The sequence below is a fragment of the Neomonachus schauinslandi genome, chromosome 6 (assembly GCF_002201575.2).
Source record: "Neomonachus schauinslandi chromosome 6, ASM220157v2, whole genome shotgun sequence".
NCBI classification, from domain to species: Eukaryota; Metazoa; Chordata; class Mammalia; order Carnivora; family Phocidae; genus Neomonachus; species Neomonachus schauinslandi.
The window spans coordinates 133111172-133183260 of NC_058408.1; positions in this window are offsets into that span (position 1 = coordinate 133111172).

Genomic DNA, 72089 nt, shown 5'->3' on the forward strand with positions numbered 1-72089 from the left:
TAAAAATAAGGAGTCAAATGATCTTTGAATCACATTTTTTAACAAAATGAATGAGTTAGTCAGTTTTTCAAACGTGTTTTTCCAGTTTATGCTCTAACATGACTTAAAGTCATACTGACACAATTAGAGGGAGCAAGATGGCAGCGGAGGAGACCTAAATTTCGTCTGGTCCCAGGAATTCAGCTAGATAGGGATCAAACCATTCTCAACACATATGAACTCAACAGGAGATTGAAGAAAAGAATAACAGCAACTCTCTGAACAGAAAGGTGACCACCTTCTGGAAGGTAGGACATGTGGAGAAGTGAATCCAAGGCGATGTTCGGGAGGATAGACAGCGGGGGAGGGGGCCTCTGTCAACCACTACCGGCAAGTGATAGAGCTGCAGAGCACAAAATCGTAACTTTTAGAAGCTGTTCCGCTAAGGAATGTCACTCCAGTGGCTAAGCGGGGGGTGGAACCCTCGTGGGACAGTGTGGTCTCAGGACCCTCGGGGTCACAGAAAGACCGGGGGTGCCTGAGTGCGGCAGAGCTCCCAGGTATCGGAGTGGGGAAGCCGGCTGGGGAGACAGAGCCCAGGCGCGGGCTCTCAGCTCGGGGTTGCCATAAACCGTGATCTGCGGCACAGTCGGGCCACTGATCCTCCAGCAGGGACCCAACAAGTGGCAGATCCAGGGAGACTCCCCTTCCTCCCCCAGGAGGAGTGGCGCAGGAGTGCACCACAGGGATCTGCTGGGTTTGGAGACTCCACACAGGGTCGGGTGCCAGAGATAGAAACACGTGGTCACAGGCCGGGTGAGCACGGAGTATGGCCGGAGACCGGGGAGATGGGAGTGACTGACTGCTTTTCTCTGGGGGCTCACTGAGGAGTGGGGCCCCAAGTTCTTGGCTCCTCCGGGGCAGAGATTGGGAGGCCACCATTTTCACTCTCTGCCTCCAAAGCTGTAGGGAAAGCTTGCAGGGAACAAAAGCTCGGGAGAACAAACTCGAGCAGATTACTTAGCCCAGACCGGGCAAGGGCGGGGCAATTCCGCCTCCACCAAAGACTTCTGGAAACCACGGCAACAGACCCCTCCCCCAGAAGATCAGCGAGAACAGCCAGCCAAGACCAAGTTTACCGATCAATGAGAATGGCAAAACTCCAGCGCTAGGGGAATACTGCATAAAGAATTCATGGCTTTTTTCCCCATGATCCTTTAGTCTTTCAAAGTTAATGTTTTTAATTTTTTTTTGAATTTTTCTTTTTTCCTTTTTCAACCAACATCTTATTAATCCCTTTTTTAAAAATCTTTTTTATTTTTCATTTTTAGAGTCATATTCTATCCCTTCCTAGTAGTTACCCTTATTTTTGGTATATATAAGTTGTTCTCTCATTAAAATTTTGGGATACAGTTTCTTCTAACAGACCAAAATATACCCTAAATCTCTATACCAAAATATACCCTAAATATACCCTAAAGTATGGCTTTGATTTAGTCTCCTGCCTGATAACATTCCCTCCCCCCTTTTTATAATTCCTCTTCTTTCTTTTTTCAACCAACTTCTTATCAATTCCTTTTATAAAATATTTTATAATTTTCATCTTTACAGTCATATTCCATCCCTTTATCATATTTACCTTTATTTTTGTACATATATGTTTTTCTTTATTTAAAATTTTGGGAGGCACTTTCTTCTAACAGACCAAAATACGCCCAAAATCTAGTGTGTGGCACTGATCTGTGCACCAGCCTGATCATATTTGATTGTATTCTTTTTTTTATCTTTTTCTTTTTCTCTTTTTTTTCCTTTTTTCTTTCTTTCTCTTTCCTACCCCTGGTTTCAGGTCTCTTCTGATTTGTTTAGTGTATATTTTTCTGGGGTCTTTGTTACCTGTTAGCATTTTGTTCTCTCATTCATCTATTCTTGTCTGGACAAAATGACAAGACAGAAAAAATCACCTCAAAAAAAAAGAACAAGAGGAAGTACTGACTGCCAGGGACCTAATCAATATGGACATTAGTAAGATGTTGGAACTAGAGTTCAGAATGACGATTACAAAGATACTAGCTGGGCTTGAAAAAAGCATGGAAGATATTAGAGAAACCCTTTCTGGAGAAATAAAAGAACTAAAATCTAACCAAGTCGAAATCAAAAAGGCTATTAATGAGGTGCAATCAAATATGGAGGCTCTAACTGCTAGGATAAATGAGGCAGAAGAGAGAATTAGTGATATAGAACACCAAATGATGGAAAATAAAGAAGCTGAGAGAAAGAGAGATAAACAACTGCTGGATCACGAGGGCAGAATTCGAGAGATAAGTGATACCATAAGACGAAACAATATTAGAATAATTGGGATCCCAGAAGAAGAAGAAAGAGAGAGAAGGGCAGAAAGTATACTGAGCAAATTATAGCAGAGAACTTCCCTAATTTGGGGAAGGAAACAGGCATCAAAATCCAGGAAGCACAGAGAACCCCCATCAAAATCAATAAAAATAGGTCAACACCCCAACATCTAAGAGTAAAACTTATGAGTCTCAGAGACAAAGAGAAAATCCTGAAAGCAGCTCAGAACAAGAGATCTGTAACCTACAATGGTAGAAACATTAGACTGGCAACAGACCTATCCACAGAGACCTGGCAGGCCAGAAAGGACTGGCATGATATATTCAGAGCACTAAATGAGAAAAATATGCAGCCAAGAATACTATATCCAGCTAGGCTGTCATTGAAAATAGAGAGATAGGGGCGCCTGGGTGGCTCAGTCGTTAAGCGTCTGCCTTCGGCTCAGGTCATGATCCCAGGGTCCTGGGATCGAGCCCCGCATCGGGCTCCCTGCTCAGCGGGAAGCCTGCTTCTCCCTCTCCCACTCCCCCTGCTTGTGTTCCCTCTCTCGCTGTGTCTCTCTCTGTCAAATAAATAAATAAAATCTTTAAAAAAAAAAAAAAAGAAAATAGAGAGATAAAAAGCTTCCAGGCCACAAAAAAACTAAAGGAATTTGCAAACATGAAACTAGCCCTACAAGAAATCTTGAAAGGGGTCCTCTAGGCAAAGAGAGAGCCTAAAAGTAACATAGACCAGAAGGGAACACAGACAATACACAGTAACAGTCACTTTACAGGCAATACAATGGCACTAAATTCATATCTTTCAATAGTTACCCTGAATGTAAATAGGCTAAATGCCACAATCAAAAGACACAGGGTATCAGATTGGATAAAAAAACAAGACCCACCAATATGCTGTCTGCAAGAGACTCATTTTAGATCCAAAGACACCCCAGATTGAAAGTGAGGGGGTGGAAAACCATTTACCATGCTAATGGATACAAAAGAAAGCTGGGGTGGCAATCCTTATATCAGACAAATTAGATTTTAAACCAAAGACTGTAATAAGAGATGAGGAAAGACATTATATCCTACTTAAAGGGTCTATCCAATAAGAAGATCTAACAATTGTAAATATCTATGCCCCTAACATGGAGCAGCCAATTACATAAGGCAATTAATAACAAAAGCAAAGAAACACATTGAAAACAATGCAATAATAGTGGGGGACTTTAACACCCCCCTCACTGAAATGGACAGGTCATCTAAGCAAAAGATCAACAAGGAAATAAAGACTTTAAATGACACACTGGACCAAATGGACTTCACAGACATATTCAGAACATTCCATCCCAAAGCAACAGAATACACATTCTTCTCTAGTGCCCATGGAACATTCTCCAGAATCGATCACATCCTAGGTCACAAATCAGGTCTCAACCTGTACCAAAAGATTGGGATTATTCCCTGCCTACTTTCAGACCACAATGCTTTGAAACTAGAACTCAATCACAAGAGGAAAGTCAGAAAGAAGTCAAATACGTGGAGGCTAAAGAACATCCTACTAAAGAATGAATGGGTCAACCAGGAAATTAAAGAAGAATTTTAAAAATTCATGGAAACAAATGAAAATGAAAACACAACTGTTCAGAATCTTTGGGATGCAGCAAAGGCAGTCCTAAGAGGAAAGTATATAGCAATACAAGCCTTTCTCAAGAAACAAGAAAGGTCTCAATTACACAACCTAACCCTACACCTAAAGGAGCTGGAGAAAGAACAGCAAATAAAGCCTAAACCCAGTAGGAGAAGAGAAATAATAAAGATCAGAGCAGAAATCAATGAAATAGAAACCAAAAGAACAGTAGAACAGATCAACAAAACTAGGAGCTGGTTCTTTGAAAGAATTAACAAGATTGATAAGCCCCTGGCCAGACTTATCAAAAAGAAAAGAGAAAGAACCCAAATAAATAAAATCATGAATGAAAGAGGTGAGATCACAACCAACACCAAAGAAATACAAACAATTATAAGAACATATTATGAGCAACTATATGCCAGCAAATTAGATAATCTGGAAGGAATGGATGCATTCCTAGAGATGTATCAACTACCAAAACTGAACCAGGAAGAAATAGAAAACCTGAACAGACCTATAACCACCAAGGAAATTGAAGCAGTCATCAAAAATCTCCCAACAAACAAGAGCCCAGGGCCAGATGGCTTCCCAGGGGAAATCTACCAAACATTTAAAGAAGATGTATGGAAGTGTTGAATCATAGTATTGTACACCTGAAACTAGTATTACACTGCATGTTAACTAACTGGAATTTAAATAAAAACATAAAAAATATTTTAAAATACTTACACTGCAGGGATGTCCACTATCACCACTGCTATTCAACATAGTATTAGAAGTCCTAGCCACAGCAATCAGACAACAAAAAGAAATACAAGGCATCCGAATCAGCAAAGAAGAAGTCAAACTTTCACTCTTTGCAGATGATATGATACTTTATGTGGAAAACCCAAAAGACTCCACCCCAAAACTGCTAGAACTCATACAGGAATTCAGTCAAGTGGCAGGATATAAAATCAATGCACAGAAATCAGTGGCATTCCTATACACCGACAATAAGACAGAAGAAAGAGAAATTAAAGAGTCCATCCCATTTACAATTGCACCCAAAATCATAAGATACCTAGGAATAAATCTAACCAAAGAGGCAAAGGATCTATACTCAGAAAACTATAAAATACTCATGAAGAAAATTGAGGAAGACACAAAGAAATGGGAAAACATTCCACACTCATGGATTGGAAGAACAAATACTGTGAAGATGTCAATGCTACCTAGAGCAATCTGCAAATTTAATGCAATCCCCATCAAAATACCATCCACTTTTTTCAAAGAAATGGAACAAATAATCCTAAAACTTTTATGGAACCAGAAGAGACCTCGAATAGCCAGAAGAATGTTGAAAAAGAAAAGCAAAGCTGGTAGCATCACAATTCCGGACTTCCAGCTCTATTACAAAGGTGTCATCATCAAGACAGTATGGTACTGGCACAAAAACAGACACATAGATCAATGGAACAGAATAGATAGCCCAGAAATGGAACCTCAACTCTATGGTCAACTCATCTTCGACAAAGCAGGCAAGAATGTCCAATGGCAAAAAGACAGTCTCTTCAACAAATGGTGTTGGGAAAATTGGACAGCCACATGCAGAAGAATGAAACTGGACCATTTCCTTACACCACACACAAAAATAGACTCAAAATGGTTGAAAGACCTGAATGTGAGATGGGGAGTCCATCAAAATCCTAGAGGAGAACACAGGCAGCAACCTCTTCAGCCTCAGCCACAGCAACTTCTTCCTAGAAACATCACCAAATGCAAGGGAAGCAAGGGTAAAATGAACTATTTGGACTTCATCAAGATAAAAACTTTTGCTCAGCAAAAGAAACAGTCAACAAAACCAAAACACTACCGACAGAATGGGAGAAGATATTTGCAAATGATGTATCAGATAAAGGGCTAGTATCCAAAATCTATAAAGAACTCATCAAACTCAACACCCAAAGAACAAAGAATCCAATCAAGAAATGGGCAGAAGACATGAACAGACATTTTCCCAAAGAAGACATCCAAATGGCCAACAGACACATGAAAAAGTGCTCAATATCACTCGGCATCAGGGAAATCCAAATCAAAACCTCAATGAGATACCACCTCACACCAGTCAGAATGGCTAAAATTAACAAGTCAGGAATTGACAGATGTTGGAGGGGATGCGGAGAAAGGGCAACCCTCTTCCACTGTTGGTGGGAATGCAAGCTGGTGCAGCCACTCTGGAAAACAGTATGGAGGTTCCTCAAAAAGTTGAAAATCGAGCTACCGTACGACCCAGCAATTGCACTACCTGTTATTTACCCCAAAGACACAAATGTAGTGATCCGAAGGGGTACATGCACCCCAATGTTTATAGCAGCAATGTCCACAATAGCCAAACTGTGGAAAGAGCCAAGATGTCCATCGACAAATGAATGGATAAAGAAGATGTGGTATATATATACAATGGAATATTATGCAGCCATCAAAAAGAATGAAATCTTGACATTTACAATGACGTGGATGGAACTGGAGGGTATTATGTTGAGCAAAATAAGTCAATCAGAGAAAGACATGTATCATATGACCTCACTGATATGAGGAATTCTTAATCTCAGGAAACAAACTGAGGGTTGCTGGAGTGGTGGAGAGTGGGAGGGATGGGGTGGCTGGGTGATAGACATTGAGAAGGGTATGTGCTATGGTGAGCACTGTGAATTGTGTAAGACTGTTGAATCACAGACCTGTACCTCTGAAACAAATAATACATTATATGTGAAAAAAAAGAAGAAGAGGGCGCCTGGGTGGCTCAGTCGTTAAGCATCTGCATTCGGCTCAGGTCATGATCCCAGGGTCCTGGGATCAAGTCCCCCATCGGGCTCCCTGCTCGGCAGGAAGCCTGCTTCTCCCTCTCCCACTCCCCCCTGCTTGTGTTCCTGCTCTCGCTATCTCTCTCTCTGTGAAATACATAAAATCTTTAAAAAAAAAAAAAGAAGAAGATAGTAGGAAGGGAAAAATAAAGGTGGGGAAATTGGAGGGGGAGATGAACCATGAGGGACTATGGACTCTGAGAAACAAACTGAGGGTTCTAGAGGGGAGGGGGGTAGGGGGTTGGGTTAGCCTTGTGATGGGAATTAAAGAGGGCACATATTGAATGGAGCACTGGGTGTTATATCTAAACAATGAATCATGGAACACTACATCAAAAACTAATGATGTAATGTATGGTGATTAACATAACATAATAAAAAAAAGTCATACTGACACAATTAACAATTGCAGTAACTTTTAAATTGGTGATATAATCCTATAATTTCTTTTAAATAGCTTAGACATAGGGATGTATGATGAATCATACATCTTTGCAGAAAGTAATTTTCCTCAATGCATTCTACCTGTTGGAATCTTATTACATCACAAATTGGGAAGACTCTCAGTTGAAATAAAAATCTGAAACTTTCTCCAGAGCAACACTTAAACCCGAGGAGGAGACAGCTTTGAATATATTTAGGATTGTCCACTTTTTCTGAGTTTTTCGTTCCAAACATCTTATGTAAATGATATTTAACATTGTAAAAAAACCCAGTGATGTAAGCGGCTTTCAACAATTTTGACAAATTCTATTTCCCTTGGTATTAGCAGCTTTCTAGAGCTGCCATAGCAAAGAACCACTAACTTAGTGGCTTAAGCAGAAATTTAAAAAATAATGATAATAAAATAAAATAAAATAAAATAAAATAAAATAAAAATAAAGAAATTAAAAATGCATTATCTTACAATTCTGGCTAGGAGAGTCCACATTAAGGTGTCAAAGGGGTTGGTTCTTTTGGAGGGCCTGAAGAAGAATCTGTTCCATGTGTCCCCTCTAGCTTCTGGTCAGTTGCTGGCAATCTTCAGCATCTCTTGGCTTGTAGAAACATTGCATCTTCATATTCACATGGCATTCTCACTGTGTTCATCTCTGTGTCTAAATTTTCCCTTTATATAAAAATACCAGCAGTACTGGAGTACAGACCCGTCCTACTCAGTATGACTTCATGTTAACTAATTATATCTGCAACAATCCTATTGACAAATAAGGTTGTATTCTAACGTACTGGGGATAGGACATCAAAATGAGTATTTTGGGGGGGGATCACAATTTAACATATTACACCCTTAATATGTGTTGGCTTTTTTTGATGGAGTGTCATTTTGCAAGTATCTTATATGTATTCTTTTAACGGTTTATTTTTGGGGCACCTGGGTGGCACCGTCGGTTAAGTGTTTGACTTTGACTCAGATCATAATCTCAGGGTCCTGGGATGGAGCACTGTGTCAGGCTCCCCACGCAGCAGGGAGTCTGCTTGTCCCTCTGCCCCTCCCTACTCTCAAATAAATAAATAAAAAATCTTTCTTTTTTAAAGAAAGGTTTATTTTCCTCTGATCTTCAATATTTCACAGATATGTATATGCTCATTGAAAAACAAAAACACCTTAACAAACCCAACATCAAATCCTGAGATTTCTGACAGGAGGTAAATTATGCATCCCAATACCAAACAGTATTAGTCTATTATTTTTGACTTTAAAAAAATGGGGGGGTTGGTGGGGGGCTTGCTTCTAGAAATTTCATTCCAAGTTTTATTTATGTGTTTATTTACCCTATTTATTCATTTGGTTATTTATTTTATGATGAAGCTACTTTCACCTAAGTTGGTACAAGGTCTAGGCAAAAAAACTCATTCGGCTATACTTGCTTGTTTTGTTTTTAGGTCTAAGTAATACACCAAAGTCTTCTATGAGAAACCTGGGACTCAAGAAGGAAACATTAATTATTCAGAGTTGGGGATCTTGTCCATGTAGAACCAAGTACTAATATAAGATTTTTCCAAGGTTCCTTCCTTTTCACAATGGATACAAATTTATATCTATTCTTATGCTGCTTCCATCATAATTTCTGCTCATAACTTTCATGAGTGTTGTGTGTTTCCCTCCAATGAAATAAGAAGGTGCTTATCGATAGAGAGGTCTAAATTGTGGATCAGTATCACCCCCATTCTTCCCCTAACACTGTGTTGACAATGCTTGATGCCCTGCAGAATGGCTTTGCTCAAGACTGTCTTGAAAGCAGTAACAAATGATCTTATTACTTTTGATCTGTTGATTCACAGGTTTGAGGGGAGTAGGAATATAGAATAGACCAAATTTGTAATAGTGTAACCAGAGTTGATGGTGAAGATTCAGATAATCTGGAGTTTGACTCCTTTTCTGATATTTTACTGGTTAGACAACCTCATTAGCCAAGTGATACTTGTTCTGACTACTCTGTTGAGAAGTTGTAAAGATGCCAAAGACGAAGAATGTCAACATGTTTAGTGTCACAGAAAAGTCCAGCCATCACACCCTAGAATAACTATGTTGGTTTCTATATGATGTGGAACAGAGGAGCAGCAGAGCAAACTGAAGTAGGTAAAAAGATTGGTATGCATTACTGTGTCTGTTTTTCTTTATGTTTGTAAGGATAAGAAAACATATAAGCTTTGAAAAAGCCAGCATCCTTCCACAAATACTTTTGGCACCTAATATATGCCAAGTAATTCTGCAAATTTTGGTATTACTACTACTAGTAATAATTCTGAAAGTAATAATTCTGAAAGTTAATAATTTATCTAAAGTTTACTCTGTTGCCAGACACCACACAGAAAAGTGCATTGTAAAGATAGACTTCATTACTCTCATTTTGTAAATGATGAATCTGAGGCTCATAAAGGTTATAAAATTATCCCAGGTCAAATAGCTAATGAGGAAAAGAGCAAAGACCATAAAGGAATAGGACCTAGGATCAGAACTGCCTCTTTTATATACTGGCTGTCTTCCTGTTCTGGGGGCCTTATGTTTTATGGGACTAAGAGTCATCTACACATTAAATTGTTTGGTTCTTCACAATCCATGGCTCTGTGGACACCAGTTTGGTGTCTCTGCTGGTGATGTTGAGGATGTGTCAGATCAGGACAGGGTTAGACTCTCCAGCTAGTTCCCAGGAAGTTGTAAGGGGCTTGTGATGAGGCTAACCCCTGGCAAAATTGACATCCGGGTCCAAGTGGTCTTAAGTAATCATTCTCTTCCTTTTGTAATATACTTCTTATGCCCATGCATAATAGGAAATACTAAGTACCTACTTCAGAGAGTTGTCATGAAGACGAAACAATAGTGTAAACAACTTACAGAGTCAGGCATATGGGAAGTACCCAATAAATTGCAATATAGACACATGCATGTGCATATACACAGTTGTTTACATTTGTATAAAGAGATTTAAGATTGGAACTGCCTTGGGAAAAGCCACAATCTCCTATGTCTCAGAATTGAATCTACTGGGTACTCTATCACCCTGACCTTCATTAAGGCTTAGTCACAGTGTAACAAGGCAGGTACAGTCAACTATTATGAGGCTGAGGGGACAGATAGATCCTTTACCCCTGGAGTACCTAGGCTGAAAGTACCTTTGGCCCACAAAGACAGTGGACATCCCACAGCATCAGTCTGACATCTTCTGACACTGGCCTGAAGTCTTGATTTGTGTTTCTAAGGCCTGAATAAACTTCTCCTCTCTTTCTCTCTCTTGTTTCAATCACCTCAATTCATCTCTACTAGGCTATCTCACTACTCCTCTCCTTTCTTTAAACAGAGGAATTGAGATGTATCTTCAGAGAGGTACAAACTATAAAGGCTGAGAATCCAGACTTCAGTCCTTTTGGTTGCCCCATGAATATGGTACAAGAGAAGACCGCAGAAGAAGCAGGGCCTATTTAAATGTGGTGCTTTATTGTAGCTAATCTTTGAATAATCCTGGTGAGAGATGAAGTTGCCTTTTGTTTAAATGTAAAGTACAAAACTCTGTGAAAATGAGCAATATGTCCCAAGAGGAAGAGCTAAAAAGGCTTGGTTTGAATGACATCAGTTAAGCTAACCCACTCTACTCTGTAACTCAACCCATTTCCATTGTGTCATCAATTTCTGTTTTAAATAAAAGTGCCTATTAATAAAAAAGACTATTTCTAATCCCCAAATTTCAGATTTACAGGAGACCAGCAAGAAATGGTTACCTCAGCAGGTGGTGACATTTTGGCTTCTCAAATTTCACTAAGGACTTACTTTACATAGGGCAGCTTGCTAGAGAAAAGTTCCAGTCTCTTGGGCGCCTGGGTGGCTCAGTTGGTTAAGCGACTGCCTTCGGCTCAGGTCATGATCCTGGAGTCCCAGGATCGAGTCCCGCATCGGGCTCCCTGCTCAGCGGGGAGTCTGCTTCTCCCTCTGACCCTCCTCCCTCTCATGCTCTCTGTCTCTCATTCTCTCTCTCTCAAATAAATAAATAAAATCTTAAAAAAAAAAAAAAAAAAAAAAAGTTCCAGTCTCTTATTATGTAGAGGTGTTGTTTGAGTCTTTGTCCCTTTCCCTGTCAAGAGATGTGATTCACCAGCAAGTCATCATTCACTTGTTGAGGCTGAAATGTTCCCAAAGAACACTTTTAGGGACATGAGTTGTAATTCTTGGTGTTGAAAAGTTTGCTTTTTATTTCAGGTGGCAAGAGAGCTTCTTTTATCATTCTGAGATAACGATGCTCCCTGTACATCAATGTGGCAGGTATGGCCAATCATAATCACAGGTGTTATAGAAGATCTGAAGAGTCCTCCCCCAGTCAGCCAGTAGAGTCATGAAATTCAGTTTTCGGTTTGGATTTTAAATGAAAGCCAAAGTCAGAAGCCCAGGTCTTTTTTCTTCAATCATGTAATCAATCATAAAGAAAAACAAATCTGTGCTAATATGTATCGGAAGCGCTAAACCATGAAGCCACATCATTTTTCTTTTGTTGTTTTCCTTTTCTGCTTGTGATTCTCAGGTATAGTTAGTCTATACTATGCCTTGATATCTAAGAATCAAAATAATCTGACAAGGAGTGAGAAATTCAGACCTAGTCTGGATGGATTTGGATTCTGATAAACGGTCTACTTTAATCCTCTTTGGGAAGGGAAAAATCACTAATAACAGAGATGCTGTGACTATTTGGGCTTGAGATCCTAGGTGGCCCACATATTGCTGAGTCACAGTCTCTGACATTTATCATGTCTTAGAAGTTTATCAAATATTGCTTCTCTTTATCAGAAGGTAAAGATAATCTCATCTCTGCTGCTCGTTGGCCAAACTGGTACTTGGAAATATTGGTTTTGCTAAGATCAAGCAGCCTTGGTGAAAAGATCTGATGTTGTACCAAAAATTCTGGCAGACCCTATACAATACTGGGACAAAGCAGAAATACTAAATCCCAAGAACTTTACACAGAGAAGAACTTGGTGCTAGATACACAGGTGTTCGGCATTTCTGACCAAGTGGGAATTATTTGGACTCTAGAGTTGGAAATCAGAGAGCCAGTGAGCAGGGCGCCTGGGTGGCTCAGTCGGTTAAGCGACTGCCTTCGGCTCAGGTCATGATCCTGGAGTCCCGGGATCGAGTCCCGCATCGGGCTCCCTGCTCAGCAGGGAGTCTGCTTCTCCCTCTCCCGCTCCCCCTCTTGTGCTCACTCACTCTCTCACTCTCTCTCTCAAATAAATAAATAAAATCTTAAAAAAAAAAGAGAGAGAGCCAGTGAGCAAGCTTAAAGAGAAAGAATCAACGCTTGCTTCTGATGTAAGTGATGAGATACCAAATCATTTGTAATGACACCAAGCCTACCTAGTGACAGACAACAAACAGAGAAAGAATAATGTTCCTTCTTCTTTCCATTATGTATGTCAAGGAAAGTTAAACTTTTTTTTTTTTTCTGAAAGATGATTCTATTTCTTGCATTCACTGGTTTTATTCATGCTTTTTAACCCCGATGAAATTTACAGGCAAGAAAGAAGACTTATTCTCCTTGAAAAGGGTGTGCATCTCTAAATAAAGCAGGTTTTTCTAAACAAGGGAATATATGGCTGATGAATCTAGGCACACATTGTGCAGCTATTCCCCACCACTCACCCTCCTCAGAAGGGAAAGGATGCACTTATTTGTTCTGTCTGAACAGGAGAATTTTTCTCCCAGGAATGGTGTGATATTATTTTATAATTGTCCTCTATGCTATAAACCTGAATGGAAGTTTAAATGAGAATGGAATGGAGTACTCCATGAACCATCTCCAGAAAGTTGGCATGGTTACACATGCTTATGGAATTCAGGCTCTTGGGTCATAGCTGCCAAAAGCCATGTGTTTGCCTTTCATCCACCTGGGCCTCAGTTTACTCAAAATGAGAGGATTAGCCTAAATGATTTAAAAAAAAAAAACCCTGTTCCCCTTAATTACATAGATCCATCCATGGGCCTATGAAGCATATATTAACACATTCTAGCTTATTACTATCAGAGCATTTCTATATGTGAGAATAATGTCAGTGATATTAATCTCTTATAGGTATTCCAGATGTCTAATAGATATTTAATGTATGAGTAATATTATTGCTGCCAAAATGAAATTGTGTGCCTTCTGTATGCTGTTTATGATGATAGATGTTTTTAGAAGTGTGAAATATATGTGCATTACATAATTCCCTATTTAGTTTTCTGGAGATTACATTTGTTTCAATAGCATTATATAGGCTATAAAGTAGCATCTAATTATATTCACTCTTTTTTGGGAAAAATGATAGTTAATGATCTCTCCCCAACTCTTTAGCTTAATTTCCCTTATCAAGCTGTCTATTTCTGGATAATCATTTCACTTTCCTCTTTTGCTAAAAATATTAAAGTTGAATTAGAGCAAAAATATTAAAGTTGAATTAGAGCAATATTTCCCAAAGGAGTTTTAGAAAATGTACCATAAAAGAAACATTGTTCTATATAGTCAAGTGTTTGGAAAATGCTGCATTCCATGCTTCTTCTCAGAAATCTGGCTTTCTCATCATACATTAGAGGCTCTGAGAAGTATGACAGAGAAGAAACCTTTTAGATCTCCCAGTTTATGTCAGATTTATTTAACTATGGAATTCCTTATTTCTGAATCATAGTAATTAATAAAAAGCCATAAGATACAATGACCTGGATGCACATTGAGGACACTTGATAGTATAAAATTTCCAAGGTTTCTTGGATTGTTTATGTGGATTCAAACTGTAATGTTGTCAGAGGATTTTTAGGGCAGGGGAAATATTCTGTCTGATACTCTAACGAGGGATACATATCATCATACTTTTGAGCAAACCCATAGAATGTACAACACCAAGAGTGAACCCTAATGTAAACTATGAACTTTGGGCGATAACATGTGTCAATGCAGGTTTATCAGTTATCACAAATGTACCACTCTGGTGGGAGATGTTGACAATAGGGCAGGCTACGCATGTGTGGGGCCGGGGTGTACAGGAAATTGGTGCCTTCTCAATTTTGCTGTGAACCTAAAATTGCTCTAAACAGTATGAAGTCTAAAATTTTTTTAAAACCTTGATGTTGTTGCCATATTAGACTGCCCAATTATGTAACAGGATTTATAAATCCTCATTATGAGATAGCCCTTCCCTACCAACTCTTCCCATATTTTAGGAAACAAACAAAAAACAGGTTTAATAATTTGTGTATAGCCTCTTTCCTTCTGCCTACTCTCAGAGAAGTGTGTGTGCATGTGCGCATATGTGTGTATGTGGGCATACATGCATATTTGTACAAAACTTTCCTTCATTTTAAGGCGAGGTAGCAGAGAAGAGCATGAGGTTGGGAACTAACTGCCTCAGATTGTGTCTGGTCGTCACAATAATCTAAGCAAATCAACCTCTTCATGTGTTAGTTTTCTTACTTGGAAGATGGATTCAATAGTAGCTGCCCTGCCTTACTTATGAGAATTTTAAGAATAAAATGTGTAAAATTGGGCTCAAAATTAAATAGGTTCTCATCCTAGAAAAATGAAGGCAGAATGAGGAGCTGAGCTTTAAACTATAAAAATTATAGAAAACTCATGTAAGAAGAACTCAGTCCTTTTTATTAACCTCTGAAGTACAAGACCTATGGAGTCCCTTTGAATTTCAGAAGAGAGAATTTTAGGACATATATAAATGGAGCAACTGCATCAAGCTTGTTATTTTTGAGATCTTCCAAGCTGTAATAAAACTAATTTAATGATGATAATACAGCTTAACCAAGGGATTGCAGACTCTAAAGGATGACACCCCCACAGTAGACTCTTAAAGATAAATGGCAATGTTTAAAGACAGTATTTATATACACTTTTGAAAGCAGAAGCTAGAGAGTCTTAGATCTGGAAAAGGTCCTTCCAGGTGATTGAACCTAGCATGTCGCTGCAAGTCTCTTACAATCCAGAACACATGTTGTCAGGAATGACATTGGATCTTTCCTATAATACACCCTTGTTTTCTCTTGAGGGGGAGAATCTGTTTTAGTCTGTTCCACTGTATTCTTTTATAAAGGACTTGGTGAAAAACATTGTGTGTGTTCCTCAAATACAAAATGACTAATTTATGCGACACCTATCACCGATCTGAATTCATGAGGAGAGTCATCACACTTACACCAAAAAAAAAAAAAAAAGTATATATACCACAGAACAAAAAAAAAAAAATGCTTTTGCAGAACTTTAGGATGTTGTAAGGTGTTTGAAGTAACTAGGCTTGAATAGAATCATTTGTCAAATCAATGGATTTCACTGCATCTTGGAAAGAAGAATGAAGAGCTCAATGGGAGGATTTATACTCTGTGCTTGCAGAGTTGGTTTTGCTTCACACACATTAATTTCTCCCTCCTTAGTCATACACTGGGAGTTAGGTTTTGTGTATACTTTTGCTTCAAGCTGTATCTTCATTTCAGACCATTTCTTCACTATTAAATGCTGATACTTTGGTCTAAAGTCTCCCATATGCCTTCCAATTAGAGTATAAATCTTTGAGGACAAGGACTATATCATATTCTTCTTTTGTTTGTTTCTTAGCCCTCAGAAGATGGAGTAAGACAAGGAAGAAGCTCTGTAAATATTTATCATGTACACGAAGAAGTGGGCATGTGGGTAAGTAGATGGATTACAAATTTATTTTAATTATTTGTGAACTTTTTCAGAGGTAACCACATAATGAACTTCACACTATTGTTCATGTGCACCTCTAATTTACTTCTTATATATTGATTCCTAAAAAAAAATAGTGTTTTTTTTTCATGTTTTTAAAATTATCTTATTTTTTATTTCTACAGCTTACTTTTATTCATTTCAGAGATTCTAATACATTTCTTGTTCCTGCTCAATAGTATCTTATTGTATTTAATTTATACATTCATAGCATTTAATTTGTACACCTTTATATTGATAAAAATTTGGGGTTTGTTCCCATTTTTCTTAACCAAATGCTACTAGAGACATACATGTCTTAGGTTGCACAAACAAACAGGTTTCTCGAGAGAATAACCCCAAGAGTGGAACTGCTGTACCATAAGTTGTACATATATTCAGTGTTACTAGGGATTACCATGTGGTTATTCAATTTATACTCCTATGACTCCTCATTTTATAAAACTTCAGCTTTCTAACACTAGCCTTAGTCTTTAGGCACTAACTTCTACAAGAAGGAAGTCTTTGCCCCCAGGCTTGTTTAAGGAACTATGTCTCAAAACTCCTAAGAGAATTTGCGTGTGTTCAAGATCAGGGAATTTTATCTGCCATGGTCCAGATGGGTTCCAGTTTCAATTCACAACTTGACGTCATGGTGGTGCCCAGTATCTGGAGTCTAAGATTTCTTTCCTTCTTATCTTCAATGGTTTGCCACCCATTTATTATAAACAGAAGTTCCAGCATGGTTGAAGATTACCATTAGTGGCAAAGAAAGGCTTGGATTTGTCTAAATTGATCTGTGTTAACAAAACTGATTATGTTCCTACTCACTTGATTCTAGTCTTCCTGTGTTCTAAGACCTTCAATATTTTGTGACATTGTGCTATTGTTTAATAGAACCACAGGGCAACAATATGGCTGCTGAGGTTCTGAGGTCTGGGAAAACTGCACGTTTCAATTTTCAATTGACTATCTCTGTGTTCCATTTATTAAATATCATAGTACCTCAGAATAAAGTTTAATTTAACAAATCAGGTTCTGAAGTGTTAACACAGCTGCATTTCAAAAGGCAGCTTGCGTTAGGTGATCTTTTAATTATGCATTTGATACCAAGGAAAACCCATCCCATTTGGAGCTGTGGTCACTACTGGCACATACTTATCTTCTAACAGTTACTTTGGCCTTCAATGTCCTCTGAGAATAGTAATCTCTCAAAAGAAACGAAGATTCATATACCATTTTACATTGTTTGGTTGTCTATTTGCTTATTTTCTATGCATTTATACCCGCCTTCTTCTAGAGAGTATATTTCTGTTGTTGTTTATTAACCTTTAAAGAAAAATATTATTGAATAAAACATGAATATAGAGAAGTGAAAAATTCATAAATGCACCGTTCAATAAATTTTCACCAAGTAAATACAGCTTGTAACCAGAGCATAGATCAATAAATAGAACATTCCCCACACCTGCAGAGCCCCCCTGGTTCTCTTTTCCAGGCACTCTCCAATGGCCAAACAAAGTGTTTATCTGGGTTTTAAACTCACACAATACATCAAATAAACATTTTACATATGATACCAGTAAAGCCCAGAAAGAAGAAATAATCCATTCAGGATTACACAGGAGTAGAACAATCAGCACTAGAACTGCATTGCTCCATGTACTTTCAGTCAAGGAGAAATGACAACAAAAGTCAAGTACACATAAGTTATATAATTCAAGGCTTGACAATTTTCAGAGCATGTGCTGAAATATGGACACATTCAATTCAACTGGAATTCTTGCCTTTAAGCTGAAAATCCTTTCCCATAACATCATATGTCAGTTATTACATATTCCTATGAATTGTGATTTTATTATTTTGTGATGCAACAGACTGAAATATTGGAGACCAATATCTCAGTTTGTTTCCTCATGTATATCTTAGTTTAGTTACCTCAGTTCCTGAGGCTTTGAATTGTAGAATTTTGCATTCTATATCTTATCTGTAGAATAAGAATAAAAATCATCTTAGAGCATTGCTCATAGAATTCTTATGAATGTAATATTAGAGCTTGATTCTTTAAAAGTTTTCAACATATGAAAACTTGATCTAAAACCTGTAATGAGACTATTCACCTCCCTTGTGATCATTTCAAACCCATGCCCTAAGATTACTACTGGGCTAATATTCTCTACTTTTAGCATCTACAGCTTTTATGATAATATTGTCTGGGTTTGGACAAACAATGATACTATCCTATAGGCATATAGCAAGGAAAATTTCCCATCTCCAGATGAGGGATCAGCCAATGGCAGAGAAGGCGATGTTCACATAATGAATAAACAATGGATGGGCAGTTCCTCTGGGAACACCTTCATTGGATTTTTTTTTTTTTTAAAGATTTTATTTATTTGCGAGAGAGACAATGAGAGACAGAGAGCACGAGAGGGAGGAGGGTCAGAGGGAGAAGCAGACTCCCCGCCGAGCAGGGAGCCCGATGTGGGACTCGATCCCGGGACTCCAGGATCATGACCTGAGCCGAAGGCAGTCGCCTAACCAACTGAGCCACCCAGGCGCCCCACCTTCATTGGATTTTTAACAAAAGCCATGCTTGGCTGGAGAGTGACAAGAGGTTTTGTCCAGCTTCTGCTCTGAGTGGTTTAGGAACTACTGACCCGAAACAAAGTGGCAGCCTGACCTGCTGTGGCCTTCAACACTCTCCTCAGGACCTCACAGCAACATCTGACTTCCTAAGATGGTTCCCTACCACTTGTCCATATAAACACCTGAGTCACATCATTGGCCACAGATACTTTGGGCACAGCCCCTTCCTTTCTTTCTTCCTCTTCCATTACCTCACTTCCTCCCTGCCTTTGCAGTTGCACTCTGGGGCCCACAGGCCAGTTAGAGGCCCAGCAGAAAAACAAGAAACCCAGAAATTGACATAGGCTCAGTCAAGCAAGTCATTAGCAACTGACTAGAGTTGCAAAGTGGTATCTGTTCAGAGTCCGAGGATGGAATATTCATTTCTGACCATGCCTATCCCTGCTGTGATTTCTCTGGGACACAGCTCACAGCCCAGAGCCCAGAGATTTTGCAAGAGCGTCAAAGGATCCCCAAAGATTCTTCTTTTCTGGGTGTATCAGCCTCCTCCAGGCTCAGTTCAGAGCAGACTGAGAGCCTGAGCTCTTTCTCAGTATTTGCTGTGTGGAGTCTACCTATTGAGAGTTTCTTCCCCTGCCCTCTAACCGTATTTTATTCCACCCTTCAGGAAATGAGGTTCCAGCTCAGGATCCCACCACTCCTGTCTCCTCTTAATCTGTCTGTAATCTTTCTTCTACAATCCAAAAGATGAATATAAAGAGCTCAGATTTGAAGTCTGAGGATCCGTAATGGACCTAACCTCTACCAGTAGCTTGCTGTGCATCTATGGGGGAGTTTAATCAGCCTCTTTGAGTCTCAGATTGTCTCAACCCACTGGATAGTTAAAAGGTATAAATGATGACAATGAGTCTGACATATAAACATCAATCAAGTCACGCCTCTGCTCAAAATCCTACAATGGCTTCTCATTTCTTACATATACAGAGTTAAAATATTTCTACCTGGCTTTCCAAACATAAGTTAATTATGTGACCTGAGATTTACTTCTTCCTAACATATATGTTCCTCCACCAGGCTGAATTCCTCTACCTGTTAAGAATACTTCCCAAGCTCACTTCAATCTCACTATCCTGACTCATGATCCACTCCCTCATGTGGGAAAACATTCCACCCCACTTCCACCAGCAGTCCAAATCTTATCCAGCCTTTAAGACCCTGATCAGGCTCCCCCTCTATAAAAGTTCACTCAAATATTCCAGCCAGCACTGACCATATCCTTCTCTGAAATTTTTGTATGCTTTTAGTAACGGTGATGACACTTAACATGAGATGAATCCACTCATCAAATGTTTAAGCGCACAGTACACTATTGTTACCTATAGGCATTATGTTATACAGCACATCTCTAGAACATTTTGGCTAGCATAACTGAAACTTTATACCTGTTGAAGAGTAATCCCCCATTTCCTCCTCCCCCCAGCCCCTGGCAACTTCCATTCTACTCTCTACTTCTATAAATTTATTTCATCATATGGAAAATTCCAAACAGATCCTTACTAATTGGCTCATTATTCCAGATGCATTAGTTTTATCTTCGTCATTGTGTATTTTATTAGGACAAGGAGATAATCAATTTATATGCCCCCCCAAATATACATATTTTACTAACACATCAAAGAGTGACTCAGTAAAGTTTAATTGAATGGTTTCTTGACTAAGAGACTGGAATGCCAAAGACTGCAGTCATTTCCATAATTTCAATAGGTGGATGGTGTCTCTCCCATTCATTTATTCCCTGGAACAAATTCTTTCTGGTCACTTTCATATGCCAGACATTCTGCTGGGAATATAGATCTGAATAGGATGAATATAATCCCTTCTCTCATGTAACCTATAATCTAATGAAGGAAATAAGCAAGTGTAATGAGCTGGAGAAAGTTGTATTATTTTAGTAGCAATGGCAGGATTTCTCTTGGAGAGAGAAATTTGATGGATGGAATTTGGATAAGGACTTGGGATAGAAGTTGAACTTCTCCCACCTACCCTCAGTGCCCAAGTGCTGGCTGATGCCCAGATTTCACAGGGAGAAGATGTTCTGAATAAAAAGAGGTGTGCTTTGATTCCCTAGAACAGCAGGAGATGCAGGAGATGAGGGGCAGAAATATGCTTGATATATGAGCCCATTCTGGGAAGCTCTCCCTCAAAAACTCTTCAATAAAATACAATATATACATAAATGCTTTTAATTATCATTGTTTTGCTGTCATTAAAAGTGAGCACTGACATGAATTTCAACTGAGGCCCAGGTAGTGTAGGACATTTATGTCCCAGTCTTCTCACCAATTCTAAGCCAGGAAAATACATGTCCACTCACAATCCTTTCACTTTTTCATTACCAGCCAACCTGTGGAGGGATGCGCTTTCTGAGACCATGGTATTGAGAGGTTCAACTCAATTTTACCCAGATTTCAAGAAGCAAGAAGGCCCCCAGCTGACATTGGTATTACACAATCAGCAATCAGCAATCAAGTGCAGAATAAATGCCAGTATTAAATTAGATGATACAAAAGGCAGGGCCTAATGTAGTCTGAAGAAAGAGGTGGGGGGGGGTGTGGTTTGAGGGGAGAGAGGACTTTCCAGGGGAAATGACACATATGCTGAGGTCTGAAGGATGAGTAGAAGTAAGCAGAGTGAAAATGGGTAAGGTTTTGCTATATTTAGGTTTTCAAGTACAGGAGCCAGGAAAAGAATTATGATAGAAGGGGAAAGGAGGTCAAGAGGAGGAGAGAAGAGGGAAAAATGGAAATAAAGGGGAGAACTGAAAGAACAAAACCCATACCCTAGGCCCCTTCAGTATAGCCCAATCCATCTATCACAGGTAGTGCAATTTCTCCAGAAAAGTCCAATAAACCTAAAGGGAATATTTGGACTTGAGAATTATTTGGAAATTTTCTACAACATACTAATTATGCTACTATATAGACAGTGTACTCTCTTGCCCCATGCCTGAGCTACAAAAATGCCATATTCCTGGGAAGTGAGGTGAACCAAGCTAAGCCTTGAGAAGACTGTCTACATAAGCAAAAATCATATCTACTTTTCATGTATGATTCATTTGGGAGACAACCAGTTCCCCAGAAATTTGTGAAATTCAACAATTACCGAACTCAGTTGTGGGTTACCTATTTCCCAACCGCCTAACTAGTAGTTTCCAGGGCTCTGTGTTTGTTCATCCGGTGTTTGGAAGTGCTCAGGTCCCAATTTATGATTCCCACCTGCCCTCCACCAAACTTTCCATTAACCCTGGTATTTATTCTCACTTGTTGGAAAATAAAGATAATTTGATAATTACATTCCCTTTGGGTCATTACTAGATGACTAAAGTATTCTATGCCACCTGTCTAGGAAGTATAAGCTTTCAAACATGCATGTCAGATGCTGTAATAGAGATAGGGAGAAGAAGCTTTCAGTGGTACAGGGGGGAGGGGACTCACCACATAGACACTTACTTCAACTGTTGACCATTGAGACTGAAAATGAGCTTGCTAGTGGAAGACCCCTCCCCGTTCATGACAAACCACAACTATATGTATACATATATGTACACATGTGTATACACAAAGAGATCTATATCTGTTCTCACTCCACAGGAAACCAGGACCCCATCTCCTATCACAGCAATCCAGGCTGTCTGATCTGTGCCAGCAGATCAGGCCTAAAATTATACACTGGATCTTCTCAGTGTTTCTCCACAACCCTCCAACCCTGTTTCTCCACAACCCCTAGGTAATTATTTGAGAGAAAATTACAATACACATTAAATAAAGTAATTTATTTCCTAGATTAATCTCAGACTTTAAGCATTTTTAAGCTGGTAATTTTTTTAATACGGTAATTGTGGAATTAGGAATACATTTTTCACTAGTCAGTAATTATTTTACTTTGAACATATAAAAATGGCTTTTAAAAGAGGGGAATAAAGAAGGATTATTAAGAGTTTTACTGGATCAAATGAAAGTTTCAAGTTTTATTAGCAAAGAATAAAAAGACTAATTAGATTTGGTTTATGGGTTTACATGCTAATTCTCAAAAGAGGCGCATGATGAACTGTGAGGGGAAGCTAACGTGGCCAGATTCTCACGGGCATCCTCATGTAGCACCGAGTTGGAATTGGACTGACACGAAGCTGGTATTTGTTCTCCTGCTTCCCCTCTTCCCCCAACCCCATCCCAGCTCCGTTTGTCCGTAAAAGTTTGCCTCTCCTCAACTCCACCGCCACTTTTGTCAAAGCACCCCTGATCATCTCTTGTTGGAACTAGTCTGCCAGACTGTCTCCTCCTTCCTCTCTTATGCCTGCTGACCATTCTTCACAGTACCACAAAGACTGTCTTTCCAAATCGTGACTCTGACACGGCAGAGGAAGCTCTCTTCTCATGCAAACCTGCTAATGAGCCCTCGCCCCTGCTTCAGTTTTTCCGATACAAGTAAAAATAAAGATCTTCAAATTGGCCTGGGGTCTCCCCTGCCACACACCTCAGTTAATCTCACAGGACACTCCATATGCTCCAACAGCACTGTCTTTCCTTTTTTTTAAATTTCTGAAAAACACTCTATTTTTGCCCTTCTTGGGTACTTGCATAGGTGTTGCCTCTACCCCTGTTGGTTGGTTATTTCCTATTCGTAATTCTAACCACAATTCAATCATTACTTCTTCAAAAACGGGTCTTTTTTGAACCTTTAGGTGTTTAGGTCATACCTTTCGTAGAATCTCTTTGCACCAGGTACTCTCTTTGAGAGCCTAGAAGATAGCATGAATTGCTTATTTATTTCTTTTTTTTTAAGGATTACCATTTCTCCAGGCTTAACTATATACAACATCTGGGTAAGTACGATGTCTCTTTATGCTCACCATTTTAATTAAGGAAGTTATAAAGAATATGAAGTGTGCATTAAAGTCATAACCTAAATGAATGATTGAATGAATGAATGGATAGATGGATGGTCGGCTCTCTCAGTAGTCTTTAATTAAGATGTGGATGTGGATATCCCTCTACTAGTTAATGGTTCTGAAGCCCTCAGGTATATATTTTAGGAAGATGATAATCAACCTTAGTATCAACATTAAGGGTTAAGTATGTATTTGCCTCTTCTAATTTGCAAATAAATAGTCAATTATAATGATAGTGTTCATTATTTCTTGGGATGCATTTTCAACAATGGGAATAAAGTTAATATTGAGATTTCTAGCTTTCATTCCCTTGCTATGTATTTTCTGAGAGTCATCTATGCACCAGATACTGTGCTAGGTTCTGGGAATAAAAATATGGTAAAGGCTCAGTTCTTGGCTCTGTGAACATTTACCATCTTTTTTTTTTTTTTTCACTACCCAACATCTGTATCTCTTTCCTTTACTTGGTGAATTACAAAGTTTTCCTCCCTCTCTAGAAGATGAGGATGCAAGACACTCATGCTCCTCCATAGGTAGGTCACAGATATGTGACCTCACCTCTGTCAATCTGAGAAGCCCACATTGGGCTTTGATTCTGAAGTCAGGGAGTCAAAAAAGCAGAGACTTTGCACAATCTATTTTGATGAGGGCGACAAAGGTCAGAAAAATTCACTCAAACCTCTTTAGAGGTAAAACAGTCTACCCCACTTTTCCTACAAGTCATTAAAGGCTTGGCAACAATATTTCAACTTCCTGTCCTGCAACTAAGATAGAGAGGTACATGGCAAAAGGTGAAAAGTGTTGATATTTTGCATTAAAAATGTGAATAGCCATATGAATAGATTTATATTAAATTTAGTCCTCCTTAATTGTTGTAACTAGTCAATAATGTGTTTTTTATGTAAAGTGTTTAAAAGGGTATCTGGCCCAAATTAAGAACTTTATAAAAGTGTTGGCTAGTTTCTCTCTATATTTTATAGTTATATAGAGTCTCATTCTTTTTAAAGTTTCCAAGTTCATTATCACTTTTATTATTTTACTTTTCATTTTCTTCTCAAAATCCTTTGTGAGAAGGAAGAAGCTGTGTTAGATCTTGGTGTTTAATGAGAAAACTAAGACCCAGGAGAGGTAAATCACTGCTCTACCCAGATTATTGAAGATTTCTGAAGCAGAAATTAGAAGTCTTTCTGGTTTTCTGACTCCTGAGGCAAAGCAATATCTTCACCCAAGGGGCTGGAAGGATGGGGAGATGAGTAGATCCACTGACTGAGTTTCCTACTTTGCTGAGGATGTTTATCCTTTTTAACTTATGTCTAGATCCACAGCAGGATAAAACCTCTTGGTGGTAGGTAGATTTCTGAGTTGGGCCCTAAGATTCCTGCTCCCTTGCATACACTCCGTATGATCCTTTCCCTTTGGTGTGATAGGACACCTGACTGTAATTGCATATCCCTCTCCCTTGATTGGGCCATCTTATAGAAGACTCTTTTGTAGCAGACTGGAGAGAGATTTTTGTGCTGGTTCTGGAGAGGGTCACTCATATTAAAAGATGGCTATATGAGTAGAACCCAGGAACTGAGAATGACCCTTGGCCAATAGCTAGCCAAACAAAACAAAACAAAACAAATAAGCAACAACAACAGAAACAGGGTCCTCAGTCTTTCAGTGACAAGTAACTGAATTCTGTCAACAACCTGAATGAGCTCAGAAGAGGACCCTTGTCCCCAGGTGAAAATGCAGCCCTACCAAAATATTGATTTAAGCTTTAGAGACCTTGAGCAAAAGACATAGTTAATCTGTGCCTGCACTCCTGACCCACTGTGAGATAATGAATAAATGTTTAATATTTTAAACTACTAACTTGATGGTAATTGGTTAGATAGCAATAGAAAACTAATATGTCCTTAGAAGCACCAATCTCATTCTCAAAAATAATGTTAATGATGATAACAATAATAGAAATACCTAATGCATTAAAGAGTAATAGACCTAAACGTGGAAAGCAGAGTTGTGCTCAGTTAAGTCCTCTACCCACACACCACTTTCCCTGGTCATATTAATAATGGAAGTGGGGCAGATGGACTCCATTGCTACACAGCTGGTCTTTTGATAACCATCATTTGTATTTTATATGTAATCCTTTAAACAAATCATTCCTAGACTATTGAAGAATCTTTCAAAGGTATAACCTAGTTTCAAATAACACATTTTTGTAAACACCAGGAACAAAGTTTGAACACAGATTTGGGGAGTGAGGGGGAAATCCTGGTGGACTTGAAGGCAGTTTTTGATGATTTTCTATAGCCGTTGCTTTTACTGTCATTCCCCAAAACAATTACTGTTGTGCTTTGTGTGGATGTAGCACTGTGCAGTGAAAACATGCCTTACCTGACAACTGACCTGCATTTTGTTTGCACAACAGCATTATGTATTAGACACCTCTCCTCCTGTAGCTATCTGCACTGAGGCCATGGAACATGATGATTGATGTATACATTATGAAATAACCACCATGATCAAGCTAATGAGCACAAGTGAGATTGCATCAACATCAGCTGTGTAATCTTAATCGAGTCACTTCACCTTCTGGGCTTAGATTATTCCCCCGAAAAGTAAGGAAGTTAGATAATGAAGCCCTATGTCTCCTCTATCTTTAAAATCCTGAGTTCTTAATATTAGAGGAAAGACTTGTCTTATTCTTTACTAGGTGATAATTTCATAAAATGTTGCTAAATATATCTATACAAAGCCATATGAATCAACCACAAATATGAATTGAGCCTACTTTGCCAGAAGTTCTTCATCAGATGTTATAACAGATGGAAAAAGTACTTAACACAGAGCTTCTAGGAACTAATAGTCTAGTTAAGGAGATAAGGCAGCATTTGAGGAAAAGGAGAAAGTTACCAGTTCAGTAGGTAATTAATGTTCAGTAGAGAAGGAAAGTTTTGTTGTAGTTTGTGGAATGGGAGATAAGGCCATGGGGAAGGCAAAACATTCTGCATGGGAAGTGCCACAGGTTGTGCTGAGTTTAGAGGATACACTGGATTTGAAATATAGTAGTGAAAACATTACATGGCTCACAGTGACCTGGCAGAGAAAATAAGGACAGAAATGTCCCATTGAGGCAAAGCCAGAGAACAAGTTTGGTCAGATTAGGTGGTAGTGCTGGGAATGGTAGAGACTCATGCTGGTCTCTGTCTCAAACTCCCCACAGGAGAATCAGGCATCTCCTCCTGCCCCTACGTGGCACTCTGCAGATGCCAGGACTTCATTAGTGTCATTCCTCCAGACCTGGACTAAGAAAGGGCAGAGGTAGTATTTTCAGTCACTCATAGCTCTTTTGTTCTTAGACTAGAAAGGAAAGTTGGAAGGGGATATATGCTATTATGCTTAGAGGTGAAGTCGCTTCAGTAATTGAAGAACTGCCTTGGAACTTGGCTTGAAATTGGGGATTTCTTGGTTTTTACCCTAAGCTTCAAATGCGCATAGATTGTGTCATTCAAAATTCTCTATAGAGACACATTATTGAAGTACTCTACTGTGAATACCCCTAAAAGAGAGGATTGGGGATCTCTGAGCATGGGAAGATTCAGACTTGGACACACCTGCAAAGTCCAGTTTAACACTGCCCACCGCCTGTGGTACAGGAGTTGGTGAGAGTAGAGGGGATGTGTCCAAGTGAGGAAGTAGGAGGAGGGCATGTTCATGGGCCCAGGGATTTCCATCTTTAAATGTGTAGTGGATGCTGACACCTGCCTAGTCAATTCTTGAGGAATCTGTTGAATATCATTAATATAAAAGTGATTGCTGCAATTTATGACCAAATTCATATTGCTCAAGAGGAAGCTGCAATCACTTGAGTATTAATAGCTTAGACATGTCAGGTTTGGTCCTCTGAGAAGCAGATGCCCGCATGGGGTGAGATGTGTAAGAGATTCACTGAAGGAATACCTGTGAAAGCTAGTGTGGGAGAGAACAGGAGTAAGTGGAGATAACCTTCAGACCACACTGTAGTTCTGAAATCTGTGAGGGGAAAAGGAAGAAAGGTGGTTTGGAAAGAACAGCTTCAAACTACAGCATGGTTCTGAAAAAATCTCAAGCAGGACCGGTTTCTATGATGAAAAAGAAGGAGTGAAGTCACCATGATGGCAACATAGGTCATTCCAGCCTTCACTCCCTGTCACAGGAAGACCAGCTAACAACTACTCATGGACAAGACACTGTTATGAAAATCCTATGATGACAAAGAATATGGTGAATCTAACTAAAGGTGCAAAAGAGTCTACTTGGCAAGGCTTGGAAATTTAACTGAAATTTTTAGGGTCATTCAGAAGTTTTAAGAGCTGAACACAATATCATTATCAATCATTATCACAAATACACTTGGAAAACCAACGAAATTCTCTCTTTATTCATCTCTCCTAGATAGTGGATACTTCTAATTCTTTTTTTTTTAAAGATTTTATTTATTTATTTGATAGAGAGAGAGACAGAGAGAGAGGGAACACAAGCAGGGGGAGTGGGAGAGGGAGAAGCAGGCTTCCCGCCGAGCAGGGAGCCCGATGCGGGGCTCGATCCCAGGACCCCGGGACCATGACCCGAGCCAAAGGCAGACGCGTAATGACTGAGCCACCCAGGCGCCCCTAATTCTTTTTTTAAGAGATTTTATTTATTTACTTGAGAAAGAGAGAGCAAGCATGAGCAGGGGAGGGTCAAAGAGAGAGGGAGAAGCACATTCCTCACTGAGCGCGGAGCCCACAGCAGGGCTCCATCCCAGGACCCTGGGATCATGACCTAAGGTGAAGTCAGATGCTTAACCGACTGAGCCACCCAGGCACCCAGATGCTTCTAATTCAATAGTGATCACAAAAAAAAAGGCATTAATATCAGCTAGCATTATTATTTTTTTAAATCTTCATCTTTGGAAAAAGATGTAGCCTCTTGAGTGATAATTTAATATGGAAATGTATATAAAATTTCCCCTCTACACTGCATTCCCCCTCCATGTAATTAGGTTTGAGTACAGTTTTTTTAACCCTTAAAAATCAAAAATAAAATAAATAAAGATAAAGACCAGATCTCTTTTCTACCAAATATATTTTACAATTTCCTTCATTATCTTAGAGTATGAAAGATGCTACTTGTGTCCAACAAGTCATTCTAACAGCAGAAGCTGTGTCTGTGCTGAAATAAATGGGAAATAAAGAATCAATAAGCAAACAGGATGATGATGTTAAAAAATAAACATCCTCTAACTTCTAAGACTGAGATTTAGAGATGTGTTTGAAAATTAATGTTAGCACAGTGACAGTGGACAGATGGCTTAATCTCTATAAGATTCAGTTTCGTTTATAAAATGAGAATTGGAAGATATATCTAATTTGGTGTAAGTTTCAAAAAAAAAAAAAAAACCGTGTGCTCATGAGCTAGTACTCAATCACTGACAGCTGTTACAGGAAAGCAGTAAAGTATGGTGGTCATAATGATTGGCTCTGACTCAGATTGCCCGGGTACAAATTCATGCTAGCTCTGTGACCTTGGGAAAGTTCTTTAGTATTGTTGAACTTCTGTTTCCAAAAAATGGGGTAATGCCATAACCTATCTTACACTGTTAAGGAAGTTAAACAACGTAGTATGTTTAAAGAATGTAGAAACATGCCAGTCATATATTAATCGCTTAGTAAATGTCTATTAAGATGATCATTATTGCTATAATTGCTGTCACCAGAATAAAAATGCATTTTACTCACCAGTAAACGTTAACTTGGAGACTATCTGCAAAAATGAGATCCTTGCTTCAAGTTTAAATGTCCTAAAATAAGAGAAACTATTGCTGGAGAGGAAAGGTCTCTCTTCTAAATAGAAGTCACAATATTCTCTTAAACTATTTCCAACCCTATTGTGGACACTTGGACCTCCACATCTCCTAAGCAGGGTCTCCTTAATGTGCACAGTCCCCTTGTTCTCTCCAAAACCCTACTTGGAGGCTGAAGCAATGACACAAAGCTTCCAGGATGGGAGAGATATCCAGCTATGGTATCTCATGCATCTGTTGGACTTGCCATTTTTAAATATAAAAGTTCCTAAATTATTAACTTTTCTCAAAGTGAGTTTTGATGGTGAAAGTAATATCTGCATTGGGCGCCTGGGTGGCTCAGTTGGTTAAGCGACTGCCTTCGGCTCAGGTCATGATCCTGGAGTCCCGGGATCGAGTCCCGCATCGGGCTCCCTGCTCAGCAGGGAGTCTGCTTCTCCCTCTGACCCTCCTCCCTCTCCTGCTCTCTCTCTCTCTCATTCTCTCTGGCTCAAATAAATAAATAAAAAAAAATCAAAAAAAAAAAAAAAGAAAGTAATATCTGCATCAAGTATTAAGTGATTTTTTTTAAACAAAAGCCAAGTAATTTGACAGAGCGTAATAATTACACTGTCAAAGAATACAAGTTTCCACTTTCTCAGAGAAATCTCTATCGCCTAGTTTAGGTTTCACAGGCTGTCATCAAGATGCTAAGATTTATTTCTCCTTTAACTGCACCATGGCAGGCATTTTATGGAAAATGTATATGTGGTGCCTGCTTTTGAGCAGAGAGCTAGATCCATGGCATTGCTTTTATATTCACTTATGTGCACAATTAAGAGACTGGCTCGCATCCCAGTGGAACTGGAGAAGAACAGGCATTAAAGTCCTGTTGTGCCGGTCAAATGTGGTAACATATATCACAGTGAAGATTTATGAATAGTGGGAAGACTGAAAGTACACCTTTCCAAAAGAGCGTTTCCCTGAATTGAAGCTGGAAGCAACTGCCTACCAAAGAATGTTAGCTTTATGGCTAGTTCAAGGTTTGTGAGCAGTCTCCCCTTTTAACCCCAGAAATTTCACATATAAATCATAAAAAAGGCAGACAACAATCTAGAACTGAGGATGCAGGGAATGGAGTCAATATTGGCATACCTCCTTGGATCAGCAACTTATGCCTTTATATGTTAATCTCATTTGTCTGCATTCATCCCAACTCCTCAAAATCCATTTCTGTTTAATATCATGTATTGAAAGAGATTTGGAAGGTACAAAGCTGATGTCTCATTTTGTGCTAGGCCCTGACATTAAGAAGCAGTCAGCATATAATGTGCCCCATTCCTCACAATCCTTATAACCACAGTGGAAAATTAAAACTTGTGTTTGTGAAAAACTTTTTACATTTTTAAAATTAGATATTTAAAACTTGTTTTTACATCCCAGAAATCAGAGCACAGTATAAGGATGGGTTCCTCAGGGAAGCATAGAAAGATCCTAAATCAGTTGGGAGATGCGTAGAAGACTTTTGCTATTCTTTCTGATAGTGACGTTTCATGGGTCTATCATGCTTGCATTGGGGGCCTGCAGGATGAAAGTGGTAGAATGAATGAGGTATTTCTGGACCTTGCCTTATTTCTGGACCCTTCATCTGTGACCAAAGGCATACCCTTCCCTTTCTCTGTCATCCTAATTCCTACTCCATTATCTTTTATGGGAAGATTCAATGAGCTTATTCCAGTGAAAGTGCCTTGCACATTGTCTCAGACATTGTAGAGGTAAGATTTAAACAAAAATGATACATTTGACATCTATAGCACAGAATCTGGGTACAAAGTGGAAAAAAGAGTCCCATTTCTACCTTCATTGTCCATCTTTTCTACAACCACTTCCACTGCTATCTATGACTTTACTCCTTCTCCCTCTCAATCTTACTTCTTTTTTAAAAATTTTTATTTAAGTTCCAGTTCGTTAACATACAGTGTAATATTAGTTTCAGGTGTACAACTTAGTGATTCAGCACTTCCATAAAATATCCAGTGCTCATCACAAGTGCCCTCTTTCATCTCACTTCTTGGTCCTTCAAGATATGAACCCAACTTAATCCTTTTCTGTAAATATTGCTCAACTTTACCCAACATTTAGGCAAAATAGATAATCCCTATGTCGCCATGCATGTCATAGCCTTTTCTGACCCTTTCAGTGATGTCCTCCATGCCACTGAGTGTCCTTTTGTCTTTCCTCCTCATATGTATATGAAATCTGCCATCGCCCTGATTGCAGTGCCCTCTAAGTATATATTTGAACTTCTTTTTCCAGGTTAGAATAAGAGCCATGTCTAACTCCTGTCCTGGCACAGAAGGCTCAATAAATGATAGCAGATGCTCAATAAATGATAGATAAATGAGTGGATGACCAAATGAACGAATGCCTCAAAGTTGTAAATTTTAGCACTGAATGAAGTTAACAGCAATTATTTCCTAGTAGGAGCTCACCATAAAAAACTATTTTGTCTCCAATGTCATGGTTCTTAAGAAAGGCTAATGTCTTGGGACACCTGGATGGCTCAGTCAGTTAGGCGTCTGACTCTTGGTTTCAGCTCAGGTCATGATCTCAGGGTCAAGAGCTTGAGACCCGAATTAGGCTTTGCTCTCAGTGCAGAGTCTGCTTGAGATCTTTGCTCCTCCCCCTGCTCATGCGCACACTCTCTCTCTCTCAAATAAACAAATAATTTTTTTTTTTTTTAAAGAAAGGCTAATGCCTTTCAGAAACTCCAAATTATTTTTCATTCAGGGGGAAAACACTCTAGGCACTAATTTGTGATTGTCTTTACCTACTCAACCTTCCTAGTTTTTGTTTGATTGTGTGGTTTTTGTTTTGTTTTGTCATTGTGTATTTTTTTATAAAGCAGATTTCAGAGTAAGAGTATCTCTTCTGTGGTAGATGGGATTATAAAATTGCCCTTTATCATCCTTTCCCCTTGAGTTTAGGATGGATTTGTAACTATGATAGGACAGTCATTCCCTTAATTGGTGTACATTAAGTGGCAAAGGTGATGGGATAATCCTTTCCATGTTTATGCTACACTATATAAAACTCTACTGAAGCAGACTATGGAGATAATCTCCTATAGGCTTTGAACAAGCAAGCTTCTGCTGTGAAAGGATCACTGAGGGTGGCCTCCAGGTGCTCAGAGTAACCCCCAGACAACAGCTGGAAAGACAACAGAGATTTCAGCCCTCACACCACAAGGAACCAAATTCTGCCAATAACCAATGCGCTTCAGCCTCAGATGAGCTCACAGCCCCAGCTAACACCTTGATTTCAGCACGGAAAGAGCCTGATCAGAGCGTTCTGACTCTTGTCCCACGGAAACTGTGAGACAGTAAAATGGCCATTGTTTTCAGCTGCTGAGTTTGTAGTAATTTGTTACATAGCAATAGAAAACTAATACAGCTTTTCAAGGAAGGTAGTTTTGACACTGGGTTATATAAAATAACTTGTTATAAGTAGAATGACCATAGTTGCCAGTTTGTCCAGGATATTTCCCAGGTAAGCTGGTTGTCCTAATTCACTACCTTAAACTCTCAAACGTGTTTTGATTTGGACTATCAATTTTAACTTTATGGTCACCCTAGTTATAAAGTAAGTTTTGACCTTTAAGGTGGTGGATGGAATCTAAGTGTAGTATGGTTAAGATATCCAAATGAAGCAAACCTTTGTCTACAAATGATGTCTCAAGGCTATTGTGGCATTATTTACATGATGCAGGTTATAAATCCCATTAATAAAATATATTTTGTGAGTGTTTTTTGTGTAATAAGCTCTGGATTCCATGAAAATAATTGCACTTTCCTCTACCTAATAATGTCCTTCTCTTCCTATTCCTACACAACTTTCTCCTTTCTAAATATATACCTTGGTTTCCAACTGGATGGTCATTAATATGGGAAAGCCCCAGATAATCCCTGTGTGTGCATGTGTGTATGTACGTATGCACTGCCATATTCTCCAAAATTTACATATGCATCCTAGTAAAATAGGTAAAAGTTTTAAAAGGATGATCTTCCAAGGAAAAGAAGTTATAAATTAGATCCTAAGTAATTTATAGGAAAAGACCCAGGGATGCCTGGCTGGCTCAGTAGGTTGAGCGTCTGACTCATGATTTTGGCTGGGGTTGTGATCTCATGGGTTATGAGACTGAGACCTGCTGTGGGCTCCCTGCTCAGCAGGGAGTCTGCTTGAGATTTTCTCCCTCTGCCCGCACCCCCCCCCAATCTTGCCTGTGCATTTCCTCTCTCTCTCAAAATAAATAAATAAATAAATAAATCTTAAAAGAAAAGGACCCAGACCATTTTACCTTTATATTAGTAGGCAGTGTTTACAAAATATTGTAGATATACAATTGTCAACTCTCGGTTTAAGCAACTTACTAGAGCCCCCCTCCTTTTCATATCCTCACTCAGAAGCCACGTGAAAATCATGGCCAAGCATGATGGTCCCGGAATCCATGTTGCTGAGAAAACTGGTTCTCAGGAGCAGTATAAGGCAGCCAATATGTCCAGGCTACCCCATAGGCTTCAAGGGGGAGAGCTGCCCTCCCCACGCTGGATTTGGCGACAGCCAGTGCACTGCAATCTCTAATGGAAGTTGCAGTTAAGGGCTCAGGACCCTCTGGCCAGCTACACTCTTACACATATTTGCATTACTAGCCCAAGCACCTCTGAGGTCCCTTCATCTGGGTCCTCGGCTGAGGACTTTCTTGGGCACCTCTGCCAAGGCCTCCTCGGGAGGTGTCAGAATCTTGGACACTTCTCTACACTATGACTCACAGTGTTCAGTACTTTTCTACTCTTAGTCTTCCCCCTCTCTCTCCTCCTGGCCCCTGGACTCACACACTACACCAGTTTTTTGTTTGGGGGTCAGTAGGCAATGACACTCCTCAGCAGCTGTGGATAGGAAAATAAAAAAGGGAGTCAGTTCCTTCTCCAGTTTGACCTCTTGCTTATATTATAAGAGCAAGTGATTAAACACAACTATTACTTTCACTGGCCACTCGGACACCTGGCAACTGAGCTGAATTGCCGACAACTAGCGTTTTTACTTTGAGATGGTTATAGGTCAGATCCTCACCACCAACACCATTACCTTGTGATGAGAGTCTGAAGAGACAGTGGAAGACCTCGTCATGTTGTAGAAAGCTCTTTTATTAGAACACTCAAACGTCGCTGACTCCAAGCTTGTTGCTGTGCTCATGGCCCCTTTCATTTCTCTTGCAGTTGGTCCCACTCTGGGCTACCTGACACTCTGTCCTTCTTTCTTTCAGACCTAAGTTCTTCTCCCATGTCCCACTCAATTTCCCATTTGGGTCTCTGCCCTGCTTTAGAGAGCTCCCATATCACATATTCTCCTCTTTCCCAGTATCCAGATCCAGCTGACCTGTGCTAGTCTTTTTTTTTTTTTTTAAGATTTTATCCATTTATTTGAGACAGAATGAGAGAGAGAGAGAGCTCATGAGAGGGGGGAGGGTCAGAGGGAGAAGCAGACTCCCTGCCGAGCAGGGAGCCCGATGCGGGACTCGATCCTGGGACTCCAGGATCGTGACCTGAGCCGAAGGCAGTCGCTTAACCAACTGAGCCACCCAGGCGCCCGACCTGTGCTAGTCTTACCAGTCCAGCATAGAAGCAACACCTCATGCACCTTCTCAACATTACCCCGTCCTACAACTTCTCAACCTGACCCAGGTGCTGTACGGAACTCCAGTGAAGAAGATTGGCATCATCACTACCCTCACAGGGCTTGCCTCCTAGTAGGGAGCACAGATAATGAACAAGAGAATAGATGTGTGCTAAGCAGGCTAGAAGGATCACACTTCTCTCTCTGTGATTCATTTTTTCTCTGTCTTCCTCACCCTGAGGTACAGCAGGCCCATCAAAGAGATGCAACCATGACCGCAGACAATTTGTGTTAATGCTGGACTTCTCCTCCATTACCTTAGGAGTTATATCCGTGGCACAGGGATCTTCCTAAAGCTGTGACAAGCTTCCAGGCAGGGTGGTACCTACTTATCTGTATCACTGAGCAGGCTTTGGAATAGCATTCCCTCTCCTCATTGTCAATCTCTGATCCAGCGACCCAGATCTTTAGAAAGAAGGTCAGATTTTTCTGGTGCTAGTCATTCCTTCTGGTAGTTAGGTCCAAAAGCTGTACCAGAGCTGCACATTTGGCCAGTCCCTTTGCCCTGTGGCCATCTGCAGGATCATCTGCCCTCATCTCTTGGACCAACCTCAGACAGGAAAGCTCAGTATTCTCATGCTTGCTTATCAGCCAGCTGTGACCTGAGATCCCATTCAAATCACAGCATGTACACCACATTCCCAGGGTCTACTTGTCTATTATCCTAATATCTATAAAATTAAGGCCCTGTCATTTTCCTTCAGAGTTTCTCCTAATCTCTGCAATCCTGTGTTGAGTCTCATTTTAGGGCCAAGACCTAGCTCCCAGCTGCTAGACTTCCATGATGCCAAACATGTGTCTGCCTATACCTGTGCATAATTCCAGCCCTGGATTCTTGTCCACTGTCATACCTCAGAATTTCTAAGTGGACAGTTGGCCCTGACCACGACCTCTGGTACCATAGCCCTTTGTCCCAAGCCTGAATGTTGAGGATGACCTTTCTCTCTGCATCTGGATCTGGATCTGTACAAAAGACCCATTGGTACTCATAGGTCCAGATTCCAGTGCAGCCCAGCCCTTTTAGCTGGAGTCCCTGGAGGGCCAGACTAAAAACACTCTCCTTTCAATATGGGTGCCACCATTACCTTTACAGTATGTGAGTTCCACTTCTAGGCTAATTGTTGATTCCTCTCTTCAGATTAAAAGCGGACAAATTATGAGAGATAGGCGTAGAGAGGAAGTTTGTGGTTAAGGACAGGGATAGCCTGAATAGCTCAGATTCTCTGCAGGATGAGTTACTCTGAAGCTACTCTAGGTAAATGACAATAATATTTTAGATTCCTAAATTTATTGGGTGAGATGAGCTGTGTCATGACTCACAGCAAGGTTTCCACCTTTATTCACTTTGAAACAAGGGACAAAAGCAGAAATAGGATTATCACCTGACTGGGCCACAGTGGCCTGAGGCCAGACAGTTTCCTTCCTGATAAGATTTTTCTCCAGAGAGACAAGCTTCTCAGGTGCTTTCTCCCATGTGATCAGGTTAAATTTCACAATGCAGCCGACTGACAATAGAACCATTTCTGCAATTAAAACAGCACCTCACGAGCACTCAAGGCTTTGCTCACAGTGAGAGGCTTGAAGACTGGAATGAGGAAGAGGAACATACTTTATCTCCTTCCAAGAGAATGCTCCCTCTTTCTCTCTCCACTGTGGTCCTGTCCCTAGCAAGGAAGGACAATTGAAGAATATATGAATTCTCTAATCACATGCTTTATTCTGAAAATTGTTATTAATTTGCCTAATTGCTTCTCAGTGGTAAACTATAAAAATTGTGAAATTCCCAGTGTTTCACATATTCTATGAATATATATTCATATATTTTTTGAGAATTATAATCACTTATTCAAGCAAAACCCAAGTCAAGAAAGAAACTAGAGTTTTCATAAGGGTACAATCAACCCTTACAAAGGCATAAGACATTTTTCTGTATGAATTAATTATAATAAAATCTTTGTACAAATAATAATATTAAGAAAAAATAGAAATAAATAAAATAGAAATAATTCATAAACCCTCTACCTAAAAATAACCTCTAAACGTTTTTGTGGATATGCTTCAACACATTTTCCCTACCTGTATTTTTTTTCAAAAAGAGGTTTATGTTGTAATGTTTATTAACTTATTTTTGCTGATGCATCATGACATTTATTTTTTTAGGGTAGATAAGCTACTATGACTTGATTACTAGAGCTAATGGAGGAAAAATTTCACCAAACCTTGAATCTTTCCTATAAAATTTGAAATACATAGAAATACATAAGAGACATTGTATTTATTAATCAACTTTTAGAGTTTTATTCAAGGTAAAATTTCTTTCTGGAGCAAAAAATTAGTTCGGGTTTTAGAAGTATAACATGAACTATAAGTAATATATTACTTTTTGCTATGTTGTGGATATTTTAATTGGTGTTTTGATGTTTTTTCCCCCTGGCTAGTATTTTGTTGTGTGATATTTTTGTGATATAATTGATAAAACATTATATTAGTTCCAGGTGTACAATGTAATGATTCAAAATTTGCATATATTGCAAAATGATCCCCACAACAAATCAGTTAACATCCATTACCATACACAGTTACATTTTTTTTCCTTGTGATGAGAACTTAGAAGATCCATCTCCCAGCTACAAATATACAATGCAGTATTATTAGCTATAGTCCCTATGCTGTACCTTACATCTCCATGGTTTAACTTATATTTTAAGGTAACAGTTTAATATTGACATATTTGTGCATCAGTAAATTCATTCAGCAATGACATGTTTAAAGATGAATTTAATTGAATACAACCTTTTTTTTTTTTTTTTACCAATTTTTTAATTTAAATAATGAGTTTTTGAGTTTTTCATTTTCATCAACAATGCCTTGGTTAACATTCATATAATTATATTTTTTCACTTTTTTTTATTTTTTTTTTTTGGCTTTTTTTAGAGAGGGAGAGAGTGGGGGCAATGGCAGAGGGAGAGGGAATCTTTTTTTAATTTTTATTTTCTTTTTTTTATTGAGCAATAGTAAAGTTTATTGAATGATAGAGTACAAAGCTCCCAAAGGGGGAAGGGACCCGAGAGGGTTGCCCTAAAGCTATGCTTTTTAGACATCTTTCCTGAGCCTACAAAGTTTAACAGTGTTATCTTACTATTTCCTTTCTTTTTTTGCTGGGCGGGAGGGGGGGGGTTGGAATCTTGAATCCTGTTTCCTTTCATTTCTTTTTTTTTAAAATTTTTTTATTATTATGTTCAATTAGTCGACATATAGTACATCATTAGTTTTGATGTAGTATTCAATGATTCATCAGTTGAGTATAACACCCAATGCTCAACACCACACTTGGGGAAAGAGAGAATCTTAAACCGACTCCCCACTGAGCGTGGAGCCCCACTCAGGGCTTGATCTTACAACTCTGAGATCATGACCTGAGCTAAAATCAAGAGTCGGACACTTAACCAACTGAGACACCCAGGTGCCTCTATTTCTACAGAGTTTTAAAAAGTATTTTTCTTGGGGCACCTGGGTGGCTCAGATGGTTAAGCGTCTGCCTTCGGCTCAGATCATGATCTCCAGGTCCTGGGATCGAGCCCCAGGTTGGGCTCCCTGCTCAGCAAGGAGTCTGCTTCTCCCTCTTCCTCTGCCTCTCCCCACTGTTCCTGCTCTCTCTCTCTGTATCTCTGTCTCAAATGAATAAATAAAAAATTCCTTTAAAAAAATAAAAAGTATTTTTCTTGGTTAAACTCTTAGGATAGAATTCTTGAGTGAAATGGTATAGGACATGTTTTCACTGAAATAACAGCTTGATAAATGAAGGCTAAACAGAGGGTAGTTTAGTATTTTTCAACTTTTACCATTACCCGTTTCCATAGCTATAATTTATGCCATGAACATGCTGGAATATACATTCACACAAGCCATTAGAAACAGGACCGATTCTTAATTCAATTCCCATCTCAAGTTTGTCACTTACCTTTTATTATTCTGTTTCCCAAACTGAGATTGCTTTTGAGAAAAATAACAAAGTTTTCTACATATGTTCTTAAAAATGCCTTGTGTCTTAGAAGGAAATGACTCCACACACAGCAGAAAGAGCTTTCAGTATTTCTGTAGAACGTCCCCCAAATAACACATATTTATGTACATATACACATATGCCTTTATACAGGTATATATAAAGGCAGGAATGTATGTACACACACAAACTGGTGAACATAGCTAGGACAGGATACAACAATTAATCTTAAAGAATTCCCTTTCTTGTGACTAAACACCATTGATTCCGGGCCATTCTAAAATACTAATGAACAATCTGGAAATGCCATTGATGATTAGTGATTTGAATTCACCTTTGAGAGGGGGTTCATTTTAGCAGCATGAGTACGTCACCTGGCACCGGGTAGAACTGCAGTGGTTGCATTTGGAGCAAAAGCCTGATCTAAGCACGGAAGAAGTTTCACAAAGGACGTCTCAGGAAGGAGCACCGTAGATGTTGCTTGGTCCTGGGTGTGCCAACACTAGGGAGCGGCAAAGATGGATGGGCCCTGCACAGTCACAGGTGTGGGCTTTGGAAATTTGTTCCCGAGAGCTGGATGGAGCACACACTCACACATATATGGGCAGGGTCTCATACGTGCTCCAGTCACTGTTGAAAAATAGTTTTCAGCTGGACTCCCCCGGGTGTGTGGGGGGGAAGCCTGGGAAAATAACGTGGTAGAGTGATTAAGACCCTTGTCTCTAGGGTTGAAGTGCCTGGTTTAAACCTTGGGCCCATCACCTCTCCCCACAGGTGATCTTGGGTTGTAGATTATTTTAACTTCTCAAAGCCTCAAATCTTGGGTGATTCTAGCACTTTTAAGCCTCAGCTTCTTTTCACAGCTCATTATCTAGGAAGACCTCATGGCAGAGAGGTTAAAGAGATTCAACCGCATCCTGACAGAGTCCATTAGTCTCTGAAAAGGAGCAGATGGGGAAGAATTACTCAACCCACAGCTGACTTTTCAGAAATCCTAAAACCTTGGACCGTAATGAGGACCTTGCTTATGAAATACGGATTAAAAGGTGGGCGGCCCCTGAGGTGTGAAGGTCTGTTGCGGGGAGGGGCAGAGCTAGAAGGGTTCTGTGCCGATGAGCCTGTTTACACAGCTGGGCCGTGTGTCATCCGTAGGAGACCTAGTCCAAAACCCACAAGTGTTTCAGTTTAACAGACTGACAACCACTTTTAAGTGGCAGGGATTGGAGAAGCCGGGAATGGCGGGAAATGAAACAACGCGCAGTTGCGGGGTGTCTCCGGCGCCAGGTCTGCCCAGGACGACCGCACAGCCCCTGCTCCCAGGGCGAGCAGTTACCAGGACAGCCGAGGAAAAGGCAGTTGATGAGAAAGGCCACGTAGGGCTGCGAACTTCTCGGGGGCCTGCCCCAGGGCCATGGCGCTAAGGGAAAAGGGGTTGGTTTACACTTTCCCAAAATTGATGAATTAAGCCAAAATGGGCAACTGAGAACTTGGCTCACTCACTCTTGTCCAAATCCCAGTCTCTCTCTAGCAACCGTGGAGCTGCACAAAGTTTTTTCTTAGGTGAAAAAGCGAAAACGAAACCCAATCTGGATATTTGCATATCGTCTTTAACAATCTGTTGAAATAGAAGGAGAAAGAGCAAAGGTTTGCTTGGGTTCAGCTTAACTATACGTGAGTTATTTACAGAAAGAACTCTATTTTAAAATAGTTAACATACTTTAAAAGGCTTGGGGGTAAGATATATGGTGTTTGGGCTACAAAGTAGAATTTAGTATTCTGTGTACCCAAGGCCGGCCTTTTACCTTTCCCCATAATAAACACACTGCTTGTCTGAGCATTTTTTACCGCGAGAGAAATAAAAATCAAAGTTTATCAAAACAAATTTTTGGAATTAGCAAACTTTATAAATAAGAAAAGAGTCTTGCAAAAAAAAAAAGAAGGAAAAGCAGCCAAAAAATAAAAATGAAAAAAAAAAATCAAAACCGAAAAGGCAAGGACAGTGAGGGAAGAGTTCTGAATTTAAGGACAGGGAGGGGTGCCTGCATGGCTCAGCTGGGTTAAGCCTCTGCCTTCAGCTCAGGTCCTAATCTCAGGGTCCTGGGATCCAGCCCTGCATTGGGGCTCCCTGCTCAGTGGGGAGCCTGCTTTTCCCTCTCCCTCTGCTGCTTCCCCTGCTTGTGCTCTCACTCTTTGTCAAATAAAATCTTAAAGAACAGGTAGTGACTTAAAATGAAAAATGAGCGTGTTCATTTGCATCTCAAAAGTAAATTTGATTTGTTCACATTTAAAAGAAAACCAAGCAGCATTAGGATTATAGTCAGAAGGAAAAGACCCCAAACCACTTTTACATTTTAATAACATAGTAATATAAGGAATTGGATAGACCTAATTTAATGGAAAAAAAAAATGTGTAAGTACCGAGAAAGACCAACCAGATGGTGCAGATTGACTTCAGAGGGAAGCTGAGTGGAACTTTCAAGGGAGTGTAAGGTGTTATGTAAGTAAATAAATCCATGTGTGTTTGGGAATCTCTTGGGTAATTTCTTCCCCTGGCCTGGTTGCAGGCCACCGTAAATAAATCAGTGCTAGCAGGTGCTCTCCGTTACACCTACTCAGTATTCCTGCAAGAACCGTTTGCCCAGGAGAGTTCACGTGTCGGCAGGTGGTGTGAGTTGAAAATGGATCGCAGAGCCCATCGGTATCTGCTGCAGACAGAGCCTCTGACCGTACAGAGGAGGGGTAGAGAGGGCCTGCTAAGACCTTCTTTTTCCACTTCAGTTGGTTGGTTGCCCCTGAGTACAAGGTGGTGAATTTTCTGAACTCCAGAGTTATTAGATGTTGGAAAATCAAGATGAAAGAAAAAAAAATCGAGATTGTTGCAGCAAGAGCATTTGGAGACTGATTTTCTCTGATATCTGTGGATTCCTCCCAGCCTTAGTGTTCTCTGCGTGGACTGACACCCCAGAGTCCAGGGACATCAGAGAAAGGTTGGTTCTCACTCCATACCTTGCATATACCTTTATTCCTCTGGTATCTGAAACAGCACTGTGAGCTATGATCCTGAGTCATTCTTTCTTTCATGTATTCGTTCTGGTCTACAACTGAGAAGGACTATTTAGAGTTTACTTTGCCTGGTGGCAACAGAAGGAAATCAGGCAGTCTCTCTACAAAAGCTTGCTGCAAGGAGAATGGTAAAATGTTAACTTTGGAGAGGACCAGAGCAATCGCCTAGTCCAACCTCTTCATTTTACAGACAGGGAAACTTGCAGAAAGTTGCATGAAAGGAAATACTGCTTTCCCTTTCTGATTCTGAGTCACACAGTTCATTCATGGTCTTAGGAAAAATTCACAGAGACCCTTATTATCAATCCAAATCCTGCAGGACAGCAAAAATTTACTCCCAAACATCTGCTGTACTTAAGGTTAAAATCTGTATCTACCAATTTAAACCCACTTTGTGAACTTAGTCACATTTTACACATTTGTAGACTAAGTTAAATAATTTTCCCATTGCACAGAGTGTACTCTATATGCTGAATATGAACTTTATGTGCACAACTAAGATCACCTTGCAAAGCCTTTGGCACAATGCATGACATCACAGCACACGGTACTTAGTAAAAGAGTAGTAGTATCAGTCTTATGGTCATTATTGTTATTATTACTAGTATTACAAAACATCCACTGTCCCTATTCAGTGTAGCCAACATCCACCAATTATCTGCCTTTAAGTTTCTTTCTTATATTTCCTTTTCATGTACACTTGGAGCATGTTTCTTCAGCTTGATTTCCATTTCTGAACTGTGCTGGGAAAGAAAAATATCTCCTCCCCCATCCCTCCCCGCTCCAGAGTTCTTCTAGCTGGTTTAGGAATTAAATTGACATGAGGCAGGTTAACAAGAAAAAAAAAAAAAAAAACCCACAAAGTTTTATTACATCCACATGGAGGCCCAATAATGAAATCAAGACCCAAAGAAATGACCAAGGCAAGAAGTTTTTATACATTTTAGACAGAGACAATAAATTGTGAAAAATTGACAGCATAGAGAAAACAAGTGTTTGGGAGCTTTAATTAGTAAGGGATTTTAAGCAAAATTTAGGTTGAGAAAATAGATTAGAAAAAAAATAACAAGGTTTGTTTCTACAGCTTCTTCGACTTTAGAGTTTCTATCTCTGGTGATGAGGATGTCATTTTATTTCTTAGAATAGGGATGGTATTTTTCATACAGGAAATGTGTTTCCTGTTTTCAGGGGGACAGAAAAGGGTCAGAGTGTTCTTGCGCTGGATGTTTCCCAGACATTCCCAAGTAGCTTCAATTCAAAATAATCAATATGCCATTAGGAACATGTCGGGGCAGCCTGCCCTAGGCCCCTATGGCCGCAGTTTCCTCCCCTTTTAAAGTCATTTCCCGTTTGTGCCCCATCATCATCTGCCTAGCTTTGGCATTTCCTCATGCTTGTGAGTTACGGCCATTAAATGCTAAATTACTGCTGTGAGCAAGTAGCAAGTGATGGTTTGCAACCTTTTATCATCATGAAACTCATTCTATAAAAACAAAAAGAAGCATAGCAAAACAGGGCGCCTGGGTGGCTCATTTGGTTAAGCGACTGCCTTCGGCTCAGGTCATGATCCTGGAGTCCCTGGATCGAGTCCCTCATCGGGCTCCCTGCTCGGCGAGGAGCCTGCTTCTCCCTCTAACCCTCCCCCCTCTCATGTACTCTCTCTCTCATTCTCGCTCTCTCAAATAAATAAATAAATCCTTTAAAAAAAAAAAAGCCTAGCAAAACAGGATTTCAAGATCACGTGGAAAGTATGTATGTATCAGTTTGTATTTACTCAAGTTGCAGAATCAAGGGAGTAATTGGGAGGGAAATAGACAGTTTCAGTTAATGAGACAGATTGTTTTGGAAAACAGGATGTCACTGTGGCTTGCCACATAAAATAGTGGGTTTGTTATTGTTGAACCCTGGCTACATTAACAGAAATAGCATCTGTTCCTATTGAGATATTCCTCAGAGCTGCATTTTTCTTAATAAAGATAAATTTCTTGTGGGGCCATCAGATGGTATCTTCCTATTCTGGGGACCATCCCAACAGTTTCCTGGCTTTGGGATAAGGTATTGCAGGACACTTATGCCCTGTGGTGATTCTGGCATGTCAGAAGCCCAGTGAATATCCTGAGATATGTCTGGGGCTGCCTCAGTAACATCTTGAGATCTGACCTTGGGAAATTCCACAGAATCTAGAGGTAGAAATACCAGAATTGAAGAGCCAAAAGTAAAGCTGCATAAAGTAGCTGGACAAGCATGTAACTTCTCACATTTTCTTCCCTCTTTTGACAGTAAAACCGATTTTCAGAATTTTCTTGACGTTCTCCCTTGTTCTTTCCTCTTCAGTCTGTTCCTGCCTACTTCTCTATCACAAGAGCTGTCCTTATGATTGAAGGGAAGAAAAAATTATTCCTCCTTAAGGCCTTCCAATTGGATTAAGAATTAAATTTGAATGAAACAGATTAACTGGAGAAATAACCAAAGTTTTATTACATTCACACGGAAGCCTAGTAATGAAATTGAGACGTAAAGAAAGGACCAAGGCAGGCATTTCTTGTGCTTTTTAGACAAAGAGACAATAAATATGTGGGGAATTGACAGGAGAAAGAAAACTTAACTTTGGGAGCTTCAATTAGTAAGGAATTCTAAATAGAATTTGGACTGGGGTAGTAAATTAGCAAAAGGTAAGCCCTCTTGGCTCTAAATTTCCCATTTCTGGTGATAAGAAGGTCTCTTTACTTCCTGGTACTGGGAAGGTACCTTTCACTTGGGAGATTTAGGAGAAAAGAAGAGGGTTTGAGAGTTTTTACACAGGCTCTTAAGTAACTTTTATTTAAAACAATCAATATGCCTGGGGTGCCTGGGTGGTTCAGTCAGTTAAGCATCTGCCTTCAGCTACAGTCATGATCCCAGGGTCCTGGGATCCAGCTCCACATCAGGCTCCCTGCTCAGCGGGGAATCTGCTTCTCCCTCTCCCTAGGTCCCTCCCCTCCTCCATGTGTGTGCTCTCTCTCTCTCTCACTTTCTCTCAAATAAATAAAATCTTTAAAAAATAAATAAAATAAAATAAGCAATATGCACAATGATACATTCTAGGGCCAACCTGCCCTTGGTTGAAATGCTACACCCCAGAAGCTTGCTGGGAATCTGTCTTCCGGGGTGTCAGGGGAACAGGCTTAGGGAGGTGCCCTCATTAAAACTCGTTGAAAACCTCCCTGCAAGTCTGCCTGGAGAAGCACCTAGGGGTGCCCTGCCTGCCTGTGCTCCAGAACGGCACCGCAAGGGCTGTCCAGTTCAGGAACCTGTTGAGTGAGAATAACAGCACTGGGAAGACTGACCCCTTCCTCCTCCAGGTCCTTCCAGGTCCCTCTACTTTCATGCTTGACATTGATCCAGCTGGCAAACAAGAAATAGTTACAGAGTCCACCTTTATCTAGGCAATAAAAGGTGAATTGAGGGGCGCCTGGGTGACTCAGTCGGTGAAGCGTCTGCTTTTGGCTCAGGACATGATCCCAGGGTCCTGGGATGGAGCCCTGTGTCAGGCTCCCTGTTCGCAGGGAGCCTGCTTCTCCCTCTCCTCCCCACTCGTGCTTCCTCTGGCTCTCTCTCTCTCTCAAATAAATAAATAAAATCTTTTTTTTTTTTTAAGGCGGATTGGGATGGGAGAAGCAATACTCTAATAAGTAGCACATTGACCCAGACAACTCTACTGAGTTTGGGATTCTCTTGAGCAATTGTCACATGGAAATTGGTATTTAGAGATCTAAAAGAGAAAAAGAAACTGCAAACTTAATATGTGCTGGACCAAGTGTATAATCTTTCCCCCCAAACCTGGTCTCCCTTCAGCTCTACCACCCACATTCCATTTTTTTATGCCAGAAACATAGGAGTAAACATTATCACTTCCTTCTCTTTTTTATTTCATATCCAACACACTATCAACTCTTATATAGTTTATTTCTTAACTCCTATTTAGATCTGTTCACCTATGTGGATTTGATGTGGATATAATAACGTGCAACAACTAAAATTTTGATTAATTAGTAAATATCCATGTAGTAGACTAAATAATCCCTCCCAGCGCTCCCCCTACCAAAAAAAAAAACAAAAAAACAACTATACCCTAATACCTGGAAACTGTGAATGTTACTGTGTAATAAAGATTTTTATTTTAGCCCAAGAGACATCTGGCCGTTGCCCTTGGCTTTTGAGAGGCAATCTGTTCTATACCTCATAGGATTCTCTTTGTTTAGCACTGGTCTGGCCACACTACATCTTAGAGTGGAAGCTGGCCATTGCCAGAAAGACCAAATCTGTGATTTAGAGTGTATTTTAAATCATCTGGTATCAGTCAACCTGGATACTGTGTTTAGCCTCATGGATAATCAATCATGTGGACACTAAAACTTGGATGTCACTGGACACCAAAAAATACTAGACAACAACATTCTCAACACTAAAACTTGAATGAACTTCCCTGGTTAACAATACTCCAAGTGAGGGCGCCTGGGTGGCTCAGTTGGTTAAGCGACTGCCTTCGGCTCAGGTCATGATCCCGGAGTCCCTGGATGGAGTCCCGCATCGGGCTCCCTGCTTGGCAGGGAGTCTGCTTCTCCCTCTGACCCTCCTCCCTCTCATGCTCTCTGTCTCTCATTCTCTCTCTCTCTCTCAAATAAATAAATAAAATCTTAAAAAAAAAAAAATACTCCAAGTGAGGCGTCACACATCAGTGCCTGGAGCATAGTGTGTCCTGAGGACAAAAGCCGCTTTGAAGTTCGAAGCTTCCAGACTCTGCCCTGTGTGTCTCTTTTCTTGGCTGATTTTGACCTATCCCTTTCCCTGTAATTAGCCATAACTGTAAGTGTAATACATTTTAATGAGTTCTATGAATCATTCTAGTAAATTATTGAAACTGAGGCTGATTTTTGTAACCCTCTAAACTTGCAGTTGATGTCAGTCTAGGGAGATGTTGCCTTCAAACTTTGCAATTCGGCTAGTTCTTTGTATTATATGGCAAAAGGGACTTTTCAGATGTGGTTAAATTAAGGATCTTGATTTGGGGAGATTATCCTGAAATATCCCAGTGGGTACTAAATGCAGTTAAATGTATCTTTATAAGAGGGAGGCAGAGGGAGATTTGACACACATTGAAGAGGAGAAGACAATGGGACCAAAAAGAGAGATTGGAGTGATGTAGCCACAAGCCAAGGAATGCCAATAGCCACCAGAAGCTGGAAGAGGGAAGGAATAGATTCTCCCCTACAGCCTCCAGAAGGACCTGTTGATGGATATATTGGTTTTGACCCAGTGAAACTAATTTTGGACTTCTGGGCTACAGAACTGAATAGAATAAATTTTTGTTGTTTTAAGCCACCATATTTGTTAGAGAAGCCACAGGGAAAAAATACACCCAGTTATCAACAACTACTTCATGTTACCATGGTCTCTGTCTAGAAAAGGCTTCATGAGTCTCCTGACTTTTCTCCTTAGGCCATGTTACCCCCAAACTAATCAATCTCCACGTTATTTCCAAAGAGCACTTATTTAAAAAAAAAAGGCTGTCTCTGATTATGCCAACCTCTTTCTTTAGTTTTACCACTTCTTCAAAGGTTTCTCCTTGTTCCTAAAATAGATAAAAATTATTAGGGCAATTACATAGGATGCAAGAGCCTGCACGGTCTAGCCACTGCTTGTCAGTCCAGCCTTCTCTCCTACTTCATACTCTTACTCTGTTTCACCCAACCACACCCACCATATGCACCTGCTTTATGCCCTCTATACTCGTTACCGTTCCTGCTTATCATATCTTCTCCCTCCTCCTATCTAATCACACCTAGAAACTCCAACTCATCCTCTATGTTCCAGCTCATTTTTTCACTTCCTCAGGTATCCTCATACCTCCTAAAGTCAACCCACCCTATTTTCTGGTCTCTCAAACACAGTATACCCCAGAAAGTAGAATGTTAATTTGCGTATTTGTCATGCATTTGCTTGTGTGCGCATGTCTGTCTACCTGTCTGCTCTCAGAGTGCTAGCTTTGACATGTAAGATCATGATGGCTAAAATATTATATGCTTATCTGCTGCACTGCACCTCCTACCTGTCCTAAGGAAGCTCAACCAATTGGATAAGTTGCATACATATAAATGAGAAAGCTGCTGTCCCAGGTGCAGTACTGCCATTGACTATGGTGCTCACAACAAAGAAATTTCTGTCTTTTGTTATTGAAATTTATATACACACAGTACAAATGCCACCCACTGAGGGCCCATCCCTTTGGGAATAAGTCCTTTAAGGAGTGTTCTCAGTCTCTTGAAGTTTGAATGGAAGAAATTAGAATACAAGCATTGTCTCTGTCTCTATTCCCATTTTTCAGATTAAGAAATTAAGAATTACAGAAGGCAGTGGTCTATTCTGTAAAACTCCTCTAGTGGGCCTGGTTTCAGACTCAGCTTTTTATATAATAAAATAACTATGTTTCTAAAACTCCATCATGTGTGTATATGTGTGTGTGTGTGTATACATACATACATATATATTCCCTTGTTATGTATGTAGATAGATAGAAGATAGATAACAGACTATGTTGGAAGAATATACACATACACACACAAACATAGAGATATATATGTATCTATATCTCTATCTGTGTTTATGTGTGTATGTGTAAATACATATATTGAGAGAGAATATACACCTACTCTCCCAGTGTAGACTATAACCTCTTTGGGTGAGGGGGCAGTGTTTTATGATTCTATATCAAGTCTAATGGGAACACTAGATATAGGTGGTCTGATATTTGTAGAGTGGGTCAAGTATAAATCTGGTGACCAAGGCAGTCAGACCCCAAATCCTTGATATCAGAGAAGAAATGATGGTGGTTAGACACTTTAGGGCCGAGATGATTTACTCACTGCTTGTTGGAGTGGTTAACTGGACCACCAAGTCCCCTTATAGTCCATATCTATCACAACACAGAACATGGCACTCCTAGATTAAATACATTAAATTAAATTAGAAAGCTTTATAATAAACAACAACAAAAAAATCAAGATCTGCTTTTTAATCCCAGTGTTAACTAAAGCCAAACTTTGCTTGGGAACTTGAAGGATCTGTTATCCTTTCACTTCTATTCTTATTGAAATAAGAAGATGGACCCTCAGGTGCATAAATTGAAAGCAAAGTTTAACCCTCTATAGGTCACGGCAGGTTGGGTTGTGAAAGGACCTATTTACTCTGATTTCCTTCTTTAGTTGGCTTCCCCAGTATAGTCGTGCTGTGTTTTCCTTGGGGATAATGGGCTGATATAAGAGCTCAATATTAATAACCAATGACCTCTATTATTTTCAAGAAATGGCAGACAAACAAAGAAAATAAGTCACAGATAGTTTCAGAAAACATACTGCTTGGGAGAGCGAACAGAAGAAAAAATGCACTTTCCCTGTGCCACTCTTTTTTTTTTTTTTTTTTTTTTTAAGATTTATTTATTTAATTGGGAAAGAGAGAGAGCGAGAGCAGGCTGGGGGGAAGGGCAAAGGGGGAGGGAGAAACTTAAACAGACTCTAGGCTGAGCACAGAGCCCTACATGGGGCTCTGATCAGCTCAGGTCCTGATCTCAATGCCCTGAGATCAGGACCTGAGCTGAAACCGAGTGGAACACTTAAGGACTGCACAACCCAAGTGCCTTGCACTTTTCCTGTGCCACTCTTGATTGTACTTGTGATTTTCACTAATCCTACCTTGGTCCAAAGCCATTATGGATAGACTTTTCAGATGTAAAAATCTGACTTCGAGGAAAATAACTAAAGGGAAACTTTCTTGGCCTAGACATTAACTTTATACCTGAATAGTGAATGATTCTGAAAATACTTCAAAGATTTATGGACTTTTTCTCTTTGAAGACCCCATTGGACCATAAAAGGTACTACAATTAGCCCTTCCAATTCTGCATATCCCCCTCTTTTATATAAGAGTAATAACCCATTCCTGCATAGTCAAGTTAGCATTTACAGACAATTCCACTTACAAGCATTAGAGTAACTCAATACTGAAGTTACTTTGCAATGAATTCTCAAGAAATTCAAACCTTCCCTTTATGAGAAAATACGGCTCTCAAAATTATGCTAATTGGTTGTGTAAGTTTAGTTTGTTATACTTGTGTGTGATTACCTTGCTTTTTTTTCATCTTACCATTATTTATGTTTTAAATGGTGAGTGTTTTTAATGGTGAGTGTTATTTTCATTTTGTGATCCATGTGTCTTCCCCCCCCCCCTAAAATCAATCCTTTGGTTTATCATCTCTAACATTGCTATTCTAAATACAGGATATGGAAAATGCACTGTTCCAAATCATGTAGCCAATTAGCCCTGGATTTGTGACAGTAGGACAACAGGAAAGAAGAAAAGAAAAAAGAATCAAAACTGTCCTAACCATATCATTAGTAATACCCCCTGTCCCAGATATGAGAGGAAGAGAGGTTGCTCATGCCTAGGGGAAAACAAACACCATAGTCGAGAATCCTAACTAACTATGCAAAACAAACTCCAAAATTTATTTTTCTTAGTAAATTTTCTTTTCCATTGCTTGTTTCTTGTGGAAAGGATATAAGCATTAAAGCTTTCAGGAGAACTGTCATTTCTGAATTGTTATACTTAAGTCTAGAATCATAATATTTGTAAACTTCTGAAAGAGACCAGATATATTCATTTCTTTATTTCTATTTTGGAGCTTAGCTGCCAGACATCTAGGATTTCAACCAAAATAAGCCAAAATTTCTGCAAGATAACTTGAGGGGAATGAAAGGTCCAAAATTAAAACAAAAAACAAAACACAAAAAAACAAAAACAAAAACCCTTTAGTCTTTATAGCAGGAGATTCTAATAATGCTTGCTCCCATTTCCACATTAACTCACATAATACTCAATCTTTCTAAATCTTTGCTTCGAGGGATACTAAGACTCACACCTGTTAATTAAGGCTTAGCAAAGCAGAAAACACTATTTTAAAACAAAAACAAAATAAAATAAAGCAAACACACAAAACAGTAATAGAGAGGCCAGAAAAATCTTTGCTATGAAATGCAATAAATTTCTGCCACTCTAAACAACTGCATATAAGAAGAAGTTAGACAGTTGGCATTAGGGATGGGTAAGGATGAGGCCTTGATAACATGCTTTCTTCTCTTCTTGCATGGTTTGTAACCTCTGCTGCAAGGGAAGGATGGGATCTCAAAGCAAGGAGCTTTTTTTGTTGTTGTTGTTAAATCTGGGCCACAAGCTATTAGCCAGCTGGCTCAACTGAACCTACTCCTATTGCTTGCATTGATAGTGATTCTGACTCCCTAGCCTGGGTGAAATCAATTTTTATAAAATCTTATTATGCCATATACTTCTCTTTTTTAATATATACAACAGTTGTTAACATATATGCAATGCCATGAACATTTGATCATTTCTGTCTTCTCTAGTAGTCTATAAGCATCATCAGTACAAGGACCATGGTGGTGGTTGTTTTTTTTTCCATTTTTGTGTGTCCTAATAGCTATTCCTTTTAGTTATGTATTCTTGTGCACCAAATTACTACAGACCCTGGTGACGTATCACAACACACATTTAGTAAAATGGTGCAGACAGTGGAAACCAGTATGGCAATTACTAAAATAAAACAAATGTACACATAGAATCACTACTTATGGGTATATATCCAAAGCCATTGAAAGCAAGGACCTGAATAGGTATTGTGCATCCATGTTTATAGCAGTATTATTCATAATAACCAAAAATGGAAGCAATCCAAGCATCCATCAATGGATGAATGGATAAACAAAATGTGTCATACACATACAATGGAATATTAGTCAGCCTTAAAAAGGAAGAAAATTCAGACATAGGCTACAATGTGTATGGATTTTTAAAAAAGATTTTATTATTTGTTTGACAGAGATAAAGTGTGCATGAGCAGTGGGGAGGAACAAGGGGAGAGGGAGAAGCAGGCTCCCCACTGAGCGAGGAGCCCGATGTGGGACTTGATCCCAGGACCACAGGATCATAACCTGAGCTGAAGGCAGATGCTTAACCGACTGAACCACCCAGGTGCTCAACATGAATGGATTTTGAAAAAACAATGCTAAATGAAATAACCCAGTCACAAAAGGACAAGTAATGTATGATTCAACTTATATGAGATACCTAGAATAGTCAGAATCATAGAGACAGAAAGTAGAATGGCAGATGTTAGGAGCTGGAGGGGAGGGAAATAGGAAATTAACATTGAATGAGAGAGTTTCAGTTGGGGAAGATGAAAAAATTCTGAAGATGGATGGTGGTGATGGTTACACAACAATGTGAATGTACTTAACACCATAGAATTTTATACTTAAAAGTGGTTAAAATGTTACCTTTCATGTTATGTATACTTCAACACAACACAACACACACACACACACACACACACACACACCCACACACACACCCACCCACCCCCATTCCCTTACAGTTGCTATGGGCCAGGAAAGTATACATAACTAACTGGGTCTTTGTTTAAGGTCTCTCACAAAGCTACAATCAAGGTGGCAGCCAGAGCCGGGGTCTCATCTGAGGACTTGACTAGGGAAGCATCCACATCCAAGGTCCTCTGATTGTTTGCAGAATCTGTAACTCAAGGGCTTGGGGTTGGAGGGCTTCAGTTCCTAACTGGCTGTCAGCTGCTAGGTGCCTTCATTTCCTTGCTATGTAATCTTCTTCCAAATGGCCGCTGGTTTCATTAAAGCGTATCAATCAAGAGGGAAATAGAGTATGTTGCAAGACAGATGTCCCCATATTTTGTAATCTAATTATGGAAGTGGCCTCTCTCAATGTTATCATATTTTTTTGGTTACAAAAGTTTGTAAATATCAAGAGATAGGAAACATCAGGGCCTTGAACTGGGAAGGTAAATGCTAGGAATGGATAATAACTCCAAAAAAAGACTGGACTCTGGAGGCCCAACCAATGACAAGAGATCAAAACAAAACAGAAAGTTAACCTGAGTTCTTTATCAAGAAAGCTGAAATTATAGGCTGGGATTTTGTCAGAGCCTGCCTCCAGAGGGAAGACAATTATGTTATTTCAGAAAATAATGCTCAGCTTTCTGGGCCAGAGGATGCCTGTAGCCTAAGAGTAGGACCAGGATGGCAGCATCATTTAAGGTCCAGTCCAGCTCCGATGTTGTACATCTTGCCTGATGGGTTCTCATGCAGCTCTTTGAGGTAAAGCATAGGTTTTAGATTTCTCAAATTTCTTTCTTGAATTTCTCCACACAAGAATGGGGATGTGCTCCAGATAGATTGTCTGATAGACTGCTCTGAGTTTGCAAAATTTGACAGCAAAACATTCACCAAGGCAATCAACTTCCCATCTTTTCTGTCAGTAAGATTTGGAAACTACAGTTGTGAACCAAGGCCATGGAAGCTGCTCAGGAGCTGCAGTCTGAGGCTCTGTTTTTTCTGCTTCTTGGGCAAATACATTTCTAGGGGATCCATGGAGATTGTTTGATTAGGAATCTTTTTGGGGGAATGGGGTGAGATGGTGAACTGGAGTAGAGAGAAGAATTTTTGTCTGTTTTCATGGAGAGTCATTATTTTTTTATTGTTGTCCTTTTCATAGTAAGGTGCTCATGATTTAAAAAACAATGAAAACAAAAACAAAAATATGTCACTTGGAAAAGGAGAAAAGGGCACACAGGAAAATAATGGAGTGCAGAAAACCTTTCCCTAACCAGAAGCTGTTCCCGCCAGTGTCCTGCATGGTTATTATTTGTTCTAAGTGACAACAACTCTGGATTCCAGAAAACCATTTGCTTTTAGTTCAGCACTTTATGAAACCACGAATGGCATTGTTCCTCTTAGTTGAACCCCCCAACTATGTGGATATGGAATATAGGAATATTTATTTGCATGATAATGCTCAAAAATTTCATGTACCTACTTGCAAATTGAACATGTACTTAAAATACTGAAGAATTTTCATAGTTTCATTTTTTTGCATTTGAATACAAAATCAATGTATAGAGTAGCCATCGTTCACTTTCTCTAACGCTTATCATGCACTACCATTATTGTTAGGTAAAATGACACTTGGGTACATCAACCTAGTTATAACCTTTTTAGGGATAAGGGTGGGTAGATGTAGAAGGAGATGTTGCTAATTGATTGACTTCCTTGACTCAGTGGAGCTTTTCACTTAATATAAAAATAGTTGGATGTATAATCCTGCCAATGAAGTTCTTTTCTCCTTCCCTCCCTCCCTCCCTCCTTCCCTTTTTCCTCCTTCCTCCTTCCCTCCCTCCTTCCTGTAAAATTCTGACTAGCCTGAGGATTAGTACCTCAGACATCCCCTGAGGACCATGAATACAAACAACTATGATCTAGACAAGCCTTATCTTTCATCAAAAATAAGTAAGTTTGTTTCTAGCCTATCTTCTTGTTGCTTCCAAATGTATTATAGCTCAAGTAATCCTGAATGGGCAAAAAAAAAAAAAGTGCCAAATACTAATTAATTTTGAAGATTTTTTTTATAAAGAGTCCAATATGTTTGGCAAATATGAAGCTTTTCTGATCAAAATGATATAAAAGTCTCACCTTTTTTGACTCTACCTTTATTCCACTGTTCCAAAAGCTACAGATATAAAAGCAAGAACTCTTGTTTATCTTTCCATCTAGTAACTCACACCATTCCTCACTGGTTTGAACACATTGTTCTTTCTTGAAAGGTCACTATTTTCAGTGTTACAAATATGCTCTTTTAACTTGAGGTGTTATCTGTAGTTTTAAAACTCATCACCTGTTATAAAGGACATTAATTTTCCTCTTATTTCTTTTTGAAATACCCTGAACTTGCTTATTAATCTTAACATGCACTTGAGAGACAAAATCTTCAAAACTATTTTTGGCTTTCAAGCTGTCCAGGAGAGTTTCTCAGCACACCAAGATTCACTTTCTGAAATCCTTGCTGTAGCAACCAGACAACTCCAGAAGCCGTCCCTCCTGTTGCTCAGGTTTACCTGACAATTACTGGGGAAATTCTCTGTAGAAACAAATGCTTTAATGTAGCCTAGAATTTTGTGCCTGCCAGTATATAATTGGGCTTTCAAAATCTACCTCTTCCTCACTCTTTGCTTCCCTTCTAATCCATCACTTCCCCCGGGAGATCTCCTTGTACATTTTGTCTAGACTCTAGACTCTAGAAGGCACGAGCTATGCATAATCCTTAAGTCTGGCAAAAAAGTATCTGATTCCATTCACTTCCTGTGGAGGGAGAATGAAACTACTGTTTATGCAAAAATACATTATGGCTAGTAGTCTATTTTTGATGGCTCAAAACAAGGAATTCAATTAAATTCCCAAGTGGAAGGTCCAAAATGCCTTATTCTTTTATTTACAGACACTCAAATGGGATAGCTTATTGTATATGAGTCCCATTATACTGCTTTGTTGTAAATGATGAACTCTTATAGAAAAAGAAAATGTGTTATAAATTTAAATAAACTCTGATATCCTCAGTTTTATTTTCTTACATCTGATATTTTTTGGTAATGATTTGCTGTACTGTAGTGCATTATAGCTAACTCAATAAAAAACAATTATTTTTCCAAAAGCAGTGGTATAATGGGTTTAGGATAAATATGTATGCAAATTTAATTTTACCTTGAAGCTAAAATACTACCTAGAAAGGTAAGAACTCAGAAACACACACACACATAATCAGGTTTTCTTTACTATCTTCATGGAAAACTAAAAGTTTGTGACTTTAATGTATAAGTAATATGTATTTACAATTATATAAAATTAAATATTTATATTATGTAAAATTATATAATATATATTTATATGTAATTATATGGATATATAAATATCTTTGAGCTTGAACTTAGAGATTCATTCCTTATGTTATACAAAAATATAGTATAGACCTGAAGAAAAGCTTACTTTGAAGAAATGATTCATTGCTGTCAAAAAAGTTCTACCAATTATTATGTTGTTCCTTTTTCTCTCATATTTATCCTTCTGTACTCTGCTTTATGATGCTGGAACTGAGACTACAAACTGCATCTCTCCTTCATTAGATGGCTTCCTCTTAGGTCCCATTTAAAAAAAAAAAAAAAAGGCACAGAAGGAAGACAGGAGGAAGGGAGCAGGAATTGCTCCTTCCTATTTTGTTTCCTGTTTCTGTCAGCAATGGTCTTTCACCCAAGAATCAATTGGCAGTGTTACAGCCTCCAGTTTCTTTTGTTATTTTCCAAACTGTTCTTCTTGTGCCTCTTCAAAGCCAGCAGAACCATCTGAGTATGTGTTCTGGAAATGATTTGGTGGTTACTTGGTACTGAACTTAATGCTAGCTCTTTTCTAAAAGAACACAGGAAGTTGGCAATCCATGGCATATAGTTTCATCACAATTAAGCAAAATACTACCTGTTGACTGTGGCAAAGAACCTACAGAGCAGTTGTGTTGGGAACTAAGCAGTGACTGCATTTGACTGTTACAGTAGTGATGAAGGCTATGAGAGATCCTAAGATAGCCAATGTTCATTGCACAGGAGCATTTTGTGAAAAAAATAATAAGCTTGAGTCTAATCTCTGAGATCGGTTCAATGTCAAAGTAACAGCTTTGAGCTTCATTGGTGGCTGGAAACTAGTATCATATTTCTTATAAACATAGAAAAACATCTGTGGAAAATAAATTCACATTCTACTGTATGGGTTACATAATTATCAGATAATGCGATTTGCAGATATAAAACCTCTTATGTGAATGTATTTATCTCTCTGGGTATGTTATATATAATTGACTTTTGTCTCAGGAGTCTACAATTCTGTAACATAATGTATGCATCACTGATCCCTTCTGATAGCATTTCCAAGCTTTTCTATTTGGTAAAAGAGCTGAAAACAATCATAGTTATATGTTGATTTGTTGATAATGAAGAAAAAAGTGCCCTGCTGACCTATATATATCCAGAGCCCATTTTAATATAACAAAATTGGTGTCCCTAACGTTAAAAAAAAAAAAAAAAGGCTTTCACATTTCTATTTTCTTACCTTGGAAAATAAGGAAACTAAATGGGTGAACAGAGCTGAGTTGTCTTATACTCCAGTTTCTGGTAAATTGAAATGTGTAATACCACAGACCTTATTTCATTTGGTAGACTTATTTGCTGCAGGCATTTAGGGGAATGTTTGTTAAATCATTAGCTGACCACTAAAGCTAACTTAGCAGAGGCTTCAGTGGTCTCACACAACAAAGAATACAGATTTTCATATTTAGATCACAAAAGTCACTAAATAAACAACAACAAAGTCTGCAGATGGGAGAGAACCTAGTTTCCAGAGTTGCTATATTGTATTAGGTAAAACGTCCAGTTTTCAACAATGACAACAACAAAATGAAACATGCAAAGAAACTAGAAAATATGGCTCATACACAGAAAAAGAAAATCAATCAATAGAAACTATCCCTGAAGAAATCCAGACACTGGACTTACTAAACAAATCACCTATTTTCAGTAAGTTCAGATAACTAAAGGAAATCATATTTGAAGAACTAAATTTTTTTTAGTTTACTATGAGTTTAGTATAAGAATGATGTCTTGGAAAATAGGAACTATTACTAAATAGGTAGATTTTTTTAAATGAGCCAAATAAAAATTCTGGAGTTGAAAGGTTGATAGTGAAAAGAAAAAGTCAATGGAGGGCTCAAAGGCAGATTTGAACAGGCAAGAAAACGAAAATTAGTGAACTTGAATATACCTCAATTGAGATTATCCTGAAGGAAAATGAAAAGAGCCTCAGACACCTGCAGGACATCATCAAGTATATCAACATCTGCATAAGGGAATCCCAGAGGAGGAAAGAAAGAAAGGAGCAGAAAGAATATTTGAAGACCTAATACAGTTTCCCAAACTTGACAAAATATTAATATACACAAGCAAGAAGTTCATCAAACTCCAAGTGGGATAGCCAAATAAATCCTCATCTAGATACATCATAAACCGCCATCATCAAAATCCATGTAGGCCATATTCAACATGATGAAAGGAAAAGGCTCACAACCAAGAATTCCATACCTAGTAAATCACTACCAAAAAAGAAAGTGAAGTTAGAAATTCTCAGATATACAAAAACTTAGAGAATCCATTGCTAGTAGATGTGTCCTAAAAGCAACACTAAAGAGAATCCTTAAGGCTGAACTCACTTCCTTTTGGAGCAAGCATCCTATATTTAACACCTTCATTCTACCCAACCAAGATGTCTCACTCTTTTCACTCAGAAATGTTCCTTGGGCCACAAACAATAAATTTAACTTCTATTCCTATTTGAAAGCCTTGCAATTATTTAAAAACACTTACCACTTCCCCTTGAATCTTCTCTCTATAGGATAATTTTTCCCACATTAAAGTACCAACCTTGCACTTACCAAATACTTGTCAAATATATTCCCCCAGTTAGAATAGAATAGTTGTTCACACTTCCTCTTCTCTGATATCTGGCCTGTCTTTTGAATATTTTACATTGCTCTATTATAATCACTTTCCCTTGAGGGCTGAGCACAAAAGATGCTCTTGTCTCTAAGTTGCCATAAAATGTTCCTCACATCATTTTTATCTATGAGTTTTCTATCTCCTCGGTCATAATGTAAGGCACTCCAGTTAAGACCATGAATTTTATTATGAGAATCTAAAATTTAAATTTGGAGAACAGGCAAAAGCAACTAGAGCAACCAACTGCCAGACCCATATTGTACATAGGCAACTGAGATCCTGGGAGATATTTCCCAAGTCCATATAGATATTCTCCTGCCTTCTAATATAAGGGCTTCTTTTAACAATGAGACTATGCACTTTGGTATTCCAGGTGTCTCAAGCCAGTAGCTTGCAGACTTTCTGTTGACCAGCATTTTCTTTGTTTTTCTGACACAGTATTTTTTAAAAGATTTTATTTATTTATTTGAGAGAAGAGAGAGCGCGCGTGCGAGAGAGAGAGGGGGCATGAGCAGGGTGAGGGGCAGAGGGAGAAGCAGACTCCCCACTGAGCAGGGAGCCTGATGCGGGGCTGGATCCTGGGACTCCAGGATCACTACCTGAGCCGAAGGCAGATGCCTAACTGACTGAGCTACCAGGTGTCCCTCTGACACAATATTTTAAAATCAAAAGACTTCACAAAAAACTATGTAGAAACAACTGAGAGATCCTACAAATCTTAGGCCTTATACAATAGGATATTGCTTTGGTTTCTGACAATAGCTCAGTGATACCTGACATTTTATATAAAACAAATAAACCCTTTCTATATACATTCTGTCTGATTCCTGTAGACAATTATATTTGCAGGCCAAATGTTGGTATAGTATCATATACTTTGATGAACATTTTAGTTTCTATTATAGGACAACTAAGACAATGCAGAACTAGAATACACATATGCAAAAACATTTACATATACATATACACGTACACAGATTAAGTTATCTGAAGTTTTTCCATGAATCAAATAGTGCAAGAGAAATACAGTGGTTTAGAGGCTTCTGGAGTTAAACAGCCTACTTTAGATCCCAGTTTTACCACTTAGGAGCTATATAACATTGGGAAAGTTACTTAATTTACTGAGAAATGATTTCATTTGTCAAGTGAATATGATTACATTTTTTGGAAAGAAATTAAAGAAAAGGTATGGAAACTATTAACAAAGTGCTTGATAAATGTTAATTTTGGAGATTTATTCCTGGCTGGGAGCTGGGACCAAGGTCTCCTAACTTCAATTTTCCTATTGTGTCTCCCTTGTTCCCAGTCTCTGCTGCTTTGCAAACTAAAAGCTTCATGGTGTGGGGAGATTCTGCAATGTCTTTTATCTAAGAACTTAATGAGCAACTGAACATTTTCAGCATTCTGTGCTAACCAAATCTACCCCTAAAGATTTGTATATGAGGAACCTCATGATTGCCTTGTGTGGGCAGGGCTCACTGAGTCATATATTTAGTTTGATCCTGAATAGGACTAGATGGTTTTATGTCCAATTAGCCATGACTGTTAAAGAATAAAAAAAAAAAAGTATAATCAAATTTCATGCTTTACTAGGTAAATCAATGGCTGTAGAAGTGCAGATGATGTCCTTTTCAAATGTTGCTAAGAGACTTATGCAATTCATTGGCCACCTAAGTGGGCAGTTTTACCTCTGTTAAATCAGTAATGTGAAAAATTTACCTGTACCCCAAATCCAAACTACTCAACCTCATGTCTGGGGACAGCCACACTTCATATTCTCAATGTTCTTTCTTGTTTCTCCAGTTTCAAGCATTTAATCCTGAATATTGACAGTTTATGGCCAAATATTGCATAAGAGAATCCAGACTCAGCAGAGATTTTTCTTTAGACAGTAATTCTTAATGCCTCTGGAACCTCAGGAATAAAAGTGTCTGAAGCAAGCATGCAGTATTTTTTAGAGTTTGTTCTTTGGCCCCCTGCCTCAGAATTGAGTGATATAATTGTAGGAAAAAAAAATAAGAAAAAATACCACCACAACAAACAGAAGGAAAATATATAAGAGAGAAAAAAAGAGAGAGATGGAGACTGAGAATAGAAGAAATATTTCAAACTCATAGTGAAATAAACTTTACAGTCTCTATAGGGAAGAGTCTAAGAATCTGCTTTTGTAATATAAACCTCTTGGAAATGTTTGAGATTTGAGGAAACACACAGAGGGAGGAAGAACACTATTTGAATCATTTCAGCAATAGATCTTACCATGTAGGAGCTATCCTAGGGACTTCAAAGTTATGGAACCAACCCATTAGGAGTGTGTACTTTATTAAGCTCTTTATGTGTAATAAAAGTAGATGTTAATGATTAAGTATTAATATGGGCAGTGCAGATGATAAGTGCCATAAGAATTCAGTGATAAAGATCTAATAGTAAACAAAAATAATTTGGAAAAGGACGTAACTGATTTGAAACATGTCCTAAAATCTCACAAGAAATTAAAGGATGAACAAAAGATAGGATTTTCCATGTAAAGGTGGAGAATATGGATAAATGGAGGGAGATGCTAATGTAATGTAATGAAGATGTACTACATTGTGGGTGATGAAGAAAGATATGAATTATGAATAAATGGGAATAAAAAGAATACTTATGAGTGTCCTGTTTCCAAAAGTACTCCTGGAAGAAATACTTTCTATATTACATTGTAGTGTCCTATACCAATGGAAATCCCTGGATCCAGCTTACAGTATACCCAGTGTGAAATTGACTGTGACATTTGACCTGCAAAATCTCCTTCATAGTGAACCAATCCTATTTGGGGTCTAAAGTGATAGAAAATAGAATGAAGCCCTTGAAACAGCAAACAAATTCTCCACTAAGTGCAGGATACAGTGATAAAACCAGAACAAAGATGAAAGCAGAAATTCAGGAATTTCTGTGTAGGTCTAGCTGGGAATCAGAAGAGCCCCTCTGTGAAAATGTATATATGAAAGAAGATCTACCCATTAGATTTAACATAGTAAATTGTTGAAATGGGAACTGAAAACCTCTGTCATTTTAATAGTCTATAATGCAGAATCATATTCTTTCTCAGGATTTTGAGTTGCATTTAATCATTCCCTTGCTATCTAACTTGGAAGATATAGCTTGGAAAATTAGGACACACACACCTCCCACCATTTTGAAAAATCAGGGAAAGTTTTTTCCCTTTTCTCTTTCTATCTGCTGATTTGGTCAGTACCACTCATTCACATGATCTGGAACTATTGTCAATGGTGGGACGGCGTTTGAGGCACTGATGTGTGGACATGCACATATTTATCTGGTGAAGAAATTCCTTGGATCCTTAGTGGCAAGTGGTAGCATTTGCTATTGGGAGAGGCTTCTGGTAGCTATATTCTGCCTACTTCTTATAATGAGACTTCATTTCTGTTGGCATTAAAAAGGTACTGTCAGACTTTATTCCAAATGTTGGTCTAATAGCCAAAGGAAGGCAGCACATTGGGATAGGAGGCCCAAGTCTAATACACAAAAAGGTTGAATTGAGTAGGCTCAAGAGAGAAACAGGAAACAGGAGGTTAGAGGGCCAGTGAAGCAAAAGTCATGGCGATAACTGAGATGGGGTAGCCCTTAAAAGATTTGAAGAGGAGAAAGTCCACGAACCCTCTCTGACTTTCAGGATCCACCACCTCTGGGCATGATGCTCCTAAATCCAAAGCAGTTCCATGATGTCCATGTTGTGATTAGGATGTTCTTCATCCATCTATTTCCTTTTGTTTTTCACTTTTTCAGATGATACAGTTTCTTATTCAGTGAAGGGCCCCCCAACGTTTCTAGGGATATGGTATATGAGAAGGAATATGTAGCTTTTGTTTATTTCTATAGATTGAATTAGAACTCCCAGATGAAGTTTTCAAACGAATATCTCCCTCAAATGATTTCATTTTATAGGATGTAATTTCACTCTCCAATTAGCACTTACCCCTGATAGAACTTGAATGTCTCATAAAGTGTTCAGTTAATGCTATCTCAGCCTTTCCACTATTATTAGAAGACTTCCCCCTCTTCTTGTTATGAACCGGTGCCCTGACTAATCAGATTCTTCAGAATGATTTTGCTAAAGGTTGTATTTTCCAAGGGATATGCATATGAAATATTTAGGCTTCATGCCAACTGGTTATTATTGTATTCTATTAACTAATTGTCTGACACTCATTTCCAGCTTCCTCAAACATATACTCAATAGTGCTCTCTCCATTCCCCCAAACTCTTCTCAGAGCTTCCATTTATTCAAAAGTGACTGTATCACTTCTGCTGGAGGGCAATTTTATTGATACTTGTTCTTTCACTTTTTACTGAGTCCTCACTTGTTGCTTAGAATCGGGTTGGGTGTTATAGAGGATATAATGATTAACCACATAAGAATGCTGCCTCAACAAATATGCAAGCTAGTAGGAAGCAAGGGAACTAATATTTTTCTTTCTTTTTTTTTTTTTAAGATTTTATTTATTTATTTGACAGAGAGAGAATGAGAGAGAAAGCACATGAGAGGGGGTAGGGTCAGAGGGAGAAGCAGACTCCTTGCCGAGCAGGGAGCCCGATGCGGGACTCGATCCAGGGACTCCAGGATCATGACCTGAGCCGAAGGCAGTCGCTTAACCAACTGAGCCACCCAGGCACCCGGGAACTAATATTTTTCAATCACTGACTGCTTAGCATGCAAAATTATTGACACACGTTATTTAAAACTCCACCATGATTAAAAATCTTACCATAACTGGGACGATGAGAAGAAGTTTCAGAGAAGTTACTTTATTTTTCAGTTTCATAGACTTATCACTCCCAAAGCTGATTGTTACTCAGGTCTGCCTGATTCTCAATTCTGTGCTCTTTCGAATATATGTTTTCAAATGAATATAGTACCAGGCAATAAAGTAATTACTTATATGAGATAGAAAAAGATCAGAAGAGAAATCATCCAAACATTGTCCTTGTTCACATTTGTATACCCAGTGCCTGGCATGGTTCCTGGCATAAAGCTAGGAATTGATATCAATTCAATTCTATCTATCAATTCAATCTGTGGCAAAAAAAAAAAGTATGATTTGTGTGAGTCTATCAATTGTTGAGTGAATGTTCCTGCTTAATGCGACAAAAGGAGAAAGGAAGGTTTACAAAAGGCTTCTGAAAGAAGTGAAGTTTGAGCTTGGTTTTAAAGAATTGTCAGACACAAATCAGGAACAGAAACAATAGAAGAGATTTCATGGAATGTGGACCAAAATGAATAAAAGCATTGAGATGTGAAATTGTAGATTGAGTTTGAAGAATGGTGAATAATCAAGTCTGAGTGAATAGAAGGTGTGTGAGGGGGTAGAGTAAGTAAAACCCTTGTATTAAAGAGGCTCAAAGCTGATAGTGGAGTATTAGACATCTGCCTATATGTGCACAAGTAGAGAAATAAATATTTTGTGGCCGAAAGACATTACTCCAAATGAAATTACTCCATGAAATCGCTCTACAACAGCCTTGGGATTTTTTGGTGGAAGTAGAGGTGTCATTTGATTCTGTCTGGTGTAATATTCCTCTGAAACCTTGTACTTTTTCTTCAAAAAAACAAGGGGATTTTGTGTTATGTTTTGTCATATAATATATGAATATATGAGCAATTTACTGATATATTCATATAGGCTTATATTCATATATGCTTTACCATAATAACAGGTTCCAGAATACTAATATGTCATATTTATGCAGCAAGACAGATCATATTTATCCTGTGGCATAATGTACCCTATGGGAAAGTGCTGTAGAATACAGGTGTACCATTTTGAGTGCAATCGTACGATGTATGCAATTATTGCCATGTCATACCCATAGGGGCAAAAGGATAATATAAATAATAAAACAATACAGGACATTTATTATAAGTTTAGAGAAATTTAAATTCATATTGGGAATGTAAAGAGCTATTTGAAGTGATTTTGTGGAGTCACAAAATCAGGACTGAAAATGTCAGGTATTTTAAGAAAGACTTTCAAGTGGTATTCCCTCTCCAGGAGATTCAGTTTTAAGGATCAAACTCGGGGCAGCATTGTCCAAGCTACAAAGCAAAAATGTTATCTGTTGGTCACCGGGACAGAAAGGAACATTATCTGCCAGGATGACCCCTTTCCTGGGTATTTATTCTCTCCTACGCCCTTGAGTTTCTCTTAGATTCCTCTCTGTATTACTTGCTGTTGTTACTGTGACAAATTACCACAAAGTTAGTACAACAACATAAATGTATAATCTTACAGTTCTGGAGGTAAGGGTCTTATGAGTCTTATAGGCTAAAATGAAAGTGTCAAGAGATGTGTTCTGTTTGGAGGTTCTAGGGAACCTTGTACTTTGTAGCTCCTGGAGGCTGCCCACATTCCCCAACTCTTGGCCTCATCATCAGACATTCCATTGTCACCTCTCCTTCTCAGACCTTCCTGCTTCCTTCTTATAGGGACCCTTGTGATTACATTGGATCCTCCTGGATAATCCAGGCTAATCAAAATCCTTAATTTAACCACATCTGCAAAGTTCCTTCTGCCATGTAAGGTCACATATGAAAAAATTCCGGGGATTAGGACACGCACATTTCTGGCAGGGTGGTGGAGGGAATTATTCTGCCTACAACACTCTTCATGTTGCTGGAATAAAATAAAATGCCCAGAGAGCATCTGTAAAAAAGACTTATTACCTCCAACCCTGCTTTCCTTCCCTTTTGAAGTATAGGTTGGCTTTGTTGCCTGAATAAGCCTTTGATGCATACTTTAGAAACCAATCATGGAGGCTGCTCACCTAAGGGCAAAATCAGAGGTTCAATCATGAAACTAAAATGCTTACTACGGGAAGGATGAAGTCCAAATAATATTAATTTAGTAGGTGAAAATCAAGGATATCTGGCTCTTACATGCCATGTAGACACGTAAGCACATTTATTAACCACCTGCTTTGTGATGAGCACTGCTAAAAGTACAACAGAAAAGACTGTGCCCTCAGGGAACATGCAATCTTATAGAGAGTAAAAGACAAAATAGTAGACTGTATCTGTAGCAAAAAAAAAAAAAAGTATGATTTGTGTGAGTTTAGAATAAGGAGTAAACACTTCATCTCATTATCTCACAAAATGCTGATAGTCTCTCCTTTCTTCCCCTCTCTCTTTTCCTCTCTCCTCCCTCTCCACATATGTAAAAATATGTATTTTATTTTATTCATGTAATATTTATATTTACTTTTATTGATAGCACATATATATCTCTCCCACATAGACAGGGCCAGTGTTTTATCTCCAGCCTTTGTTGTTGAGACAGAGAAGCTAAATAAGTCATCCCAGGTCATAAAACTAAAGATGATGAAGCAGGATTAAAGACTGATCACATGATTATTAATTTATTATTCCATCTTCTCTCAGAAAAGAGAAAATATAAAAATAAGAAAAAAGAATACCATAAACAGAAAAATGCTAATGCTTATTCTAATTTCTTAGAATATAGTAACAAGCAAATTATGCTGGCCCACATCCAATTACAAATTCAAAGGTGGCTGAGTTTAATATTTGAATTATGAATCAGATAACTATTAACGCAGAAACAATTTAAACCTTAAAATTAAATATTAATGCACCTTAAGCATTCCTCTTCCCTTCTTTTCTCTATATTATCCCACATTGCAGCCAGAGGAGTAATGAAATATTCCACAAATATAACAGGATTTTTCTACAGTGAAAGATGTGCCTCAGGCCCTGGTGTCACCACATGAGTTCAGCTCTGGGCATTTCCCTAGTGCCAGAGAGGAGGGAGACCCTTTGTGCAGCTTTTTGATATTTTCATGGTTTCTCTGTTGTTTGATGATCTCATCCTTTAAAATAAATAACAAATAACTCTCTCAAAAGAGAAATTAAGTACATAATGTATGGTACACACAAATGAGCTATGTATAGAGAAGGGGAACATGCTGTTATCTGGACATAAGGGAAGATAAATGTAGCTCTACAATATGCATCCACATTCTCTGTATCTTGACCCCTTTTTATTTTTTTCATTTTTACTGAAATTTTCTATCATTGCAAATGATAATGTCCTTGCCTACTAGTCTTTACTGCTTTCTTGTCAAGAGCTAATCTAATCTTTAAATGGATCAGTGAAAAATATTTTATGCTATGATAGTCCACTGATGTTTAGCATTTCAGAGTTTTTAATATTTTCTAGAGACCCTGAAAGTGAACGTGTAGGAAAAATCACAGCTATGCTATAAGGTTGTTGTGGAGATTAAGTAGGACCGTGTACACAGAGTGACCAGCCAAGGTTGAATAGAGGTACTCACCAGACTGCTGTGAAAGAGCAAGTTAGGCCACTCAGGAGCAAACCTACTCAATGACCTCACCTTCCTGACTTCCTGTTGCAATTAATAGTAATTCCTCAACGTGCTGGAAACCAACAACACAGGGGTTAAGACTTATGAAGTCGGAGTGCTGGGGCTTGAAGCACAGCTCAACCATTTACTAGCTGTGTAGTCATCAATACACTATTTAACTTCTTTTTTTAAAATTTTATTTATTTATTTGACAGAGAGAGACACAGTGAGAGAGGGAACACAAGTAAGGGGAGTGGGAAAGGGAGAAACAGGCTCTCCGCTGAGCAGGGAGCCCGATGCGGGGCTCGATCCCAGGACCCTGGGATCCTGACCTGAGCCGCAGGCAGACGCTTAACGACTGAGTTATCCAGGTGCCCCCACTTTTAAACTTCTTTAAGTTCAATTTTCTTATAGGTTAGCTGGGTTATAATTACCCCTATTCATCAGACTGGTGTGAAGATTAAAAAAAGAAAGAGAGTATGTATAAAATATTCAGAATAGTGAATGGTACATAATGCTTTGGAAATTTTGGGTGATGTGACCAACTAGTGATTTGCCAAGATGTCTGAATATATCTCTCCAGAATGCCAAGGGACAACTATTCATGTGGTAAATGCCAGCACAGTGACAACAGGCTCCAGATTTCATAACATCTAATCTCTATAATTGGTTTTAAACTACTCTTTGTCCTATAGTATCTTTCAAAATATGCAGAAATTAAACATAAACAGCACAAATGCCATTGCATTTCTTCCTAACTCATGACAACCAAGACCAATAAATTCCAACATACTTCTGAGTTCTGAAAAGTCCTTAGAATCCTTCTCCATATAAATCTGGACCACCACTGTATTAGTTCACTGTTGCTGCTATAAAAAACTGCCACAAAATTTGGGGCTTGAAATAACGTAAGTCTATTCTCTTATTCTAGAGAAAAGAGACTCAGTGTAATGTGGCTAAAATCAAGATATCAGCAGATATCTATCTACCTATATAAGGATACTTGTGATTATATGTAGTACCTATTCAGATAATCCTAAATAATCTCTTCATCTTAAAATCTTTAATTTAATCCCATCCGCACAGTCTCTTTTTCCATATAAGGTAACATTGGGACAGGTTCCAGAAAGTAGAATTTGGATATTTTTGTGGGCTATTATTCAGCCTACCACAACCATGATTCATTGATAAGAGGCAGTATATGAGACTCAGAAGTAATGGACTTGATGGAGTCAAGATGACTAATTAGAGTTAGGAAGAGAACAAAAAATGACTGATGTCTCCTATAGCATCTGCTAAGGCTATTTCCTATTGTGAACGCTCATCTTCATTATCCCAGCAAGATTATTTGTAAGAACATAAAGTTAGCTCATTTTCAAAATTTGTCAATGTAAAAGCTCAAATAATAAAGTTTTAGATTTATACAGGTGCTGAAATAAAACTGAAAGGAAAATTTATCTTTACAACTGAGTATTGGAGGAAAGATTGCAGAGAATGGGTTAATATTTTCCTTTAATATGTGGGGGAATGCTACCCATTTCTTCAACTGCTTATGGGGAGATTAATAAACCCTAAATGCAATAATTATAGAACAGAAAAAGAAATAACCATATTAGATTTTAGGTAACTTGATTTGGGAGTATAACCCTGAGGTAAGACCCTTGATTTGAACACAAGGAAAAGAGAAAATAATCTCTTATTTTTACTCCAAATTAAAATTTGAGTATTTTCAGATGTAAAACTAAAATATGGTCCAAGTGATGGAAGGGTCTATGTTACTCATGGAGAAAAGAATATTGGGTGATTTCTTGATGTTAAGCCTCCATTACTTCAGAAAACTTGTACTTTTTTTAAATTTGTCTTTCTCTTACTGAATTATTTTTATTTTTTTTGTTATGTTATGTTAATCACCATACATTACATCATTAGTTTTTGATGTAGTGTTCCATGATTCATTGTTTGCGTATAACACCCAGTGCTCCATGGAGTATGTGCCCTCTTTAATACCCATCACCATGCTAATCCATCTCCCCACGCCCCTCCCCTCTAGAACCCTCAGTTTGTTTCTCAGAGTCCATAGTCTCTCATGGTTCGTCCCCCCCCCCTTCAATTTCCCCCCCTTCATTCTTCCCTTCCTGCTGTCTTCTTCTTTTATTTATTTATTTTTTTATTTTAAGATTTTATTTATTTATTTGAGACAGAGAGAATGAGAGAGAGAGAGTACTTGAGAGGGGGAGGGTCAGAGGGAGAAGCAGACTCCCTGCCGAGCAGGGAGCCCGATGCGGGACTAGATCCGGGGACTCCGGGATCATGACCTGAGCCGAAGGCAGTCGCTTAACCAAATGAGCCACCCAGGCGCCCCTATTTTTTTAACATATAATGTATTATTTGTTTCAGAGGTACAGGTCTGTGATTCAACAGTCTTACACAATTCACAGCGCTCACCATAGCACATACCTTCCCTAATGTCTATCACCCAGCCACCCCATTATTATTTTTTTTAATGTTTGGTAGAATTCACCAGTGAAACCATGTGGTCTTGGGCTTTTCTGTGCTGGGAGATTTTTGATTCCTAATTCAACTTTCACTCTTGTTATTGGTCTAAAAAGATTTATTTATTGGATTCAAGATTCATGATTCAATTATGGTAACTTGTGAATTTTTAGGAATTACCTGTTTTTTTTTCCTCCAAGTTATCTTATTTTTAGTATATAATTGTTTGTAATAATCTGTTATCACACTACATATTTCTGTGGTTCTCTGTTGTATAGTTTTCTCTTCCATTTCTCATTTTGGTTTTTGAGTAGTCTCTCTTTTTTGTCTTAGTTAATGTAGTTAAAGCACTGCCATTTTTTTTTTTAACTGGTCATTACTTTCAATATTATGTTATTGTTTATTCTGGTCTCTATTTTATTTATTTCTAATTTTTTTTTGTTATTTCCTTCCTCCACTAAATTCTAGCTAAGTTTCTTCTTTTTCTAGTCCCTTGTGGTGTAATGTTGTTTTTTGAACTTTTTTTCTTAATATAAGCATTTATACTATAAATTTCACTCTAACATCTGCTTTCACTGCATCCCATAAGTTTTGGAATATTGTGTTTTCTTTTTCTTTTGAGACATATTTTGATTTGCCACTTGATTTCTTATTTGGCCCATTGCTTGTGCAGTAGTGTGTTGTTTAATATTTACATATTAAATATTTAATATTTACATTGTAGATTTTCCAGCTTTGTTTTATTGTTGATCTTTAGTTTTGTACCATTGTGGTTGAAAATATACTTGGTATGATTTCAGCCTTCTAAAATTTTTAATATTTGTTATGTCTCTTTTTATGAGTTAACCAGGGAATTCTTCTGTGTGTACTTAAAGAAAATGTGTATTCTATTTTTCTTAAATGAAATGTCTTATATATATCTTTTAGAACCCTGTATTCTGAAGTATGCTTCAAGTAAAAAATGTTCTTGCTGAAAAAAAAAAATTAAATGAGGGTACTCATTTAGAATAAAGCATATCAAAGGGAGGTGGGGGTGGGTGAAATAGGTAAAAGGGCATTAAGAGTACACTTATCATGATCAGCACTGAGTAATGACGTATAGAACTGAATCACTATATTATACCTGAAACAAATATAACAACTGTGTGTTAATTATACTGGAATTAAGATAAAAAAACTTAATAAAATGAGGAGCATCCTGACTAACTCTTATAACAACCAAGAGATAAATATTAATATTTACACTTTAGAGGTGGATGAATGGAAACTCAGATTAATAAATGAATTTAATGCTAAGTAGCTGGTAAGTGACATACTTAGAATGTTAACTTAGGACAGCCAGGAATCACAAACTTATTTATAGGGCACCAGTCTCTTTCTTCCTCTTCCTCACAGACAAGCAGTCATCCTTAGATCTTTTGCTTACCCCTGAATATGGGCACTGAATGTGGATTTATCTTCTTTTTTTTTTTTTTAAAGATTTTATTTATTTATTTGACAGAGAGAGAGAGCTAGAGAGGGAACATAAGCAGGGGGAGTGGGAGAAGGAGAAGCAGGCTCTCTGCTGAGCAGGGAGCCTGATGCGGGGATCGATCCCAGGATCCTGGGACCATGACCCAAGCCGAAGGCAGACGCCCAACGACTGAGCCACCCAGGCACCCCTGGATTTATCTTCTGTGCTAAGACTGTTTAAGATTTTTTTTTTAATTTTAATTAATTAATTAATTTATTTTTATTCTTATGTTAATCCCCATACATTACATCATTAGTTTTAGATGAAGTGTTCCATGATTCATTGTTTGTGCATAACACCCAGTGCTCCATGCAGAATATGCCCTCCTCAATACCCACCACCAGGCTAACCCATCCTCCCACCCCCCTCCCCTCTAGAACCCTGTTTGTTTTTCAGAGTCCATCGTCTCTCATGGTTCGTCTACCCCTCCGATTTCCCCCGCTTCATTCTTCCCCTCCCGCTACCTTCTTCTCCTTTTTTTTTTTCTTAACATATATAGCATTATTTGTTTCAGAGGTACAGATCTGAGATTCAAGGACTGTTTAAGTTTTATTTGGGCAGTTCCCTCAAGTCATTGTGAAATGCTCCCAGCCACACCCCACTTTATGGATATGTGAATCCTGTTTTGGAAAAAAATATATATATATATACCTTAAAGATAAAGATAAAGACTTCTTTTGGCTGTCAAATATATACATATATATTTGAAGATGATACAGGACATAGCTATCTTTTTGTTCCTAAAGCTATTACTAATAATTTAATCTCAACCTGCTAAAATTAATTTTCCCTAGCTTTAGTAGTCCAAAGTAGCTTCCAGAGCAGAGGCAATATTATGTTAACACACATCTGGACACTGAGGTAGAAAACTGAATGACCTATAGTGTCTAAACAACATCTCAAACAAGGTCCAGGGTGGGAGTTGTTGAAAGGTAGAAAAGTACATTTTTCCTTGAAGACTTTCTTGTTATTGATCTTTCAACTAAAATAACAACTAGCACTTGTTGAAAATTTAACAAAAACCATACTAAAAAAAAATGACATGCATCATTTAACTTAATCCTCATTATAATTCTTGATAGACTATAATT